This window comes from Chiloscyllium plagiosum, unplaced genomic scaffold (assembly GCF_037043375.1).
Source record: "Chiloscyllium plagiosum isolate Xiang-an unplaced genomic scaffold, Cpla_swu_hap1 HiC_scaffold_43, whole genome shotgun sequence".
In the NCBI taxonomy this organism is placed as follows: domain Eukaryota; kingdom Metazoa; phylum Chordata; class Chondrichthyes; order Orectolobiformes; family Hemiscylliidae; genus Chiloscyllium; species Chiloscyllium plagiosum.
This window is the reverse complement of record NW_028270181.1, coordinates 23,609,347-23,670,748: the sequence shown is the minus strand read 5'-3', so window position 1 is coordinate 23,670,748 and position 61,402 is coordinate 23,609,347. Positions and strand designations below refer to the sequence as shown.

General features: G+C 40.7%; 1 protein-coding gene across 1 annotated transcript; it reads right to left on the bottom strand.

Annotated features, from left to right (window-relative positions):
- Window positions 1-1,202: 1,202 nt before the first annotated feature.
- On the bottom strand, window positions 1,203-51,540 carry LOC122541793 (annexin A4-like). The gene is made up of 12 exons (XM_043678776.2): window positions 51,335-51,540; window positions 47,643-47,724; window positions 41,293-41,387; window positions 39,861-39,974; window positions 36,260-36,350; window positions 29,883-29,962; window positions 26,896-26,952; window positions 19,070-19,163; window positions 13,374-13,469; window positions 9,643-9,701; window positions 3,597-3,719; window positions 1,203-1,883 (listed from the first exon to the last, which is right to left on the bottom strand). The coding sequence occupies exons 1-12, from the start codon at window positions 51,356-51,358 to the stop codon at window positions 1,818-1,820; spliced, it is 981 nt and encodes a 326-aa protein (XP_043534711.2). The 5' UTR covers window positions 51,359-51,540; the 3' UTR covers window positions 1,203-1,817.
- Between the last annotated feature and the right edge of the window lie 9,862 nt (window positions 51,541-61,402).

Genomic DNA, 61,402 nt, shown 5'->3' with positions numbered 1-61,402 from the left:
GCTAATGTGCAAGATTAATGCACATGAGATTTGGGTAGTAAAGTAATGGAGTCACTCAGCACATTGGGCGAGGAAATGCATATCTTGAATTCTATGGCAACAAGAATGATAAATCTCATGAATTTTGAATTATTTGCAGAGAGAGAGAGCTCCTGCTTTCATTTTGGTGCAAATCACATTCTAATTCCTCAGCCAGTTCAGCACAGCTTAACGTGAGGAGCATGAATGTCTGACTCAATTTGTTCACAGTAGAGCAGGACAGAGAGAGATGTAAATGTAAACATGCATTTCACTGGATATTTAAGAAGCAACGCAGCATATTTTACCTCTGAAAAAGGACTGAGTTATAGCAATACCACAAAATAAAGCAAGCATGTCACTCTTTGGCAAAAGCCATCACACGATTGCTGGTCAGCCATCAAATAATTATTATCGTGAAGATCGGATTTCTGATGATTTCATGCAAATTAAAAATAAAAGATCATATCTGGAGTCAGAGCCCAGAGAAAATTCAGCTGTAGCTGGCTTGTATTATCTATCAAGAAAACATGGTAAAATTACAATCTTCTATAGTTTGGTTCAAGACTTGAAAATAGAATTAAGGGCAGCACCATTTATGCAACATTACTTCATGTATCCTCATATTACAAAGCAAAACCTGGCCCCCCCGTTGTATTTAAAACTGTGAATTTGTATATGTAGCAAAGTTCATCAAAAGGGCTTTCATCTAAAATATATCATTAATAAGTGAGCTAACCAGGTCGAAATACCAATACATCGTATCACATACTGGCTTAAGGTGTTAGCCATGACGTGCAGGTGTCAGAACTGAACTGGGGTGGACAAAGTCATTAGTTATGCAACACTGGGGTTACATGGGTAATGCTTTGAAAGGTTATGATTTCAAATAAACCTATTGGGCAATAACCTGGTGTTGTGTGACTTCTGATCTTGGCTTAAGATGGTTTAATATCTGCAGTCTCCTAGAAGCTTCCTCCACAAAGCTGAGTTAGTGTAGGTGACCACCCAGCAGAGAATGGTGCATGCCAATTGTGGAAAAAAGCCATCTCCAGTTTTGTTACAACTGGGCTTTCACATCAGCAACTGGAACTGATCACTGTCTAGAAACGAGCACTGCTGTGAAGAAAATAGCTGAGACCTACCCAAAAATATATTCAGGAAAGATAAGGAATGCAGTAAAATCAGTTGAAAAGTTGTCAGGAATTTTATTTTCAATGTTAGGCCAGGATCTTCAAATCGAAATCTGCTGTTAACCAAAATATTTATAACAAAAAGGCAGTAGATACAAAATGAAACTCTTCCCCAATTAAACATTTAATAGCATCATGCTGAGCACAAATTAGGATTCCTAGTTCAACAAATATAAAACACAATTTAGAAGATAAAGTGTTCCATTATTACAACATTCAGTGCTCAGCATATTAAATATAATTTAAGTGCTGCCAACCAATTTAAGTGTTTTTCAAACACCAGTCTTTTGTGTAAAAGCTGATTTTTGTTTAGACGGATTTGTTAAAACAATGACTGATGGGAAACAGTTCAACAAGAACAAAAATGCACTATTTATCGGGTGTTTATGGAAACAATGATTTAAGGTTAAAAATGTGTTAAGCAAACACATTGTGGATTTCAAGATCCAGCTCTATATCCCAACTGTTGAATTTATTGTGACTTGAAACTTTAATACTTCAAGTATACCGAATGCAAGTAAATGGGAATGAACAAGACAGTGTAGATATGCATTTTACATCCAAAGTCCTAATTGTGGCCACTTTTTCAGAAATAAATGTGCTTCATTATTCAGCATCATCCATCCCACAGAGTCGCAGCAAGATCTTTCTATAATCTCCTCCCACATCATCCTGAAGGAAAAATAAAAGCTTTAGTCATATACTGCATTTCAGTTGGCCATTTCATTGTATTGTTCAAATAGTCAAACATAGTTCTAATAGCTTTGTTTAATGTGCTAAGTCAGGCATACTGATAACCATTGAATTTATTGCAGTTTTCCAAGTATTTCTGAAAGTTAAGTATCTTTTATATCCCTGGTTCCCGGGTTTGAATCCACCTTCACGAAACCATGTGTGGAGTTTACACATTCTCCCTAGTTCTCTGTGGGTTTTCTCCAGATGCTCCAATTTCCTCCCTCATTCCAAAAATTTGATTAGGTGAATTGGCCATGCTATATTGCACATAGTGTCCAGGGAGGTGCAGGCTGGGTGGATTAGGCAAAGTTACAGGAGTGGGGTTGGGGGGTGTGTCGCTGTGGACTCAATGGGCTGAATGGCCTGCTTCTACACAATAGGGATTCTAATGATTCTTTTAATGACGCTCCATTGCTTTGAACTGAATGTCATAGAAAATAGGAACAAGTGTAGGCCATTTGGTCCATCAAGCCTCCTCTATTGGAAACCAACTCAAGGTGGGTTCCACAATGAAACAGCAATGCTCAATTAGATAAATAAGTACACAATAAAGCAGGAAAGCCAAATTGTAAAGCAAACGTGCCTTGTTCATTTTTATTTGGAAAGGTTGATTATATAAAACATAACTATCCCCTTCATTTTCTCCCATACCCGGGTGACCTGAGAATGGAGAAGGTAATATCCGCCAATAGATTTGAGGCTTTTCACAACCACTGGACACGAAGGTCTGGGATGCTTTACGGACACAAAGAATTATTCTTTGGTTTGCCCGTAACATATGCAAAGCAGTAGCGAATAGAAACATTGCACAATTAGTATCCAAGCTGAAATTTCAGCCTCCTTTCACATCTATTCCTAGGCTTTCTTCCTGGCAGTAACTTAAATGATCTTTAATGAGTGTAGGACTAAATAGAAGTGAACTATAACTGGACATATACAGCAGCACCAGATAAGACTGTAGAGTCTTCTACCGCTGCTATCCTACACTCTATCATAGAATCATTATAGTGCAGGAGACAGCTTTTCAGCCCATCATCTCTGTACGAGCTCTCTTGGTGCCTAACCCCTGCCAATCCTCCATGATTCTGTACGTTACTCAAATAAAAACAATCATTCAATGGTTGTTTGAATGCCTCAATTGAACAGAATTTCTGGAAATTCGTACTCTAACCAGTCATTAAGTAGAAGACTTTCTCATCTCACATTTGCTTCTGTTGCAAAAATCACTGTAAAACTGTGTGCTGCGGTTTTCAACCTATTTACAAGTGTGTACAGTTCTTCTCTACTCTGTCTAGATACGTCATGATTTTAAAAATTTCCATCAGATCTTCTCAGCCATGAAAACAGTCACAAAATCTCAATTTTCCTTTTCATTATAACGAAAGCATTTCTCAGCCTTGGAACCTTTCTGGGAAACCTTTCCTGCACTTTCTCCAATACATTCACATCCTTCCTACTATGTGGCACCAAGAACTGTACACAATACTCCAGCTAAGTCTGTTAGGAGGGGGACCTAAAAACAGACGAGGTACTATTACACTTAAATGTCTCGGCAGCTCCAGTTTACGATCATGTCCACAGGATACTAGGATTACCACACAGGATCAATTTGCAGTTTTTAAAAAAAGTGTGCATTAATTAGGGATATACCTGAATGTACGAATATAATGACTTTCCATACTGCTTCATAAATTCAGCTTTGATGTCAATCATATCCACCTCACACCGAGAGATTATAATTCGAATGAGGCTTCTGTCGTCTGTACCGGCACCCTGATAGAAACAGAACATTTAAATTCCTGTGATTGAATATATATTGAATGGTTAGATTGAAACAAACACATGCAGAAGTAAGCAGAAGTTTAGCAGCCACTTTTACAGTAGTGGATGCCAGTGGTGTAAAATAAGCTTCCCATTTCTGATTCAAAAGGACTGAGTTTAATCACCCAAACACCAGTGGGTTAGGGTTACAGCCAGGTCAGAGACCCTCTTTAGTCCCACACTCATTAAAGATCATTAAGTCACTGCCAGGAAGAAAAACAAATCTCAAGCCTGACCCCACCAGACTCCAACCTGTCCATTCCTTCTCTCCAGAGGTGGTAGCGAGCTACATTTTTCAAAATGAGGCGGACACCCTCAGATTCAGGAACAAATTAATGCAGATGCTGGAATCGGAACTGAAAACAACAAATACTGGAGATCACAGTGGGTCAGGCAGCATCCATGGAGAGACAGCAAGCTAACGTTTCCAGTCTAGAAGACTCTTCATCAGAGCTGAGGTGAAGTGTGGCGTGGACAGCATTTATGCAATAGTTTGGTGAGGGTTGTTGGGGGGGGTGGTAGTGGCGTGTAGGGTGCTGGTGGCGAAAAGATGTTGATAGTTCAGATTAAGTGATTGGAACGTGAGAATGGGAGAACAATGGTGTGTCTCCTGCCAGACTTTAAACAACAGTAAGTGTACTTGGAGGACAGGAGGATGTGATAACATGCTAAAGGAAAGGGAAGAAATGGGAGTTGGTTCACAATTTAAAGGTGTTGAATTCAATATGAAGTCCAGCAGGCTGTAGAGTGCCTGGTCCGAAGATGAGATGTTGTTTCTCCAGTTTGTGAATGCAAGCGGAACTCTGAAAGCTTGCAATTTCAAATAAGCTCATTGGACTATATTCTTCCTGACCTCTCCGCCCCCACCCCAGTCTGACCTATCACCCTCACCTTGACCTCTTTCCACCTATCACATTTCCGACGCCCCTCCCCCGAGTCCCTCCTCCCTACCTTTTATCTTAGCCTGCTGGACAAACTTTCCTCATTCCTGAAGAAGGGCTTATGCCCGAAACGTCGATTCTCCTGTTCCCTGGATGCTGCCTGACCTGCTGCGCTTTTCCAGCAACACATTTTCAGCTCATTGGACTATAACCTGGTGTCATTTGATTTTTGACTTTGTCAAATCCAGTCCAACTCCAGCATCTCTACATCATTGTTTTCACTGTACAGCTTGTTGGTTGACAGTTTCACTACACTTCCCACAATCCCTTACTGCCTCAAATCACCATTGCCCCCTAAAGACAAAAATGTCCTTGGAATCAGAGATCTGTGTTGATAAGATTGGGCAACTTTACAAAGTTTGATGATGAGGGATTAGATCTAACTGGTCCTGAGGCCAGTTCAACAGTTATCCCCACATATTCTTCCAATTCTGGCCTCTTGTGCATCAACTTTGAGTTCTCCAATTTCAAGTAACCTCCCTTCCCATCACCCGACTTCCTTTCCAGCCCCTCCCCCTCCTTTCCATTCCTCTCATCGACCCTTTCTTGCAGCTACTAACTGGATTCATTCCTCCCATCGACCAACTAGGTCGTGCCCTTTACCTGTGTTCACCTATCCCCACTTCGTCACCTGCTCCCACCACCTTCTTTATCTGCAGCTCCCCTCACCCCACCCTCAGTCCTGAAGAAGAATTATACCCGAAACGTTGACTTCTCCATCACCTGATGTTGCCTGGCTTGCTGTGTTCTTCCGGCATCTTGCTTGTCTATCTTGGAATCCAGCATCTGCAGTTTTTGTTTTGTCTCTTGTGCCTCCCTGGCTTACCTTACCCACCTCGAGTTGTCTCAGCTTTCAGATCAGGAATTCCTTCTCTAAAGACTTCTAGTCTGTCTCTTCTGTTAAGAGGCTTCATAAAAATCTTTTTTTAAAGTCAACTTTTTGGGTATAATTCAATGCAAGTTTGTCCAACCTCTCCTTATAGCTAATCCAATCCAGCCACATCCTGGTAAGCCTCTTTGGCACCCTCTCCAAAGCTTCCAGATCCTTCCTATAGTGTGGCAACCAGAACTGCATGTGATACTCTAAATGTTTTATACAGGTGTAACACGATTTACCAACTTTTATACTCAATGCCCTGACCCATGAAGGCAAGCAGGAGTATGCATTCTTCACCACTTTTTCCACTAATGTTACCACTTTCAGGGAGCTATGAACTTGCACCCAAAGAGCCCTCTGTGTATCGATGCTCCTAAAGATCTTACCGTTTACTATATACTTTCCTTTTGCACTTGACCTCCCAAAATGTATCACCTCACATTTGTCCACATTAAACTCCATCTGCCATTTTTCTGCCCAACTTTCCAACTGATCTATATCCTGCTGTATCCTTTGGCAATCTTCCTTATTATCCACAACTCTATCAATTTTTGTGTCATCTGCAAACTTACGAATCAGATCATCTTTTCATCCTAATCATTTCCATATACAAACAATGATGGTCCCGGCACTGATCCATGCTCCTCAATTGATGCTAAATTATCCTAATAATTGACTGACATCCAATACCAGAAATGAGCAGAATTTCTTCTCCAATTAAATCCTTGGAAAACTGAAACTTTGATCCTTGCTACAAGTCTACTCCATCTTTTCCCTGAAACATCGAACACTAAACCAGTTTATTTGCCTTCTAAGTATCACTTCACCCAAGATGAGTTGCTGACCTAGCATCCATGCCAGAACAAAGGCTGCCTATTTTTACTTCTGTAATACTACCCAGCTCCATCCCTGTTCCAGTTCACCTGCTGATGAAACCCTCATCCATGCCTTTACTAGCTTAAGACTTCCCTATTTTAATGCACTCTTAATCAACAGTCCACAACCTTCTCTACATGCAAAAAGGGTTTTTCACCCTTCGGAATTTTATACATCTCAATAATCTAACTGCTAAATTAAAGAAGTCTATTTTATTTCAAAAGTTATCATAATAGACAATTAAACTGTGCAAAAACATAGTATTCCTCATTTGGGCTTAACTGGTGTTTAATTATATCACAAACATTGATACATTAGGTTTCAAACAAGTACTCAACTGATTCAGACTAAAAACACAGTCTCCATTGTTTAGAATAGGTGTGGTGACTTGATTGTAAAATAGTAATAGCTGCATTACAGCAATCAGCTTCCTGTTCTATTAACAATTGCACAAAAACACTCAATTCTTATTATAATCCGCTCATAATAAAGACGTCAGGAGTCAGCATAATAAACATTTCTCACTGACACCAATCTCTGGATTGATAGGAATTGACATTGCAGTAATAATTGTATATGCATCAATTGAGCTGTTGAATGAAATGTATAAACGCAAAACAATCCAATCTGGTTCACGTTTAGCTAGACACCCAAGTCACAGGAAACAAGATAGATAAGAATAGAATTTAATCAGAAATTTGAATTGTTTACAGTGAAATGCTTCTTTTGTTGAACAATGTGATTTCTATTCAACACCAGTACTAAAAGTAAATGAAAAGGATGCAGACAGACAACATTTCGATGTTCACAGGCTAGAATTTTTACTTGTTAGCAACTCTACTTATACTTTATCTTTTCCATTTATATGTACTTGCAAATCATGTGGTCGCTTAACCTAGGGACTCTAAACAGGGCTTAATCATCTACTAATCTGAACAGAGTATGCTATCTCAACACAAGGCTTTTTGTAGTTCCAGCACCTTTTAACTTCATTTCTTTATGTTCCTAATTTATACTACGAAGGACTGTAATGTAGAACGTTTGCTTTTTTCTCTATTTCAGTACCTAAGATTTGTAACTAAGTACTTTGTACCCAAGATGGTGCAGTGTGTGGCAACATTGTACACATTTTACTGTACTCCTGCTCTTTTGTACTTGAGTACGTGACAATAAACCTAATTCTAATTCTAGACCATTCCAAAGAGTGCAATTAACAACTCTGCAGGTTACACAATTCCACAATTATTAAAAAAGACCCAATTTTCAATGTTAGCAAATAAGATCTACTCACAGAGACACTGCATCTAACACAGAAAACCATCATAATGCATTTCATGGGAGCTTCACGAATGAAATATTTAGGGGCAGCACGGTGGCTCAGTGGTTAGTACTGCTGCCTCACAGCGCCAGGGACTCAGGTTCGATTCTAGCCTCTGGTAACTGTCTGTGTGGAGTTTGCACATTCTCCCAGTTTCCTCCAGGTGCTCCAGTTTCCACCCACAGTACAAAGATGTGCAGGCTAGGTGAATTGGCCGTGCTAAATTTCCCATAGTGTTTAGGGATATGTAGGTTAGGTGCATTAATCAGGGTAAATGTACAGTAATAGGGTAGGGAAATGGGTCTGGGTGGGATACTCTCAGAGGGTTGCTGTGGACTTGTTGGGCCAAAGGGCCTGTTTCCACACTATAGGGATTCAATGATTCTATTCTAAATCCACATGAAGAGATATTAGGTCAGATAACCAAACATTCTGTGAAAGAGGTGCATGCTAAAGCAGTGAGAAGGTTAAGGGGTAGGAGAGAGAGCTCTTCCAAGCAATTGAATGTTCATCAATGAGCAATTATAGTTAGCAATGTTCACAAGATCAGAATTAGAGATGGATAGATTTCTCAGAGGATTAGAGAGCTTGAGGTAATGGTAGTGAGGGAATGTTCTGAAAGCAGGATTAGAATGTAAAATAAACTTAATTGACTAGATTCTAACATAGGTCAGCAAGTACATGGTTGATAGGGGATTGTTGAGACAAGGGCAGATTTTTAAAATGATATTACGACTACAGATAGAAGAGTAAAATGTGGGATGAAAAGCCAGGAATGTATTGGACTGAGATGGCAAAGACATGCATAAAGATTTCAAAGCAGATAAACTGAAACAGGGCACAGTTCTGGAGGTGGAATTCAACACAGTCTTGGTGCCATCATAATATCAGGTCAGAACCTCAAATGGCAGTTAGATTACAAGCAGACTGGCATAATTACAAATCGTTGCCAGGGAGAGGGCTGGAGTCAGGAGCTAGGCAAGGGTGTTTGGAATCAGGACTGAAAACAAAAACATCAGCTAGATAAGTAGTCAGATACTATAATGACAGTGAAGGAGTCAAGAGATATGGTGGTGACATGGAGCTGGGAGTCACCAGTCTGTGTAAAAACTAATGCTGTGTATCCAGATGTGTCCAAGGAGCAGCACGTAGATGGAAAATAAGATAATGGGACCGAGGCCACCTTGGGGAATGAAGGTAATGCTGTGAGAGCAGAAAGAGAGGCCTATCATGATTAGATAAACAAGAATGAAACCATGTGACAGCTGGCTCGCGCAATGGGACAACACTCTGGAGGTTTGTAGAGAAACTGAGGGGAAATATTTTTCTTTGTCACATTACAGATGTCATTTGTGAATTTGGTAAGAAAGTGCTATGTCAGTTTTGAGACTCAAAACTGAAGTTCCAGGAAGCTGTCTCAAGACCCAAAATTGTTGAACTTGATATTGTGTCCTGAAGGTTGCAGAGTTGCCAAGTGGAACCTGAGGTGCTCTTCTTCCAGCTTGCATTGAGCTTTGCTGGAGCAGTGCAGCAAGCCTGAGGCAGAGATGTTGGTCAGGAAACAGGGTGACATGTTGAAGTGGCATGAAGAGAATTTCGAGCGGAAAGGGAAGTTGGATTAGAGATAGTAGCTTACAATGACAGCTTGGTCAAGGGTTACTTTTTGAGGACAAGATGATAAAGCAGACATAAAAGCAAAGAGGAATAACAGCAGAAAGAAAAAAACCCAGAACAGGGAAAACCCAGATACAAAAGTATCAGCTAACAGGGAAGAATTCTTGAAACAAAGCTTGCAAATCATTACAAATTGTGTATAATGGATGCTAGTCAAATAAAACAAAGGAAACCTTTTCTAATGCTTACCTTCATCGATTCATAAAGTTTTGTGGCAAAATAAGCAGCCGGACTCTTTGCATATTGCACTACAGTGAAAAGAGAGAGAAAAAATAAAATCAACAAATGAGTAACAAAACTACTGAGACAAAAATAATAGACAAAGTTGTTCTCATGAAAATGTAGGTGAATGTCAAAATATTCATGCAATTCTAACTTTTGCATGCTTTATTTGGAGGCGGGATAAACTGCTAGAGGAAGTGGCAGATGCAGGTACAGTTACAATGTTTAAAAGACATTTGGACAGGTATATAGGTAGGAAAGGTTTAGGAGGGCTACGGGCCAAATGCACGTAAATGGGACTAGTTTAGTTTGAGAAACTTGGAGGAGTTGGACTGAAGGACTTATTTCTGTGTTATATGAATATATGGCTGTCAGTCAGTCAGTCAGAAAGATTAGTGCTTCCATTGCTAAGGCACATTTAAAAGTCTCATTAACAGTCCACATGAAATAGCTTTTTTAAAAGATAACATATTCTCAATAGAAGATTTTCCACTGATATAAAATACTAGAAGGTGTTAAATATACCTTGTTTGAAAATTTGATCCCTACAATCTCCTCAGGTTTTGCATGACAGAATTACATGATAAAATATTAATAGTATAATTTACGCAGAGGATGATTGCATCTTGGACTGAAATTGTTTTTTGAAGTTTAGAAGCTGTTAGAAATTATAAAACTGAGAGTCATTTCATCAATGTAACTCAGGGAATAAAAAAAAATACAAAGGTGGACTGCCTGAAAACTAATCCAAAGTCACTTGTTCAGGAAATCTTGTTCAACCAGACACCAGGGATTGCACTTCTCAAACAATCAATGACTTTTCACTCCCTTGAGAATGTGGAAGGTCAATTCTACCATCAACCTTCTTTCAATTCTTTTTTGCTTCAGAGAGTATAAAAATTGGGATGTCATGTTGTGGACATTGGTTAGGCTACTTTTGGAATCAGTTCTGGTCTCCCAGTTATAGGAAAGATGCTGTTAACCTTGAAAGCCTTCAGAAAAGACTTACAAGGATACTGCTGGGATTGGAGGATTTGAACCATTAGGAAGAAGCTGAATAGGCTGGGGCTTTTTCCCCTGGAGCAGCAGACACTGAGGGATGACTTATAGAAAATTATAACATTATGAGGGGCATGGATAGGGTGAATAGTCAAGGTCTGTTCCCTAAGGTGGAACAGTTCAAAACTAGAGGACAGAGGTTTTAGATGAGAGGGGAAAGATTTAAAAGGGACCTCTTTTTCACAGAGCAGTGGTGCATGTTTGAAATGAGCTGCCAGAGGACTTGGTGGAGACTGGTACAATTACAACATTTAAAAGGCATCTGGATGGGTATCTGAATAGGAAGAATTTAGAGAGATACGGTCCAAATGCTGAAAAATGGGATAAGATTAATTTAGGTTATCTGGTTGGCATGGACAAGTTGGACTGAAGAGTCTGTTTCCATGCTGTACATCTTTATGAGTCTATGTTTAGGTTCACTCATCTTGCCTGCAACTTCAATATGAGCAGAAAGTTATAGTTTGGACTGGAGTACCCAATTACTTATGTGACTGTGATTATCACCTCTCTTGAATTACAGACGCTTTTGGTAGCATAATAGGTAATGGCACTGGACTAATGATCCATAGGCCTACATCGCTAATCCCGAGACTGTCGCTGGCATCTGAGAAATTTCAGTTCAAATAATAAATTTGGGGACTTGAAGAAGTCTCATCAATGATTATCACAAAACTATTATGGGTGGCAAGGTGGCACAGTGGTTCGTACTGCTGCCTCACAGCGCCAGAGAACCAGGTTCAATTCCCACCTTAGGCAACTGTCTGTGTTGCACATTCTCCCCATCTCTGCATGGGTTTCCTCCGGGTGCTCCGGTTTCCTCCCACAGTCCAAAAATGTGCAGGTTAGGTGAATTGGCCATGCTAAGTTGCCAGTAGTGTTAGGTGAAGGGGTAAATGTAGGGGAATGGGTCTGGGCGGGTTGCTCTTTGGAGGGTCGGTGTGGACTTGTTGGGCCAAAGGGCCTGTTTCCACACTGTAATTAATCTATCTAATCTAATCTTTTGGCTGATGTTATTGAAACACATAAATCGGCACAGTGGATGTGAAAAGGCTGATTCCCTTTGTAAAAGAGCCATAAGGACGCAATTTAAAAATAAAGGGTCCCCTATTTAAGGTGAAGGGAAATGTATTTTTATCTCCTCTCAGACAGTTGGAAGTCTTTGGGACTCAATTATCTGAACTGCAGTGACGGTCGGATTGTGAAATATTTTTAAGATGGATGCATTCTTGACGAATATGGCATGTAAAGGTTATTTGGGGTTCACAGGAATGTGGAGTTGAGGGCACAGGCTTATCCACCATGTTTTTAGTGAATGGTGGAACAAGTCAGAGGATGCCCTAATCCTGCTCTGAATTTGTATGTTCACATTTGAAGGTGATTTCTGGAAGGCTAATTGGTCCTCATTGATGTCCCACCGCTGACACCATATTTAGGCCATTTATTTAAAATTGTAAGATGTCCCAAGGTGCGTCACATAACCATTAAACTGAATTTGACACCAACCATCAGAAGGAGATCTTGGAGCAAGTGACTAAGGGGCAGATTTTAAAGAGGTGGATGAAGAAGAGTGAATTCCAGAGTTTAGGGGGTGTAAGGTAGAGCTGTAAAAGCTGCTTCTCATGCTATTGTCAAAGAGTGTGGTGCTGGAAAAGCACAGCTGGTCAGGCAGCATCCGAGGAGCAGAAGAATTGACGTTTCAGGCATAAGCCTTTCATCAGGTTCCTGATGAAGGGCTTATGCCTGAAACATCGATTCTCCTGCTCCTTGGATGCTGCCTGACTGACTGTGCTTTTCCATCACCACACTCTTCGAGTCTGATCTCCAGCATTCAATTCTAGTCTCCTTGGTATAGGAAAAATGTTGAGAAACTTGAAAGGGTTCAGAAAACATTTACAAGGAGGTTCCTGGGGTTGGAGGGCTTGAGCTATGAGGAGAGACTGAATAGCCTGCGTTTATTTTCTCTGGAGTGTTGGAGGCTAAGGGATGACTTTAAAGAGACTTATAAATCATGAGGGGAATGGACAGGGTAAATAGCGTAAGCCTTTACCCTGGGGTAGGGAAGTCCAAAACCAAAGGGCATAGATTTAAGGTGAGAGGAGCAAGATTTAAAAAGGGACCTAAGGAACCGAACCTGTGCTGGTGGTATCACTCTGCATCGCAGACCAGCTGTCCAGCCAACCGAGCTACTGATATAGGAAGTTAATGAAGGCAAATTTTACAATTCTACACTTTCTCACACAGTGGATGGTTCGCATATGGAATGAGCTGCCAGAGGAAGTGGTAAATGCTGCTACAATTACAACATTTAAAAGGAATCCAGATTGTGTATGAATAGGAAAGGTTTAGAGGGATATGGGCCAAATGTTGGTAAATGGGACTAGATTAATTTAAGATATCTGGCTAGCATGGGTGAGGTGGACCCAAAGGCCTGTTTCTGTACTGTGCATCTATATGACTCTATGACTGAATCCGCTCTCTGAGAAGGACGCGATGTAACCAGTTACCTCTTACCTAGCTCTTCACTGGGGTGTCACACATTTACCTTCTTTCAAAAGGCAAAGGTTTATAATCCACAATTTTCTTGGGACGTTGCACATTCTACAGTTATAGACTCAGCCTGGAGATAAAATAATCCTTACCCAAAGCTAGCATTCCCATTTGAAATGTGCCAGACATTTCATCTTTGATGGTGTCTTCAATATCTTTGTTAGTTAGTTGATAGTATTCATCAAACACTACAAGAAGAGATATATGAGTCGATATTTAGACTTTTGAAAATAATATCAGCAGTCATTTCATATTATCAAACAATTTTAAACAGTCCCAAAGAAATGATTTTAATTAATCATTGATTAAATGAAAAGTTTTCATATTTCATAATATTGAAGTTCCCACTGACGTAGGGAAAGTCACCACAGTCCTAGAGCACCATAGGGCTGCTCTCTCATTAGAGAAATAAGACACAAGGGTCACCACACCTCAGTTAAGGGGAAAGTTGAAAAGGTGGGATGTTCATGGTATCCTCAGCTGGTGCGGGAACCGAACCTGTGCTGGTGGTATCACTCTGCATCGCAGACCAGCTGTCCAGCCAACTGAGCTACTGATATAGGAAGTTAATGAAGGCAAATTTTACAATTCTACACTTCCAGTAAAGGACGGTTAGTTGAAAAAGGAATGACAAATGAAGTTATGCAGCAAATGAGGATACAGCAAGTAAAATGTGAATCAGCTGAAGTTTCCAGCCACTTTGCCAGTCAGCAGGGTCAATATACGGTCCTGGAAAAGCATATTGGATTCTCTACTCTAGATGGTAACTCTCACTAATTTGCATTGTCTCTCTTGACAACAGCAAATGAAACAGTGATCATTCCATCTTTCAAATATCTAAAATCAAATAATACTAAAGTTTTACAATGAAAAATAAATACCTAAAACTTCTGATCAAGGTCAGAATCCCTGATCATGTTAAATTAAAAGTGTTTTAACTTTAGCTGACTCACGAATTGCCGATTCCTGGAGAGGAACCTCCTGTCATTAACTTGTCCAGCCACCTCAATTCATTGAAAGCATTCCACATTTTACAGCACTGAGTGCAGTATTCTCCGTAAACATTGTGAAAAGGTAAGTACAGAACACAAATGAGGAGGCAGGGTAGGAGGAGGGAATTGGATGGCTATGTGGTTGGGGGCAGGTGGTGACCAGTAGATGGACGAGGGTAGTTTTGGAGTTCAGGTCTGGGGAAGATGGCAGGTCCAGGATGGAATGAGGGGCATTGGTGTCAGCTCAGGACCCAGGGCAGAGGGGTTTTGGTAAGAGAAGGAGCAGATTGTGGGGCTGTTAGAATGCCGATCATGGTGGAATCAGTTTAGGGATGGGGTAGTGGTGTCTGGGCATGCAGGGAGTGTCACATTTCAGTCCAATAGTTGGTAGCTTGAGTTTGTTTTCAAATCCTCTAAAATCTCTCCTGAGTGATATAAAGCTTAGGTGAAAGTCAAAACCTAGAATCTCCAACTCTAATGGCATTTCTCGAAAGGTTCCAGGGCAGGGGAACTGGTCATTGGAAGCTTTGACTTTTGAGGCAAATTCTGTAGAGCCAACCACATTATTATTTCCAGGGCAGACTATTTGACTATTGGAACGCTTGGGCTCCTGTCATAGTTATTTCAGAGAACAGCAACTTATCTTCAGGATATTAAAAACACTATTGATTTCTGTTGATTGCCAGAAAATTACAATCAGGGCAGAGACAACACAACCAAAAAGTGGTGCAGTTTTCGAATGTGCATTTTTTAGGAAGAGGAAAAGTCAATCTTCAATAGATTTTGTCAGCATTCAAACTAATCTCCTCTGCAAGTGCACAAACTTTCTGGAAGCTAAAATTGCAACGCTGGACTGTTTGACCTTGAACCACAAAATGCCAACAGTGCAGAGAGAGGCTACTCAGCTCACCGAGCCTGTACTGATCCTCGAAAGAGCATCCTACCCAGACCCACCCCTCTGCCCCATCCCCACAAGGAATTTTTTTATCATGGCTAAACTACACATCCCTGGACACTCTGGAACAATCATTTTGACCATGCCCAATCTACCTAAACTTGCATACCTTTGGAATATGGGAGGAATGCAATATCAGAGTCGAACACATTTATTGTTATCTGCTTTGACATGCCGGTGGGTACATGAGTAGGAAGGGGTTAGTCGGTAATGGGCCAAATGCTGGCAAATAGGACTAGATTAATTTAAGATACCTGGCCAGAATGGAAGAGCTGGACCACAGGGTCGGTTTCCATTCTGTCCAGCTCTATGATTCTATGACATAAAAGATAATATATTTTGAATCTTTTTTTGATTCAGAATCATTAGTTGATGTTGATTTTCAATAGTCCCCTTTGTATCCATTGAACTTGGGGAAAAAACTGTGATATAGCACAATAGCAGGACGGTACAGGCCCCAGGTTGTGTCAGCAGGATGAGTAAACATAATTATATTTACTCACTTAAGTGACACTCTACAGGGAGTGTCTGGTTACCAAATAAGAGGGCTGTACTCTCAAATTACTACACTCTGGTTAGCTGCCACGTCATGTTTAGTAACTGTGCTTAATTTGGCTGCATTATATGTCTGAAGTAATTTTAATGGATCTAAAATGATAGTGTTCCATAGAAACTTGTTATAAATTCTGTATCTTACAATCTTATTCTCCACAACCACCTGATGAAGGAGCAGCGCTCCGAAAGCTAGTGCTTCCAAATAAACCTGTTGGACTATAACCTGGTGTTGGGTGATTTTTAACTTCATAGAACTTCTATTCTCTGACAAGTTTTATCAACTGCTGGACTGTCAATGACAAACATACTTTTGGGACTTGATCAACCTATGTTGAAGAAAGCACAGGAAAACAAGAAGAAATTAATAATTAGTCCAGTAGCCAGTCAGACAAATTAGTCAGACAACGTTTTTTACAATACTTCCATTATTGCATTATTTATTACATGCCCTGCATATCAGGACTTGCCCTGGTGAATGAGAATGTTTAAATGCAAGATCCTATGCATTCACTGGGAAGACAGATGCACCAACACCAGCTTCTTCACCCAGGCCCACATCCTCAGCATCGAAGCACTGAACCCCTCGAGCGGCTGCGATGGGCTGGGCATGACTGACACGAGACTCCCCGAGCAGGTGCTGTACACCCAGCTCTGAAATGGCAGGTGAGCCCCAGGTGGACAGAGGAAGCGCTTCAGGGATATGCTCAAGGCCTCACTGGGGAACTGCAGCATTCCCACAGACACCTGCGAATCACTGGCCAAGGTGGAGGAGGAGCGTCTGGGAAGATGTTGAGTACCTCGAGACTTGCCATTGGGAAAAAGTGGAAGCCAGACTAAAACAGTGTAAGGAGTGTGTTACCACACCAACACCTCACCCAACCCCTTCCTACAACCATCTTCTGCCCCAAGCATACCAGTGCCTGTGGTAGCTGCATTGATCAGTACAGCAACCTACAGACTCACCCTGAGAGTGGAAGAGAGCTATCTTTGTTTGTGAGGGACCAATGATGATTATGTATAAATTTGCAATAAGAAGCATCAGAAAACTCGGTTTTTGAACAACATTAGTCCGCGTGGAGACAGTGAAGCACATTTTCAAACAGGTTTATGCATGATGTCGCTATTGCACTTTGGGAAGTTTGCGGAATAGGTACAGTTGAATTTATGATTGTGTGAAAGAAAATGTGCAGTGGGGAAATAGTGAGTTGAACCTTCCCAGCCCCTGAATGACATGGGCAATGATAAAACAGTTGGAAAACTATGGAGAGATTGGAAGAAAATTAGATTCTTGACCCAGAAAAATCTATTTTTCCACCCAAAGTTTGGGCACAGATCCACAGAGAGAGGCGAGGCCACCCAGGATCCTTGCCCTGGAATCAAGACCCTCGGAGCAGAAGTCTTGCATTCTGAGAGCTGTAGCCAATTAGAGACTGGCAGCTCATGCTTAACAGCACCACAGTGAGACCATGGCTGCTGCAGGAAATGCAGTCAATGGTATCTGCTCACCCTAAAGCATGTTGCAGGACTCATTCTGAATTGGTAAAATAGCATGACCTCATGAAGAATGGGTCAAAAATGAAAAAGTAAAAGTAAGCCCCACCAAACTTGGTCCTTCGACACAGAAGGTCACATGTAATTCACATACAGGATTGTGAACTAAAGCTAACCCATTCCATCTCCATGATATGGAGGTGCCGATGCTGGACTGAAGTGGGCAAAGTCAGAAGTCACACAACACCAGATGATGATCCAACAGGTATATTTTAAATCACAAGCTTTTGGAATGCTGCTTCACCTGACAAAGGAACAGTGCTCCGAAAGCTTGTGATTTCAAATAAACCTGTTGGAATATGACCTGGTGTCATGTGATTTCTGATTTTGACCCATTCCATCTCCAGAAGAAAGTACCCTGGAAAAATTGCAACTTAGAGAACCAGGTAATTCTAACAATATTCTTTTCCTTAACCATTCATTTCACTCCACTCAAACTGTGCTCCTCCCAAAAGTAGGTCCTTGGTTCCCTGTCTGTGTGGTGAGGCTTCACTCCAAATTGTTTCTCTTGACAATTTCTAACCGCGGCTGCTTGTCCTGGTCTTCCTCGCTCAGTGACGGGACCCGGAGCCAAGACTCTTGACGGCAATAGGCCCGGAGCCCAGATGCCTGGCGGCAATAGGCCCGGAGCCTGGACTCCTAGCGGCTGTAGGCCTGAACCCCAGATGCCTGGCGGCAGTAGGCCCAGAGCCCGGATGCCTGGCAGCTGTAGGCCCAGAGCCAGGACTCCTGGCAGCCATAGACCTAGAGCCCAGATACCTGGCAATGGTAGGCCCAGAGCCTGGACACCTGGCAGCAGTAGGCCCGGAGCCCGGACTCTTGGTGGATGCAGGCCCAGAGTCTAAACGCCTGGCAGTGGTAGGCCCAGAGCCCAATGCCTGGAGGCGGTAAGCCCGGAGCCTGGACTCCTGGTGGCCGTAGGCCCGGAGCCCAGACGCCTGGCAGCAGTAGTCCCAGAGCCCAACGCCTGGAGGCGGTAGGCCCAGAGCTCGAATGCCTAGTGGCGTTAGGCCTGGAGCTCGGGTGCCTGGTGGCAGTAGGCCCAGAGCCCGGACTCTTGGCAGGAGTAGGCCTGGAGCCCGGATGTCTGGTGGTGGTAGGCCTAGAGCCCAGACACCTGGTGGTGTTGGTGAGGTGGTGGCAACAGCAGAGCCAGGGTCACTGTGGCATCGGCATAATCACTGTTGTTCCTGCCGCAGGACTCCTTGAGGAACACCTTGCAGAAGCCCTGAAGCTGTGCCTGAGACCCCAATTTCAGCAGCAGATGAACTTTAAGCAAATTCATTTTATCCTGTTGTACCTCAAAATGGTGGTAGACTGTGGCAAGGAAACACTTTTCACTGTATCTTCAATGTATGTTGACCATAAATAAATCATTCATCATTTTTCAGAGGCAAATCCTAACTGTACCTCAGTCAGAGCAGGAACTGAAGCTATCACCATTGCTGTTATTCTGAGCCAATTCCAACCACTGAGCCAACTAGCCCTTCGTTATGAGGTAGATAAAATGAATCACCAACATTTCCCAGTCTGCACATAAACTATGCTGACCCTCAGCTTGCTGCAATACTTCTCTGCTTCTCTGGGAACATGACTCATGAATCATGGGGATGAGTGAAGGGCCTGTTTGTCAGGCATCAATAGCCAGTGAAGGAAGCTACTTTAATTGAGAAACATCATTATAGCAGTGGAGCATATGGAGAACATTCAAGAAAGCTGGATATTTTCACTCTACCTTTTCGCAAATGAGCGAAGTTCCTCCTGCAAAATACTTTAATAAATGTGGTCTCATCAGTTCCCCACTTATCTTCTCCTGCGGCAAACAATCCCTGTAACAAAATACAAAGATTGAGGGGATATTAGAAATGCAAGAAGTGTCAGTGGTTAAATCTCGTCACCATAAACTCTTCGCAGATAAATTGTTTTTCCAAGGTTTGAGGTTTCAGTTGAAGTCCTGACCTATCAGCATGGCTTAGTCAGTTATATGACTCTTATAGAGTCATAGAATCATAGAGTCATAGAGTCCTACAGCACGGAGATAGGCCATTTGGCCCAAACTGGTCCCTGCCAAGCAAAATGTCCATCCACACTAACCCCAATTCCCTGCACTTGACCTATATCCTTCTCATCCTTTACTATCCTAATGCCTTTTAAAATGTTGTTAATGTGCTCACCTCACGTTGGCAGTTCATTCCATATGCGTACAACCATCTGTCTAAAAAAGTTGCCTCTCAGGTTCCTTTTTATTCTTTGCCCCTCTAACCTGAAACTGATGCCCTCTAGTCCTCAATTTCCCAACCTTGGTAAAAAGATTGAGTGCATTCACCCTATCCATGCCTCTCGTGATCTTATGCACCTCAATAAGGCCCCCTCTCAGTCTTCTACACTATAAGAAAAGAGTCCCAGCTTGTCCAACCTCTCCCTATAACTTAGACCATTGAGTCCTGGCAATATCCTTGTAAATTTCTTCTGCACTCTTTTCCAGTTTAATAACATCCTTCTTACTGCAATTTGACCAAAACTGAACACAATAGTCCAACTGCGGCCTCACCAACATCTTGTATAACTGCAACATAACTTCCCAACTTCTTTATTCAGTGCCCTGCCTGATGAAGGCCAGTGTGCCAAAAGCCTTCTTCACTGCCCTGTCTACCTGTGACTCCACTTTCAGAGAACTGTGAACTTGAACTCGAAGATTCCTCTGTTCCAACACATTCAAGGCCCTACCATTCATGATAAAACTCCTCCCTTGACTTGACTTACCAAAACGCAAGATTTCACACTTATCTATATTAAACTCCATTTGCCATTTCTCAGTCCACTTCCCTAGCTGATCAAGGTCCTGCTGAAATTTCTGACAACCTTCTTCACTGTCCATGATACTGCCTATTTTAGTGTTATCATCAAACTTACTAATCATGTCTTGTACATTCTCATCCAAATCATTGATGTAGATGACAGACAGTAATGTGCCCAGCACTGACCCTTGAGGCACTCCACTAGTCACAGGCCTCCAGTCTGACAAGCATCCTTCCACACCCTCTCCTTCCTAACACCAAGCCAATTGTGTATCAATTGTCCAGCTTGCTCTGGATTCCATGCGATCTAACCTTCCAGAACAGCCTAACATGTCGCACCTTATCAAAGGCCTTACTGAAATCCATATAGACTACATCTACAGCCCTGCCCTTGTCAACCTTCAAACCCTGTCTTTTCAAGTGAATATATATCTTATCTCTCAGAATCTTCTCAAGTAACTTACCCGCTACAGATGGGAGGCTTACTGCTCTATAGTTCCCAGGTTTTGCTTTACAGCCCTTTCTGAATAAGGGCACAACACTCGCTACTCTCCAATCTTCCAAGACCTCACTCATGGCTAATGATGATGCAAAAATATCAGTCAGGGCCCCCACAATTTCTTCTCTAGCCTCCTGCGCTGTTCTAACACATCCAACACCTCCTCTACTATGATGTGGACTGTCCCCAAGATATCACCACTTACTTCCCCAAGTTCCCAAGTCTCCACAGTAAACACAGAGGAGAAATAATCATTAAGGACCTCGCCCATCTCCTGCGGTTCTACATATACATGTCTACTTTGGTCCTTGAGGGGTCCTGTTCTCTCTCTAGTTAATCTATTACCTTTAATGTACTTAAAGAACCTCTTTGGATTCACCTGAATCTTCTTAGCCAAAGCTATCTCATGCCACCTTTTTGCCTTCCTGATTTTCTTCTTTAGTAAACTCCTCAATCCCCCATATTCCTCAAGGATACCCTTGATCCTAGATGCCTGAAACTGAGCGATACCTCCTTTTTTTTCGGTCAAAGACTCAATATTTCTTGCCACCCATGGTTCCCTATTCCTGCCAACCTTGCCCTTCACCCTCACAGCAACATATAGACACTGAATTCTAGCTATCTCACTTTTAAAGATCTCCCACTTGCATGAGGTCCCTTTGCCTGCAAGCTCCTGTCTAATTCCATCCAAATTCGCTTTGCCCCAATTTAGAGCATGAATCTATGGACCAGTTTTGTCCCTCTCCATAACTGTTTAAAAATTAACAGAACTATGGTCACTGGTCCCCAAATGCTCCTCCTCTGTCATCTCAGGTCACCTGTCCTGCCCTATTTCCCAAAAGTAGGTTGGGTTTTGCCCCTTCATGAGTAGGGGTTTCTATATACTACTTGACAAAATTTTCCTGAATGCACTTAACAAATTCAACCCCATCCAAGCCCTTAATGCTTTGGCACTCTCAGTCTATGGTAGGAAAATTCAAATCCCCTACTATGACAACCCTGTTGCTCCTGCAAGTCTCCCCAGTCTTCCTGCATATTTGTTCCTCTAATTCAGTTGACTATTTGGGGGCCTACAGCACAACCCCAATGATATTACCATCCCTTCTTATGTCTTAGCTCCACCCACAAAGCCCCACTGGATGATCCTTCAGTTATTTCATCTCTGATTACTGATGTGATACTTGCCTTAATCAAAAATGTAACATCCCCTCTCCTCTTTCCACCACCTCTGACCTGTCTAAAACACCTGCACTCTGGCACATTAAGCTGCCAGTCCTGTCTCTCCCTTAGCCATGTTTCTCTAAAGGCTATAATATCCTAGTCCCACGTACCTATCCACACTCGAGTTCTTCAGACTTACCTGTCAGCCCTCTTGCATTGAAATAAATGCAATTTAATCCAACAGGCATTCCTTGCTCCCTGTCCTGTTCCAGCCTGACCTATCTCTTCAACTTACTATTTCTAATTCTTACCTCTGGTTAGTACAGAATTTAAAAATTGCTAAAAAGGAGATTAGAAGTTAAAGTTTTTCATCTTACACCATTTTATAGAGATTGAGGAGAAAGTGTGAATTGGTTGGGCTAAAAATGGCGAGGAGAGAACAGTTAACTGTCAATCTGAATCCTTAGGCCAAGCCAGTACACTCAACTTGGTTCTTAATTGTATTTATTACCTGTAAAGTCACCATTGTCTCACCAAGAGATAGGGCTGCTCTCTCATCAGTGGTAGCCATTGGGAGTCACCACATATCAGGCAAGGGGAGAGGTTGAGAAGGTGGGACCTCCATGGTAACCTCAGCCAGTGAGAAATTGAGCGCACGTGGTTGGCATCACTCCGCATCATGAACTAGCCAACTGAGCTAACCCGACACCTGCTATAAGCACTTTTTTTTTTCCTTCTTAATCTCGGCTTCCTTTGGTCATCCATGGAGCTCTGGATTGGTTTAAATCACCTTTCCCTTTAGAGAGAATGTACCTTGACTGTGCCCAAACCACTACCTCTGTGAAGGTAGCCCATTGTTCAATGATTATTTTCTGAACAAACGTTTGCCCCAGTTGAACTGGTCCACTTCCATTCTTGCCCATTGAAGTCAGCTCTCCACTAGTTGATTCTCCCTACTCTAGATTGACTTGTTTAATTTTTCACACTGTCAACCAAAACCTTATGACAAAATGATCACTGTCCCTCAAACAGACCCCACTCTCACTTGACCTACTTGATCCCATTCCCAAGAAGAATGTTTGGCAATGCCTCCTTTTCTGTTGTACCCAACATGTAACATTGTTGGAAATGCTCTTGAACATAATCCAGGAACACGTGTTCCTTGCTGCATGTTACACTGCCACTTTCTCAGTCTCCATACAGGTAATTAACATTCCCCACTATAATGATGATATTCTCATCTCCCTAATTTATTTGCAGATTTGTTCTTCCACATCCTACCACTATTTGGTGATCTATAGATTACACCAAGCAATATAATTACACCCATTTTATTCTTTATCTTTCGCCAGACCAATTGTCTCTGAACCCTAAAATATTCTCTTTCTCCAGTACGGCAATGCTTCTGACTAAATGCATTAGCAAGTTTTGAGAAGATTTGCAGCTCAGGTTGAGCTTCTGAATGTACGTTTGCTCGCTGAGCTGGAAGGTTAGTTTTCTGATATTTTGCCACCATACTAGGTAACATCACCAGAGGCATGATGATATTACTTATCATGGTGATGAAATGTCTGAAAACGCACCTTCCAGTTCAGTGAGCAAACTTATATCCACACCAAAATGTATTGCCCATGGTCCTTGTGTCTGAAAACCTTACAACCAGAAATATTTAACACCCAGACCAGCCCTTCCATGAGCCTGGTCTCTTATCACCAAAACATCATAAACCCACTTGGCTTTCAGATTAATGCAAGATTCCATTGTATTATTTAAAGAGCAGATGAGTTAATTTTGTTGTCCTAGTATCATAAAACCATGAACACCCAGAGGAGCTATTTAGTCGGTGCTGACCATCCAAAAGAGCAACTTCTCCCTTTTACAGATAATGATCTCATTCCCTTTGGAAAGCTTCAGTTGACTCTACCCCCACCACAGAATCAGGCAGTGCATTCCGGATCCTAACACCTCTATGTCTGCAAGTTTTCATGTCACTGTTCCTTGTTCTTGCCAATTATCTCATATTGTGCCCTCTGGTTCTCAATCTTAGCAATAGGAACATGTTTTCCTTTCTAATATGTCCAGACCTATATGATTTTGAAATCTCCTCACAAGCTTCTCTTTCAAGGTAAACAGTCCAAATTCCACAGAAATCTTTCATCCTCAGAACCTTTCTCGCAAGTCTTTCTCAGGCATATCAGCTGGTATATGTATAATCTGCTACCCAGGATGAATGTTGCAGTCACTATTCTCTAAGTGTAGGAAGAAACTGGAATCCAATATAACAGTGTTACAATTGGGGTAAAGGGAACTACAAAGGCATGAAGGAGTTGCTGGCCAGAGGAGATTGGAACGGAAGCCTAGCAGGGAAGATGGTGGAGCAGCAATGGCTGGAATTTCTGAGGATAATTGGGAGGCACAGCAGAAATTCATCCCAAAGAAGAAATATACTAAAGGGAGGATGAGGCAACGATGGTTGACAAGGGAAGACATACACAGCATCAAAGCAAAAGGAAAAGCATATAATGTGGGTGGAGGGTTGCCTTTTAGACTGGACGCCTGTGACCAGTGGTGTGCCACAAGCATCGGTGTTGGGTCCACTGCTTTTCATCATTTACATAAATGATTTGAATGTGAACATAGGAGGTATAATTAGTAAATTTTTAGATGACACCAAAATTGGAGATGTAGTGGACAGCAAAAAAGGATTCCTCAGAGTACAATGGAATCTTGATCAGATGGGCCAATGGCCTGAGGGGTGGCAGATGGAGCTTAATTTAGATAAATGTGAGGCGCTGCTTTTTGGAAAGGGAAATCAGGGCAGGACTTATACACCTAATGGCAAAGTCCTGGGAAATGCTGCCTAATTTTGCTCCCATGTCTTATGGTCTACAAGGCCTGTTTGGTAGAGGGCAATTAGTTCCTGGTCTAGCCATGTCTCGTGTTAAAAGAATATAATTTACTTTTACAGATTACATTGATATGTCAGAGACTTTGAGGAGGATCCAATGTTAGTCTCACTCCTTGAGATCCTAAACTGGTCTATCCATAAGTCCATATGATACAGTCATAGTGGGGGCAGTGCTTATGGCATTCGTCAGGATTAACCCTTTCACACCCATATACAATTTTGACACTTTCTTGGTCTGCTTCGTGACCTTGACCTGCACCATCACTATGATGACATAGACATTACACAACTGGTTGTCATTCAACACTTCACGTTACCCAAGTAGATTAGGTATCAAATAGAATCACAGCATCATACAGCACAGAAACAGACCCTTCGGTCCAACTCATTCATGCCAACCAGGTTTCCCAAACTAACCTAGTTCAATTTGTGCACATTTGGCCCAGATCGCTCTAAATCTTTCCTATTCATGTACCTGTCCAAATGTCTTTTAAATATTGTAACTGTACCTGCACCTATTACTTCCTTCGACAAATGAGGTGTGTGAAAAATCCACACTGTTAGGTCCCTTTTACATCTTTCTCCTCTCAACTTAAAAATATGTCTTCTAGTTTTGAACTTCCCTATCCTAGGGAATAGATCTTTGCTATTCAGCTTATCTAAACCCCTCATGATTTTATAAACCTCTATAAGGTCACCCTTCAATCTACTACTCTCGAGTGAAAGATGTCCCAGCCTATCCCAATAATGCAAACCTTCTGCTCCTGGTAACATACTTGTAATTCTTTTCTGCAGCCTCCCCAATTCAATAATATCCTTCCTAAAGCACACTGAAAGCAAATCACAAGTAATGTCTTTGTTGTGATTTAACACCATGATAGAAGATTCTTTTAAGAATGTTTTTAGCATATACTGCAATGTGACATATAGTTAAAGCTAACAGTAAAGTATTGGGTATTGATTGTCTTGGGTACAATTAAAACAGGGAAGTGTGCCCAGGTATCCAGTGAGAGGAAACAATGTCCACTGACACACTCAAGGCCTTCCACAACCGACTGGCAGCGCAAGGGCTACAATGCATCATCAGCCCCAGGAATGAAAATTTAATTTTGGAATTTGTCTTTGAAGGTATGAATTTTGGTACAGTGCCTCTTCACAGCTAACTCTTCAGGATAATTCAGTAATTGGTTTTGCAAAAGACTGAAGAAGGGTAACTGGATTCAAAACGTTGACTCTGCCTTATCTTCACAGATGCTGCCAGCCCTGCTAGGTTTCTCAACAATTTCTGTTTTTGTTTGTGATTTAAAAGGGACTGTTGAGATACGGGTGGCTTATAGTTAGAAGACAGATGCTTAAGCCTGCATTCTGGAAATAAACCTACTTTCAAAGGAAATCTCAGCGTCTTGCGTATTAATTCACCATTTGACTTGGATATCATGCAAGTTCTGAGATCTTTAATCTGGAGATAAATCTTTGAATAAAGGACTCTCCCAATATTTCAACATTCAGAATAGGAACACTAATTGCAAAACAATGGACTCGATCGCATACCAACAGAAGTTTGGAATTTCCTTCTGGCCTGTACATGTTTTGCAAGCTGAGACCAGAACTGCCATGAATAAGATTGACCCTTTTTGCACTAGAAGACTAAAATCCCAATGAACATCATATTGCAGTCACCCTGCTGTAGGGAAGATGTTCTGAAACTTGACAGGGTGCAGAAAAAATTTACAAGGATGTTGCTGGGATTGGAGGGTTTGAGCTATAGGGAGAGGCTGAATCAGCTGGGCCTGTTTTCGCCTGGAACACAGAGTGAAGGGTAACCTTGTAGAGGTTTATAAAATCATGAGAGGCATGGATAGGGTAAATAGACAAGGTCTTGTTCCTGAGGTAGGAGAGTTCAAAACTAAAGGGCATAGATTTAAAATGTCTAAAGGGGAAAGATTTAAATGGGACCGGAGGGGTAACTTTGTCACACAGCATGTAGTGCATGTCTGGAATGAGCTGTCAGAAGTGGTGGAGGCTGGTACAATTACAACATTTAAAAGGCATCTAGAGTAGTACGTGAATAGGAAGGGTTTAGTGGGATATGGGCCAAATGCTGGCAAATGGGACAAGGTCAGATTGGGATGCTGGTTGGTGCAGAAAATTGAACCAAAGAGTTTGTTTCCATGGCAATATAAAAGACAGCTTACTTTAGCATCTTGATTTGCAAGATCTTCATCCACATGGCAACTTTCATCACGCTTACCCTGACAAGGAAAACACAAATGTTTTGAGTGTAAAATTACTGCATTAAAATGACAGCAATTGTACAAGAATCTTACAGATTGTACGGATGGTTAAAGTACAGTTATTAAACTGTTGTGGCTCTAGATTTTTAAAAAAAGAATCACATGTTTTCTTCTTTGCATGTTTGTCCCTTATCATATAAGAACATAAGAAATTGGATCAACCACCGCGCTCCCCCCCCCCCCAATTCCAACCCTTCCAAGCAAATCTGCTCCATCCTTCAACAAGATTATGGCTTATCTGCCCCTTTCTCATCTCCTCTTTCACTTCAAGTCCTGACAAACCTCAACTCTTTGATATATCGAATATCTAACAACCTCATTTAACTATTTCCAGTGATCTAGCTTCTACAGCTCTCTGGGTAAGAGAATTCCAGATATTCACACCCATGAGGAGAAGAAATTCCTTTGCATTTCAATTTTAAGTGCATATTCCTTATTCTGTAACTAAGTCCACTAGTTTGAAATTCCCTCATTAGTGGGAACATCTTTCCTAAGAAGATCCTCCCACCCATCCCCAGAATCTTGTATGTTTCAATAAGATCACCCCTCATTCTTCAAATCTCTAACAAATAAATGTCCAATCTGTTGAGCAGTTCTTGGTAAGTCAACCATCCCATGAATCAGTCTAGTGAATCTCTTTTGAACTGCCTCCAATGCCAGTATATCTTTACTCAAATACAAACATCAAAATTATACACAACTCCAGCCTCATCAACTCTCAATACAGTTACTCTACTCCCCCAGCAATAAGAAGCCAAAATCCCATCTACCGCCCATGCTGCACCTGCATATTAAGTTTGTTAGAGTTCTCTGTGCTACACTTTTTTTGGAATCTCTATCTCCATTTAAATAATCGTCTGACTTTTGTTTCTTCAAAATGCATAACCTCTCACATTAAACTCCATCCACTGAGTTTTTGCCCATTCACTCAACTTCTCTATATCCATTTGAACATTCCTCTTCACAACATGCCCTTTCACCTATTTTTGTATTGGTAGTAAATTTGATACGTTACACTCTGCTTCCCTACACAAGTCATTCATATCGTCAGTAAATAACTGAGGCCTTAGGACTGAGCCTTAAATTGCTCTTTTCAGCCTGAGAAAGACTTATGGGAGGTTCACTGATGTTGAAACTTTATTGCTGGAACAGCACAGCAGGTCAGGCAGCATCCAGGGAACAGGAGATTCGACGTTTCGGGCACAGGCCCTTCTTCAGGAATGAAGAAGGGCCTGTGCCCGAAACGTCGAATCTCCTGTTCCCTGGATGCTGCCTGACCTGCTGTGCTGTTCCAGCAATAAAGTTTCAACTTTGATCTCCAGCATCTGCAGACCTCACTTTCTCCTCACTGATGATGTTACCTAGTATGGTGACGAAACATCTGAAAACGAACCTTCCAGCTCAGCGAGCAAACCTACAACCAAGACTTATTAATCCCAATTATGTCTTCTGTGTATTAACCAATCCACAGTACATGCTAATACATCATACCCAATACCATGACCTCCTACATTCTATATGGCACCTTACAGAAGGCCTGGAAATCCAAATACATCTACTGGTTTCCCCATTATCAACTCTAGTTGTTATATAATCAAAGAAATCCAACAAATTAGTCAAACACGATTTCCCTTTCACCAAGCCATGTTGACACGGTTTGCTGGGTTAAGCCTTTCTAAATGTCCTGCGACTTCTTCTGTAATAATGAATACTAGCATTTTCCCAATGACAGACGTTAGGCTAATTGGCCTCCAGTCTATCGCTTTCTGTCTCTCTTCCTTGTTGAACAGGGCTAACATATTAGCAACTTTCCAATCCATTGGAACTACACAGAATTCAGTGAGTTCTGCAATATTCCAACTAATGCCTCCATTATCTCTAACTCTTTGGTGCAGGCCATCACATTTTGGCAATTTGTCTCTCTTCAGTCTTGTTAATTTGTCAAATACTTTGACCCTCATGATAGAAACTGTTACAAGATCTGTCCTCCCATTAGCACCTTGCTTATCTGGTAATTTTGGGATGTTTATAGTGTCCTCCACTGTGAATAGCAATGAAATATTAGTTTAACATTATTTCTCTATTCACCATTATCAATTCTCCAAGGGTTCCATACTCACTTTAGTTATTCTTTCTTTTTATTATCTTTACATGTCTGATTTCTTCCTCAAGGAGAAAGTGAGGGCTGCAGATGCTGGAGATCAGAGCTGAAAATGTGTCCTGAAGAAGGGCTTATGCCCGAAATGTCGATTCTCCTGTTCCTTGGATGCTGCCTGACCAGCTGCGCTTTTCTAGCAACACATTTTCAGCTCTGATTTCTTCCTCAAGTCAAAAACAGAACCTTGCTATTGTCCTGATTTGTCAGTGAACATAACCACAACCAAGGACCACCTAGGCTCCAGACCCTGGTATTACATTAGATGGTTATGAGAAGGAACGCAATCTTCATTTTTTTTATCATTATGAAATAATTTCTCAAATTATGGTACTTTGCTGAAAGCCAGAGATACCAGTTTACCTTTAGATATAATGAGGTCTCAAATTATAACCAATATAATAAAATTCATGAAAGGATTAACAATGAGGGGGCACAGATAGAAGATCATTTGCAAAAGAAGCAAATGTGAATGCGAGAAGACAGCTCTTACACACAATGAGTAGTTAAGGTCTGGAACATGTTGCCTGGAAGTGTGGTTCAACTGAGGCATGCAATATTCAGGGTCTTGGGGAAAAGCCAGGGGAAATCACACTGAACTGTAATGTTCATTCAGAGAGCAAGTGCAGACATAATGGGCTGAATGGTTTCCTTCTACATTCTTAAGAATTCTGTGAAAATATGAAGTGAATTTATGATTCTCAGGATTGCCATGAATATAAACCACACTAACCTTCAGCAGGGACACTAAAAGTTCCTCGAAGTCACCAGAATTCTCTGACTTGAGATCATCCTTTAAACTTGAAGCGTTCTCTATGGAACAAAAAGAAATGATGAATACTGTTCATTCTAATAAAAAGGATTGTTTTCACTGGGCAAGGTGAAAATGCTGGATTTACTTCTGTAATGTATAAAGCCAAGCAGGAATATCTATATATGCAAAAGCACAAAATACATGTTGAAAGTTCAGGCAAATTACATCCTCCTTTTCCTTAGTAATAGCTCGCACCTGAGATTTGACTGTGTAATGCAATGGTGTAATTGAATGTTGACTTCAACATTCCAGTTTTGTTAAAGCCTCCATTTACCTTGTTATCATATGGAATAATTTTAATTTCCTCAGTGCCTATGCCTGCAACCCAATACTACACTGAATACAGTGCACAGAAACAGGCCATTCAGATATTAATCTATGCTCAAGTTTATGCTGAATTGATGCCTACTGATTTACATCTAATTCTATCAGAGTAAACCTCCCTTTCCTCCCACCTCATATACTGACCTCTACTGCTCTTTAACACACCCTTTCTAATTTGCCTCAGACACTTAGTGGGGTAGTGATTTCCACATTTTCACAACTTGCTGAGCAGAGGTTTTTGCTATTAGGTTTTTTTTAAAATGATAGCCTCTAGTTTTGCTCTTCAAGTGTAACAATATCTCTGACTTAATACCTGCTGTAATTCTGAACATCTCTTTTAGGTTAGCTGTCAGCCCTCTAAATGTCAAGGAAGAAAATGACCTGGGATGCCTATCCTTTCCTGGTCAGTATAAGCTCAGTTTTGGTGAGGATGGAACTCAGCATGCAACAGAAAGCAGTAAGTGAGGCGTATAGTATGCATGCAAGTAGAAAGGAGAAAATCAATCATCACTGCCTCCATCAAAAGCACTGGACAATCCTGCAGCCCCGTCATATCAGAAACAAAATGATAACTAGACAGCATTTGTCCAGGTGCTGTTCAAATCAGTAACTTCAAGAGCTGCAAGGAGATTAGTTTATGAAAACCTATCAACTGAGAAAAATAAATGTTAGTTATGTTGTTATAGTTAAATAATTGGAGATAGAGGGCATTGATTGATTAAGGGACTACAACTGGTCCCTTTTCTGCACAATTGACAGCTTTACATGGAGGGAGAATGGCAGTCATCAAGAATTAAATCTTAGAAAATTTGGAACTCAAAGTTATCATAAGACTTTAATCATCAGTGTTTAGTATAAACAGGAGATTGGCAAAGGTGTTTCGGTAAGGTGGGAGTGCTTGTAGAGAATGCCTCACCAACAAAGTAGCCAAACTATTGAAGGTCCATTCACTATGGTCAATTGAGGTTGATAATATTTTGGAACCTGCCTAGTCAATAGTTGATGAGGCACCACATATCTCATATATGCAAGGTTTTGACATTTATGATGAGCAAAATGTGATAGATCAATGGCCAGGTGGCAATAGGCAGAATTATACAGGACAGGACTATTATATCTGGAGGACAACTGCCTAGATGGTGGATTCAGATCACATACATATCGTGTGAATGGATCTGTGAATGGAGGAATGAGATTGTGGCTGCGACAGTAGGCAGTGATATTGGCAAGCTGCAAGATTTGCTAAATGTGCAAGATAATGGATAAGCAAACCTATAGGTTGAAAGAATTCAGTGGGCAAAAACAGTGGAAAACAAGAAAATTTAGTGCCCCTTCCCAAAATAGATCTGGGAGTGGCTCTTAGGGTGGAAAACATACATACAGAAATGAAAGAAGTGCTTGATCAGATAGACAGCCTCTCTAGTCCTACTAGCAAAAATCAGAATTAGAAAAATTAGAATACCATGATAGCTTCATCTGTTAGAATACTAACATGGTACTGTGTTAGTATTCTAATAGATGAAAGGCTTAACAGACAATCAATTTTTCAATGTATAATTTCAGTTACATCACACTGTAAATTTTTTACTATAAATTCTGTGTGTTAGGATTGAGCCCTCCACTACCACCTGATGAAGGAACAATGCTCCGAAAGCTAGTGTGCTTCCAATTAAACCTGTTGGACTAAAACCTGGTGTTGTGTGATTTTTATCTCTGAAATTAGTCACTTTTCATGACAGTTAACTTGTCAATCACCCAGATGGATGTTTGAGTGGAGCTCCTTTTACAATATTCTTGATGAGTGAAAGTGACAAATGTTTTTTCTTGGTCTGGGAAGTTCAGAATAAATGAAAAGAGTAAAAATTACTTTAGCTCTGGAAATACTGGCTCCGGTAGAAGTAATAGATATGGAGTTTTACTGGTCATATACTTTGGGGGAAAAAATTCGATAAAAAGATTATTTTGAAAACAGTCTGCCCATTGAATATTATATATATACTCTGTAGGGCAACATATGTAACAAAAGTGTGACTGAAAGAGAAAAGGGGTAATACTGATCTTGTTGATGTCAAGAGGAATGTTGGAAAGAGAAAAAAAATCTCCAAGATAAAACGGATAGATGATGAAGGGCTTTTTCCCGAAACGTCGATTTTCCTGCTCCTCGAATGCTGCCTGACCTGCTGGGCTTTTCCAGCACCACTCTGATCTAAACCCCGCAAGTCATTAATTGCCATATTTCTGTACAAAAGGTCAATTGGAGGTCCTAGAATATTAGGATAGTAGATTTTCTTCCTCAAAAAAGGATAACAATCATTTCACAATCATTAGGTAATATTTTCCAGATTTTACTGAATTCAAATTCCACTATCTGCTGTGGTGGGATTAGAAGCTAGAACCATCAACTGGCATTCTTTAAAAATATATTTCAGTCATGGGATGTAGGTATACTGGCTGGGGCAGCATTTATTGCCTAAGCCTAAATGGCCTTGACAAGGTGATGGTGAGCTGCCTCCTTGAATTGCTGCAGTCCATGTAGACCCACAATCCATGAGGAAGGGAATGCTAGGATTTTATCCCAATCACACTGAGCGAACGATACTATAGGGGTGGCATGGTGGCTCAGTGATTAGCACCGCTGCCTCACAGCACCAGGGTCCCAGGTCCAATTCCAGCCTTGGGCGACTGTCTGTGTGGAGTTTGTACATTTCCCCAGTGTCTGCGTGGGTTTCCACTGGGTGCTCCGGTTTCCTCCCACAGTCTAAAGATGTGCAGGTTAGGTGAATTGGCCATGCTAAGTTGCCCGTAGTGTTAATCAGAGGGGTATGGGTGGATTACTCTTTGCAGAGTCGGTGAGGACTTGTTGAGCCGAAGGGCCGGTTTCCACACTGTAGGGAATCTAATCTAATCTATATTTCCAAATTAGGATGTTGATTGGCTTGGAGGAAAATGTGATGATGTTTCCATGTATCTGCTGTCTTGTCCTTCTAGTAGTGATAATGGGTTCGGAAGGCGATATCATAGGAGCCTTTGGAAATTTCTCCAGTGCAGCTTGTAGATGGTACATACTGCTGCAAACTGATTATTAGTGGAGGAAGTGGATGCTTGTGGTTTTGATACCAGTCAGGCAAGCTGCTTTGTCCTGGATGGTGTCAAGCTTCTTGAGCGTGTTGGTACTGCACTCATCCAGGCAAGTGGGGAGTATTCCATCACATTCCTGACTTGTGCCTTTTAGATGGTAGACAGGCTTTGGGGAGTCAGGAGATGGGATTCCTGGTCCCTGACTTGCTCTTGAAGCCACAAATGTTTATGTGGTTAGTCAAATTCAGTTTCCAGTCAATGGTAACCCGAAGATTGTTAATATTTGGGGATTCTGTAATGGTGTTACCTTCCAATGTTGATGGGCGATGTTAGATTCTCTTGTTCAAGATGGTCATTGCCTGGCATTTGTGTGCCATAAATGTTAATTGCTACTTCTTGGCCCAAGCCTGGTTATCAGCTAAGTCTTATTGCATTTGGCCATGGACTACTTCAATATCTGAGGAGTCACAAATAGTGCTGAATATTGTGTAGTCATCCTCACTTCTGAACTTATGATGGAGGGGAGGTAAAGTAGCTGAAGATGGTTGGACATGGAACATTACTGAGGAAATGACAGAGATGTCCTTGAGCTGAGATGACTGAATTCCATTACAATTTTCTTTGTGCCAGCTATGACTGCCAGTTTTCCCCTTACTCTCATTGATTGGATTGCTAGTTCAACAATGGTTTATTCTATTATTCTATTCCCACACAATATAGCGGCATTTAAAACCATATCAAAGAGTGTTAACCTGGGCTTTTGTATTACCAGGCCAATGACACATTATATCACACCACCATGTGGTGCACAGAAAAAATTGGGCAGTCCTTTTCTCTTCGCCTGTTTGGTTTGAAATATTGTTAGTGTGCTATAATGTTTTGAGGGAAGTCTGTTCATGATATGCAATTAAATAGTGAAGAATATGCAGACAGAGGACATTGATTAATTAAATACCTTGAACACATACTTCTGGGACACTAGATGTTTTTTGTTTAAAATTGAGACGCTCACATTAGTTAACACAAACAGAAGAATTGATATCTAAAATGTATATCACCAATGAAGTTCAGATTACACTTGACCTTCATCTAGGCACATTGAATGGTGGTGTTCATATGGAATGGTGATGTTCATATTGAATGGTGGTACAGTCTCCAAAGGTCTGTTCCTGCACCTAGTTTCCATGTTTCTATGCTTCTAGACATAAAGCTTTGCTGAATCTGGCAAAATCATTTTTAAAAAGTGGGCAAGTCTTAAACTATTGTCAATACCAACTGAAGGACCCTGTAAAAGTAAAAGACAAAATTTAATTGAAAAACACGCTATTTATATAGAAGATTTTGCAAACAACCCAATAACGTTTGAAATTGTTAAACAAAAAAAAGTTAAACTTTTCAGTTTGTACTTGTCTGCACAGTTTGCAAGTATTGCCAATACATAGTAATTCTTGCAAACTGTCCTTAACAACAAAGGGCGTTGTCTTTCAGCAATCAAGTGCTAATAAATCCTAACTTCTGAAATATATAAGCTAAGTACTCAGAACAACTTTGACTATTTTTGTCATGGTTTTAATTTAGTACAGAAATATTTCTTGGCCTCAAGGATGGAAGGTCAGCTGGTTTTAAGTGGATTCAATATCAACATCCTCCAAATTCTTCCAAGAGAAAACACAGATGGTAGGAAGCAGTCATATATTCCTTACTCGGATTCGGAATTATTTTCTAGAATCATGCGAGTATCTCCTTTTTCCTCTTGATCACATTCTGAACTTTCACACTGCCTTTTGCATTTCTTTCAAATGCACACACAGTAACAGGAAAGGAACATATCCTACCAACTTCCTCTAAATCTAGTGTGTCATAGTTAGTGTTAGCGGAAACCTCGTATATTAAAAGAAAAAAAATGCTATAAAAGAAACCGTAAAATCCATCAGTAAAATATGATCTAGTACAGCGGAACTGTCACTTGTCCATTCATTTACAGTTAAACCTTAGTATACCAACTCAGCAATTTAACAAATTAATTCCAAAATTGTATAACTCACACCAGGAGAACTGGGTATTTCCAGATCTCAAAACTAGAGGGCATATTTTTAACATGAAAAGAGAAAGATTTTAAAAAAGACATGAGGGGAATTTTTTTTAAAACACAGAGTGACTTGCATGTGGAATGAACTTCCAGAGGAAGTGGTGAATGCAGCTACAATTACAACACTTAAAATACATTTCAATACATTTCAATAGGGATATGGCCAAGCGCAGGCAAATGAGATTAGTTTAGTTTGGGATTATGGTCGGCACGGACTGATTAGACTGAAGAATCTATTTCCGTGCTGTATGACTCTATAACTGGATTGAGAACTTGTAATAATTAGATTCGTTTAATCAATAATCTTAACAATAGAATTAAATACATGCCAAATGCCCCTAAAGTCAAAGTTATTTTTACAAAATACAAATGCTGACTATAGTAATATAATAGACTTCTGGTGACAAAGGTTCCTCAGTTTTAAGTCACTCACAGGATGTTAGTGTCATTGGCTGGGCCAGGATTTACTGTCCATCCCTAGTTGCCTTAGAGGTGGTGGTATAGTTCATTTGGTGTAGGTACACTCATAATGCCTCGAAAAAGGCATTTCCACAATTTTGACCCAGTGACATTGAAAGAATTTTAAAACAGGATGGTGAGTGGCTTGGAGGAAAAGGTATTTGGAAGGGCGAGAAAGAAAGAAAGATGATGAGGGTGAGAAAAATACAAATACAGCAATTGGTAATGGATGGAACTGGTGGAAGGAAAAGCATTCAAATCTGAAGCATGGACTTGGAATATTTACAGTGAACCTAGTTACAATGACAGCTCCCATCAACATTAGACATTAAAGTAAATATTTTACCTGATTGGTAGGCTTCAGCAAGTGCCCAAAGTTGTTGGGTGGTCCGTGTAGCAAGAATTTCTATTAGGACATGCTCATCCGTTCCAGCACCCTAGTAAACAAAAAAAAATTCTAACCACATACACCATGATCTCAATCAAATTTAAATATAGAAAATTAAACTCTGTGTTGGCACTGTGCCTTTAGGAGGGATTTGTTCTATGCTGTTTCTCTTGCAGAGAGGTGTTGCCACAGTGGTGTCAGAATATCTGCTTCAGAAGCAGTGGGTAAACAGCATTGTGCTTGTTGAATTTTTTTAAAAATTAGACACAAGAAACACGAGTGCATGGTGTCAGTCTCACACAGAGCCAGGGTTTTAGTTTTGCTTTCAGTCAGGGGTTTGGAGCTGCTGTTGAAGCTGATAAATGCAGCTCTCTCTCTGCTGCAGCTAAAAGCTTGAGTTCTCTCTCTGCTGCTACATTGTTTCTTTGCATGTTCTTTTCTCCTGGACTGGAGCAAAGATAGCATGTGAGGAAAATCTGTTTGGCTATATTTGCCTTTGCCAAGGGTGTGTTGATGGGATGCTACTATATTGGAACAGTTGATGACTGGTAGTTAAATAATATAAAATTTTGTTAAGCATTTCAGTAGAGTTAAAGTTATGCCAATTTTTTTTTCTGTGTTTTAATTATGTTGTAAGAATAAAATGTGTTTTGCTTCAAGCCCAGTCGTGGACCAATTGGATCATATTTGGAATACAGTGCCTTCCACTTGCCTTTAAATAAAATAAAAAGTCTTTGTCTAAGCTTTCTCCTTGATCTATTTTTGAGGGGAATTGATCTGATCTGTAACAACCTCATCCTAAAAATGTTACACAACTATGTGTATAAACTTTAACCTTTCACCTTTGCTCAACATTATGATATGTCTTGCCACAATTTTTCATCTTGTGGTAATCAGTTAGCAATAATTCTGTTGGGTCTTCAATATACCTCAATTTGCACATTACGATCTTAGGAAGATAATAAAGAAAATGCAAGAATTGTTTTAAACCTATTTTCCAGGCTACATCGCATGCCAGGATAGGATTCTACTCACATACTGACTTTCTACCATCTCAAGCAGGGGTTATATTGCCCCCAGGGCAGGAAATAGACAATTGTATTATTTCCAGGATGGGAACTTACCTCCAAAAGAGCAGTCATTTGTTGGGATTTTCAGAGAGGTGGAGTCCCTTTAATTGGCATTTACTGACTAATTCCTTGCCCAATTAAAGGCAGTGCCTAGACTTTTGAAGCTGGTTAGCCAATTAGAAACTTTCCAGCTTGACTGTAGCAGCAGATTATGAAATGGTAAGTAAAGGTAAAAGGTGATTCAACAAGGAAGCCCTCTTTCAATGAAGTTGAGTCATGGTTTAATAGCACATGTCAGGGCTACGGAGAATGACCACAGTAGAGTCATTTGAGAGATAGACAAACCACAATACAAATCAAATAAATGTCAAAATCTTTAACTAATGAAAAATAGTACATTTGGTACTACTGCAAAGTGGTGGTGGTGGGGGGGGTCAGGAGAGAGACATTGCTCCACAGAGTTGCTCACAACTTTTCTTTCACCCAGGTAGACAGGGAATGCCTTTAGGTCTCGTGTCATGACCACAGGTCATAACCTCAATATCAATATGACCATAGGTATTCAAGTGGAACATTTTTTTGAAAGAAGAGATGCAGACAAAGTATGACTGTGGATGTAAATTTCACTGCTTGTTAAGAACATCACACCTGAAAGTGTCAAAGAAGCAAAGAGAGATATGCATTACAAACTGAGCTGTCATCTCCTGACAGATTCTCAGACTGGGAGTGCGATAGAAATAAATGCAGCAGTCTGGACAAGAGAGATGTTTGCATTTTTCAACAGTACACAGGTTCAGGGGTTAAGAGCCATTGTGAAATCTGGTTCATGATAGTTTGCTGAGGTACATGTCAGTGCTAGCTTAGTTTATGTGCTACTGTGCTGTGAAAGTCAAAGATGAAGAATCAATGACTAATCACCCCTACATTGCACGTAAAAGACTCTCTCTCTCTCTGAGGGTTGTCAGTTTGTCAGCAAGACGTTTAAAAGGAAACAGTACTAAAGAATTTAATCCACCTGCAAAGCCAAATATCTCAACATTGACTCCTCAAGCTTTCTAAGCTTCACAAGTGTCCCAGAGGTCAGTTTATACATCTTTCAATTTGTATTTTTTTTATTCATGTGCACACAGATTCAACATGAGAAGTATATTACATTAAATGTCTATAAGCAGAATATTTTGTTAACTCAAGACAGACTGATTAAATTGGCTAATAACAAACTCACTTGATCGGAGAGACAAGGGAGGGGATCCTTTTTAACTAATTTTATTGCAACCAACTGAAGGGGCTGCTGGGTAAAGGAGGAGAGGTGATTCATTCCTCCCCACCCAGGAGGGACTTGGCCATTTGTAATACCTCACCTAGTATTGTAATACATTCGAGAACCCTGGCCTAGGAACTGGTCATAAAACTGGTGCAATTGCTGGACTTCTAGCCTGTCACTCCGCATCCCTCTCCAGACAGCGCCATTGGTCCCTGCCATGAATCTGGAGATTAATTGAAAAATCCTAGTCAGCCTCCTTTCACTGGGATTAATAACTGAAGCACATCATCAATTTGACTGGGTACTCATTGTGTAAGTGTGGCCCAGAAACAATCAGAGCTGTATAGCATGTAAACAGACCCTTCAGTCCAACTCGTCCATGTCAATCAGTTATAAATTAACCTAATCCCATTTGCCAGCATTTGTCCCATATTCCTCTATACCCGTCCTATTCATGTACCTATCCATAGGATAAATTCATGAAACTGACATATTGGTCAGCGGAGCTAAATTTCAGCCACTCCTATCTTTGACGTCAGCTGAAAATTCGGCCCCAACTGGTGTCAAAGTTCAACCTAGACACCAAGTTCTAGCAGACTATTTGACCTTTACAGTGTCAGATTTTAACCTTTATCTGCTGTTCACACACTTCCATTAAGCACAGCCAACAACAGCAGGCCGTATTCTTGCTGTGAAAATAGTGCCACTAAAGTGCCCAGTGGCTTTTCCCATTCAATAGTGATGACACAAAAAGCACGTTGGCCTAGACACTGAAACAGGATATTTACCTTGCCAACATTAGAAAAAAATCCAAAGAGACCCCGAGCATTGGCTGTCATTCAAATAGAAATAAAGCTGCAGGAGGAGCCTAAGAAAAGGAGAAAGAGGGCTAGCTATGAGGATTGTAGGGGTTGTGGATAAATTTAGTCCTATAGGGATTACAGGGTGGGGAAGCAGTTGGTGACTGCAGATAGCACTAGCAGCCTGTTGGAATGGGGACTAGGAGAAGAGAAGAGGAGATGGCTTACCACAGATTCATAATTGAAAGTAAGAAACTCAGCTGTTTATTCCAGCTATCCTGTAGGCTTGGTTGTTTCTTGCTGATATGGTTGCCTTAGAAGATACTATCTTGCATTGCAGTTGTCAAGTAAGCATTTGGTTCAGTATTTACACATTTTTGGTACTTAAAAAGGCCAAACTAAAAAAAAGGATAGCTATGACTTACTTCCATCGCATTTGCCATTTCCTTTGCATCAAATTTTCCAGGAGTCAGCATTAGACCTTCAGCCACACATTCAAAGTCCCCTCCGAGCTCCGATTTCAATTCATCAATTAGGCTCTATTGTAAAATTTAGTTACACATTATTCAACACAATAGAAAAAGTACAGAATGGTACTCAAAGTTCTGTTGTGACTTGCTTTTAAGAGTTTCAAGGACATGGGGTGGAGATGCAATTGAATATATTTCACAACTTCTGTAGCAATCATCTTAGTGATCACCTTATGGCAAAGAATTACAACAATCAACACCCTCTCCTTTCGATTCGGTGGATGCGAGTCTCATTGTCATACTCTCCCTCCAATTTGCTGTATATTTAAACTACAACCTCTTGACAGCTGGAAACTGGACTTCAAGCACAGCTGTGCCATTGCTAAGATCTATTACATTCAGCACCATAACATTTCTGCTGCTCTTGCTAAAACCTTCATTAATGTCTTTGTCACCTCTAGACTTTCTTTATTCATTCAAGGGATGAAGATGTTGCTGGCCAGGCCAGCATTCATTGCCCATCCCTAATTGCCCAGAGGGTGGTTAAGAGTCAACCACATTACTGTGAGTCTGGAGTTAGATGTAGGCCAGACCAGGTAAGGATGGCAGTTTCCTTCCCTAAAGGACATTCCCTAGATGATTTGGAGATTCCCTAGATGGGTTTTCTGACAATTGACATATCGTCATCATAAGACTCTTAATTTCAGGTTTTAAATTGAATTCAAATTCCACCATCTGCCGTGGCAGGATTTAAATCCGGGTCCCCAGAACATTAGCTGAGACTCAGGATTAATAGTCCAGCGATAATATCACTCGGCTATCTCCTCCCCCTTGACTATTACAACGACCAGCTGACCTCTTATACTTTATTGTCTGTAAACTGGAGGCCATCCAAAAACTTCATGTTGGCCATGTCCTAACAATGTCAAGTTTATCCTGTGCTTGCTGACCCATATTAAGATATTGTGTAGTTGAAAGCCAATCTTCAAAATCTCAACTTCCTACAAGACCTTACCCTATCCTAAATTTATCTCACCATCTAATATAGGATTGTTCCTAACTAAAGGACAATAGACTTCCTGCTTTTGCATGGCGTAATGTAATTAGGTTAAATAGACATCAGTTGTTATACTTCATTGTAAGGACAACGTATTTGTTTCATTGACAAAATAAATCCATATTTTAAAGAAAAGATTAAACAAAGCATGCACTATAGTATTTAAACTCCACTTTCTATTGATGTTTCTGATCTGTTAGGAAGGTAGCAATTCTGATTTTAAAAAACTTCATCCATCTATTGGACAAAGTTATCTTTATACAGTAAGAAATAATGTTTTTTTCTCTCAAGCACGTAAGTGCCTAGAAAGTGTTAAGTGATGTTCATTACCTGATCATAACTTGCTTTAAATGCTTCAATTATTTTCTGTCGTTGAAGATTGGTGCGAGTTGTCAAAATATCGATAATTTCATCTTCATCAGTTCCTGGTGAATTAACAAGGAAATTAGCATCATATTAAAAATTCCAATTACTTTTTTTTTACAGATATACCATTGAAGCAATAGACTTTTTTTCCCCAGGCTTCATCATTGATCTTCATGGAAAGGTGATGTTTGCCATTGATGGCAACTCATCCACCAGGTGTTCCTGCTCAGACTTTCCAAACAAAATGACAGCATCTGGTGACATAAGTACCCATGGAACCAATTTGCCCTTGTGTATGGATAGATAGAGAATGGAAAGATAAAATGGGATGGCTGCATGAACTAGAAATAGTCCTTTGTATATTTAGGAATCATGTTCTCTTCATTGAGTAACAGTTATCAAAGAGAACGATAAAGTGAAGGGATGTTCTAATACACTTAGGGCTTAATTTTGCCATTTCCTGGAAGTAAAGAGTAGGGAAAATAATGAAGCGAGTTGGTCCTAGAGGAAAACTTAAACCCTTCTCACCACATCAACAATTTTGTGCTGGATGAGCAGGTCCACTGGGGAGTTCTATTGACTTGCAAGCAATTAAGGCTATGAAGTAGTCATGAAAGTTTAAGTAGGGGAAACTAGAGGCATGAATGGAGGCAGGGAAGGGGTGGCAAAGGGGTGGTCTTGATAAGTGATCCTCCTGTCCCTGCATCCAATCTGTTTGGAACACTCTCACCACAAACCGTACCCCACAGATCGAAATGAAAAAAAAAAAAATTCTCGCTACTGGATCTCGAGGAGTAGGCCCTAGAACCCAAAAGCTGCTGGTTTCTGAACACTGGCAGCTTCTGGTGACCTGCGTCATCAGTGGACATCAGTGTTAGGAGGAGATACACCTACGTACACCCATCAATGCTTAAAATGAGCTGGCTGGCAGGTGATTGGATGAGTTCTCTTGCCAGTGGGGGGATGACATGCTTGACACCCCGACGCTTAGGTGGAAAAACAAAAGAGGGAAATTTACATCCTTAAACTAGGAAGGTTTCCTGCATCTAGAAACATGTGGAAGATGAAGCAAGCACATAGAATGATTGTGCAGTTTTCCATTCCTAGAATATGATGAAACCTGAGGTTCTGATTTGACAGATAGTTGGCTGACCTGCTCTCCCATTCCTGGCTCCTGCCTTAGGCATGTTGGAAGGATTTACAATTTCATAAATCAGAGTATGAACACACCTTCTGTGGCTATCAAGTCCTGGGATGAAGCTTATATCCTGAAATGTAGTCACTTATGTAACACAGGAAACACTGTAGGCAATCTGTGCACAGGAAGCTCCCACAAAGATCCATGTGAGAATTGCTAAATGATATTGTATGAGCAACAGCTGTTAGCCAGTTCACCAGGACTTGCATTGCCATTGGACCCAATACACCATTTGACACGAAAGACAGAACCTCCCTTTAATGTCCCTTCTGAACAAGGTACTTCCAATGGTGCAGTTTTCCCTCAGTACAGCATTCAAGAGGTGAGAGAATTGCCAGGCAAGTCACATCTGATATAATAAAGGAAAGATTTACGAAGAATATTGCAAAATACTTCAAACAAAATACAGTACTTTTCTGAGTTTATTCAGGGTGAAAGCCACACATGAGAGAATTTGTTTGCTTTTTAGGCTGGGAATTTGAGTAAAGCATCTGCTCGGGTCATTGATTTATGGTAGCAGCAGTAACATCAAAACAAGATTTTTTATTTGTGTAGCTTACAGGGAGGGGAATTAAGAAGACAATTTTCTTTTCTGAAGAACGCTTTGTTTTAGAGGTCACGGAATAGCAAAATGTAGGATGGTAATTTCACTTACAAAGTAATGAAATACGGAGTTATACAATATACAAATAAAACAGTTTAGGATATTTGAAAAATTGTATTCTTTTGATAAATGTATCTGTGCAAATGAGCATTTTAAATTAAGCTCCATTGTAGATCAAATCTTGCAATGTATTACAAAATATAGTTCTTGGTGCAGATGTTAACTGGAATGTGATATCGCTTCTAGCCTTCTCCAAGGCTAAGCTTTGCATCATATTTGTGAATTTTAAAAACTAAAAAGAAACTGACTAAACACTTCTAAAAATAAAATTACATCAGTAAAGCTAAGTTAAGATCCAACATGTCTTTAATACTCAAAAGTGCAATGGGGAAAGCGTTTGTTAACCCAAACAGTAAGGATATTCAATATTTACTCACTTAACTGCAGGAAAGGAGGGGCAACACACCAAAGTGGAGCTAACAGTAAAAGTGGCTTTATGGTGTTAGAACCCCCACTGAATTTTCATTTTTAGCAATTTTGAATTATGAGCTGGAAATGACTGGTGAGGTTTAGGACAGCCCATGTTAAAAGGGGAAGAACAGACCAAACAAGCTTTGCTTGCTTCGGAGGCTAATTGCAGGATGAGCCTTGATTAAAAGGTTCTACAGACGCAGCAACCCGAGAAGGGCACTGTGGTGAAACAGAAGTTGGCATTAATGAGGTCAGTACCTGGGAATTGGTTCTAGCAAGTCTGAAAGATGCCCTTAGTTCAAGCAAATGGCAGTTGTTGAATGGTAATTGAGGCCTCATTGAAAAAAAAAGTACAAAACTAACATTCTCTTTGCTGGATCTCTTCAGGAGTAGGCCCTGACTGACTATCCCTAAGACCCAGAAGCTGCTGGCTTCTGAATACTGGCAGCTTCTGGCAACCTAGGTCATCAGTGGAAGTCAGTGAAAAGGGGAAATATGTGCCCAATGCTTAAAATGAACTGACTGGCAGGTGATTGGATGGGTTCTCTTGCCAGTGGGGTGGCAAGTTTGTCACCACCTAACATGCCTGCCTCACACTTAGAAACAAAAGAAAAAATTACATCCTTAAACGAGGAAGGCTTCCCACAAGATAATGGAGGAGTTGATTAGCCTAAGATGGCAGAACCAGAATTAAGGTATTTTTTTCTTGAACTATGTTTTCTGAATGATGGCCCTGGAATGTTGCTGAGACAGCATGAAGGTTTGAAAGTTCCTTGCCTAATTTGATACACCAACTTCCAGAAACCCAGAGAGCAGAAAACCGAGTTAGAAGTATTGCTGCCTTTACCTGGGTGAACTGAGAGGGTGGCCCTTATCAACGTTTCAAGAAAAATAGCTAAGAAGTCCATATTTATGCTTGTGAATCAACATATCATGAAGGATGTTTTAGTAATCTGGCCAGTTTTGTTATTTTTAAAATTTAATTTAACTGTGTTTACCTTTTCTGTCTTTTGTGTGAATGAGGGCTTGAAACAATGCGATTCAAATTTAAAATGTAGACATTAATCAACTTACCGTGTTGTTTAATTTACTCTCTGCTAATATCATTTTTATTTAATCAGTGGTTAAGTCTTTTGTTTAAGATACAAAATGATTGTCCAGAAATTAATTTTCTCTGGGATTGGTTTTTCAAAAGTCTGCTTAGAACCATTGGAGTGACTATTTGGGGCCTTTGACAGGTTAATTGTGCTGTATTGTAAATACAGAAGTAGAAATATTGATTTGTCTGTCTCCGTATCATAACAAAAGTCACTAGAGGAGATTGCAAATGCTACACCAAAGAAACTTATTATAGAACAGGGAGAACCCAGAAAATTCTGATTCTTGACATTACATTTAATGCAATATTAGACTTCTTAAAATCCTATGTCCCTTTTCCTGTCTGTCAAGAAAAAACTCTCCTCTTGAACTGGTCACAAGTATTTTCAAGGTTGAAATGCTGACAAGTTATTTTAGCTCGAATAAAATTCTGAAATGTTCAGCTCCTTTCATTGAGGATATGATTCCAGGTGCATCATGTTAACTTGTGAACAGAAAATATTTACAAGATACACAGAATACAAAAAGGTATCATCATTGCATTCCTTCCATGGTAACCAGAGACAAATAACAATTTAAGTAGTTTCAGAACTCAGTGTTGTTGATGCAAAATGTTAGGTTCTGGCTGGAATATTAACTTGCCTCTTTCTTGATGCGCGGATCAAACTGATCTCTAACTCCTTACAACTATACAGCATCTGTAGAGTAGCAACACATACAAAAAGGTGTTTTATGGGAATAATCAGACAAAATTTGACAATGAGCCCAAGGAGGAGATATTAGATCAGTGACAAGGTCACAGATGTAGATCTAAAGGAGCATCTTAAGAGGAGAGAGGGGTTTGGAGGTGGAGAGGATTAGAGAGCAGAATTCCAGAGCTTAGGCTCTGTCTACCAATGAAGGGACATAGCAAATAGGAAGTACACAAGAGATTGGAATTGAAGCACTCCAAATTCCTTTTAAAAATCTTAATACATGAAGCTAGAAGTGAAGCATTTGAATAGTTAAGTGCACCATAAATATTTTAAACAATTGAAACTATTAGAATGATAGTTAGCAAAATAATTGACAAAGGATTGTTTGTGTTTTCAGTATTCACTTTCTGTTACCAGTAAAAGTAAGCTTTTAGTTTACATTAGTTTTATCTTCCTATATTGAAAATAAAATTCATTATATGCTGCAATCATTGAAAAATTAAAACTCCATAAACACAGGATATACTGAGACATGCATTAGAAACTGGATTTTGTGTTCTTAAATGCCTTGAATGCCTTGTAATAATTAATTCTATACCTCATCTCTGTCCTCTAACTTTTACCTGTTCTAACATGGACAGTGCAGATTATCTATCAATTACTACATTAAAGCAAGTCCATGCATATGTAACCCAATGGAAAATAGTGCTAAGAATTAGATGACATAAACAACTGGTCTAAATAAACTTGTGAATAGATTAACTGTGGTTTACTTCTAAATATGGGAATCTCAACGTCACTTTGTTAAATGAAATAGAACTGATCTCCACCCAACATCTTTTAATGCTTTAATTCTAAATTCTGGAAATTCTACAATTGCAGTGAGAAATGCAGACAAAGGAGATATTGTATTTAAATCAGGGAAACGCCTCTTTATTTCATCAAAGCTGTCATAACCCAATGATGAAGTAAATAGACTTTTACAAAAGAAACCAGGTGTACATGCCTCTTAAAACTTTCTGGGGCAAACAAAAAAAAAATAGGAGTTACATTTTAACAGCTTGTTGTATTTGATTTGAGGCAAGCATTAAATAAATCCACCCATGACATAGCTCTCAAAATCTACAACTTCATTTTAATGTGTGTCTTCCTTGTGCTTACAAGGAGCCAATTCTTTTGATGGAAAAGGCAACATTTGGCCATTAGTGAAGCGACGTTGCCTCCATAAGTGTGTTACATCTGGTGAGGCAATGCTTGCATTATCTTATATTCAATATTACACTAGCTATGGATGAATTCGCTAGACACATATGACAGGTAACTATTATATTCAATAATTACATCTACAGGCACAAGTGTCTGGACTCACGTTAAGTGACACAAAGCAACATAAAAAGATGACAGAGGAGACATTTATACCCTCAGATTACTTGATGCAGCAATGACATCATGAGCTGGTCTGAAAGGCACACTAACCATGAGACACAACAATAGGATCAGCTCCAACAGACAGTAGACCAGCCTGCCAACCATTCTGGTTTGTTGGCAATGCGCCATTTCTATCCCAGTGGGATTTCATTTTTGCAAATTATATCCAAGCCGGCATATTAAATATGGTTCATCTCCTTTGGTTTTAGCCATGTTTTTAAAAAAACATTATCACTATTTTTTAAAAATTACTTCATTTTCTAAATAGCTATAATTGAATATTTTTTCTCTGGATCTAAAGATCTTCTGTACAGGGAGATTTCCTAGTTGACACATTCAACACAGCAGCATGACTTAAATCGTATCTATCTGGTGCATAAGCAAACAGCAGCATTGAAATTCTTAAGTGGGTCAAGGATCTTTGTGGAAATCAATTTAGCCAATAATGTAGCAAGAATGCATCCATTATCTTTCTGTGTTTTGCAATTTTAAAGGTGTTTCTTTCCTTTCAAAGAAAAATAATCTTCAATCATAACTATCTCCCCCTCATTCACAGAGAGTGAATATCCAGAACTTTACTAGCAGAATTCAATGGCATCAAATTGATAAAGTTTACAGATCAAGGAAGGGCACTATATATACATGGGACCAACAACTATTCATAATGACTTTAAGCAACTAAATTAGATGGCGCTTATGGAAAAGGAGCTAGGAGCTCGGCTCAGACATCCTGCTCCACTCCATTTCAGCTACTCAATGCAGTTCTCTCAGTTCCATCATGCAATAGCAATAGAGACATTTATTGAAAAATTTCAGTTACCTAGTCCTTTCATAGCACTGCGAAGATTTTCTGCATCATGGTATGCATTAAAGCCAGGATATGGTTTGACAGTGGCTCTTGGCTGCACAAGGAAGAACAATATAGTTACAATATTTTACCAATCATTTCATTAAGAAATTTAAGATGATTCAGATGGAAACATTCAACAATGGATCATTTTGCACAAATTTCATAAGAGTTACACATTTTGAGGATAAAAGCAAAATGGATACTGGAAACTTGAAACAACCACAGGATGTTGGAGAAACTCTGTACGTCTGGCAGCATCTGTCGAGATAAATGTTTTGAGTCCAATAGGACTGTATTTTAGAACTTTCCAAGGACTTGTCTCTCAAAAAATTACAAGTTATGAGGATTTTTCCTCTTCATCACCTAGGTGATGGCCTAGAGATATTATTACTGGATTGTTAATCCAGAGACCCAGATAATGTTCTGGGGACTTGGGTTCAAATCCTGCCATAGCAGATGGTGGAATTTGAATTCAATAAATATAAGAGTCTAATGATGAACATGAATCTTTGCTGATTGTCAGAAAAACCCATCTGGTTTACTAATGTCCTTTAGGGAAAATGCCATCCTTACCTGGTCTGGCCTATGTGTGACTCCACACCCACAGCAAAGTGATTGACTCTTAACTGCCCTCTGAGCAATTAAGGATGGGCAATAAATGCTGCCTAGCCAGTGATGCCTTCATCCCGTGATTGATTAAAGAAAATTTAAAAAGTTTTGTTCCCATCTTTCAACCATAATATTCAAAATAGATTAATCCCCTTAAATCTGCCATTTGGTCTTTATTTAAAACTATGGTGAAAATAAAAGGTTATGGTGAGAGAATGGCTGGGCAGTGATTATTTATTAATCTATAACCAGCATGACCAGATCGTTGTGAAGATGGGTAAGACTTCAAGTTATATTCTTTGCTTAAATTAGTCCAGGAATATTATCCTTTGCAAGATTTTGAGATGGCCACAGTTAAAGACTGTGTCCAGTTTTGGCCCTGACATGGTGTGAGGAGGTGGTTCTGGAGAAAACATTTGCCTGCTTTCACTTTTCTTCCTGACCTTGAAAATTAAAGCCCATCCTCACTTCCATCGTACTCATCAATTACTGTTTATTTTCTCCCCAACATTCTAAACATGCTCCCAATCAGCACAAATCTTTTGTGTAACTTTATATCTTTTTAATTATATCGTTTCATGGGATGATTGTGTTGCTGGCTGGGCCAGCATTTATTGCTCATCCCCAGTTGAGAAGGTGGTGGTGAATTGCCTTTTTGAACTGCTGCAGTCCATGAGTTACCCAATCAGGTTTCTATCCCGACCACGGTATCAAAAATCACAGAACACATCCTATGTAGCTCTGAAATATATATCTTTATCCTTCTCAGTGTCTGCATCTTTGACACTATTTTCCTCCCATATTTCTCCTCAATAAACTGCCATGGATTGCTGTTACTTGTTCAATTCTTACCTATCCAGTTAAAGGCAGACAGTTACCCGCAATTACTTCTCCCATTGGTGCATAACTCCAACTGAAGACTGAGTATTCTTTTCAGTGTCTGCCACAATGCCATGCCCTAGACATCAATTCCAGCCCTTTCCTCAGAACTATTTTATACAGGGAATCTGTAATCTCAGTGTCGTATTTGACTCTGAGATTAGTTTATATCCATAGAATGGGTGTACCATCAAGACCTGCCCTTTTCTATCTCCACTGCAGCACTGGACTCTGCTCATTTATTTGTCACTGATCTCTCAGCCATCCTTTTATTACATCAAACAATTGCAATGTACTCCTAGCAGCCTCTCCTACTTTCAGAAATTTGGTCATTCAAAACTCTGCTGCCTGCAAACTACCTCACATGAAGCTCTATTCATCTATTATTCTTATCTTTACTGTACTATATTTGCTCCAAGTGGGCAGCACAGTGGCTCTGTGGTTAGCACTGCTGCCCCTCAGCGCCAGGAATCCAGGTTTGATTCCACCCTCAAGTGACCGTCTTTGTGGAGTTTGCGCATTCCCCTGTTTCTGCAGGTCCTCCGGTTTCCTCCCACAGTCCAAAGATGTGCAGGTTAAGTGGATTGTCCATGCTAAATTGTCCATAGTGCGCAGAAATGTGCAGGCTATGTGGATTAGCCATGGGAAATGCAGGGTTACAGGTTGCAAATCCACGATGGCTGCCCATTTTTATCAGTGTCCATTTCTGACATTGTTTATGGCAGGTTACAAGAGTGTTACAAGGGGACATAAATTTAAGGTGAAGGGTGGAAGGTATAGGGGGGATGTCAGGGGTAGATTCTTTACCCAGAGAGTGGTGGGGGCATGGAATGCACTGTCTGTGGGAGTGGCAGAGTCAGAATCATGGGTGACCTTTAAGCGGCAATTGGATAGGTACATGGATAGGTGCTTAAGCTAGCACAAATGTTCGGCACAACATCGTGGGCCGAAGGGTCTGTTCTGTGTTGTATTGTTCTATATTCTATGTTCTAGTAATGCCCCTATAACAGGTTTGTCGTTCCCCTTTTTCCCCCTTGCTCTTAGTGTGGTAACATTTGTACTTTTGGGGCAAATAAACTGCTTCTGTTTATCACAGTAAGCTTCAAGAGTTGGAGTCAATTTCAATTCAGAAATATAAGCCAAGTGGGGAGATCATTTCAATTCTTAAATAAGGGAATAATTAATTTATTCAATTGGCCAGATCATTTAAGGTAGTATCTCCTATCTTTGTCTCTCATTGTTATAGAGCTCCAAAGACAAACAGTTAAAGTATCACACCTCAGCATTGCGAACATTCTAAGAACTTTTGTTGCATTTGTATAGTACCCTAGCATTTCGTAAACGTTCTAACTATGGTGTTACATTAGTTACTGGAGCATTTAGCACCCTCCAGATCATACCAAAATAGTGTTGTTGTATGGTAATATTGATGTGAAGACTTGTATCTGGACAATATACTATATTAACTGTCTCGATAACTGTGCGGAAATAGTCTGTATAACAATCACGTTCCTGTTTTCTTTTGGAAACTGGGTGTGACAGAATGAACAACTGTTCAATCAGGAAGTTCTGCCCATGGACATTAGAAAGGGGCCACACCATTTTCTGGATGAAATTGCAGCCATTCACCCACGAGGGCGAAAGAAATCCCTAGCGTATGGGGAAAAAAAAATCGCGATTCGGTGCTATGTAGTTAAAACCGAAGCTGAAATACTCTTGTACTTCCCAATTTGGGAGCAACTTGACCACGCCCAGAAACCAAGTGTAATTTATCGCAGGTATTTCTGAAACTGTAAATTCACAGCACACTGCTCCTCACAATGATATAATACTGGTCTTCAGAGGGGTTCTGTCTTACTCAGCCGTTAGCTACTAACTGTGCACAAATTTACAAAAAGTGTCAATGTTAATATAAGGGAGAGAGAAGGTGTCGATGGCTTCCCAGTTTATATTCCAATCCATCTGCGAGAAATCGGCTGAATTTAGATCATTTGCCATTTGAGATAGCATTGGTGACTTACACGAGATGGCTAAGAGATACCAAACTGGGGCACCAGAAGAAATGAACAAACCCTAAGGTGTGAAACATGTTTTTTTTCCGTCGTGCACTTCAAACGCAATGCATCTGAATTTGTAAAGCGCCCGAAAAAAAAATAACCATGCCATTTACTTACATTGTATACGCCCTTAGCAGCCATAATTTCGAAATTAGAAGTGTTTTTGTTTATAGAAAATTTGCACAGAAGATACAGGGTAAGCCCACCTCTCTGCTTTCGCTGTCTTAGTAAGAAACACGATCTGGCGATTGATTTGAGGATTCCTTTTAATGAAAACTGATGAATAGGTGTGTATAGGTGTGGCCATACAATTTTGTCCAGACTGGCTTCTCTTGCCTAAAGGAGGCGTTCCAGGAGCTACCAGTCCTGTTTGGCAGCATCTTCCAATGCGCCAATGAAAAGGCAGGTCGCCTCCGCAGTGAGACCCGCCCTGATGGAGTCTTTCTTAATGGATATACAGGGTTTGCTTCCATCCTGCCCGAAAGTCAAGACAAGCAGTCTGCAGAAATAATCAAAGCAGGCTAAACGACTGGTCGGGAGCCAGGGTGCAATCTCTGATCCCGAGCAGGACCTATTCCTGAAGTTGGGAAATAACCGTTTTTCCGGAAGTGTATGAGCAATCACCCAGCGGCTGCTGTTGACAGAATCCTACAGTGAGGAAGCAGACCATTCGGCCTATTAAGTTCACACCGACCCTTCGAAGAGCACCCCACCCTCCCATCCTATGCCTGTAACTCTGCATTTCCCATGACTAACCCAACCTAGCCTGCACATCCCTGGACACCATGGTCAATTTAGCATGGCTAACCCACCTAAACTGCACAACTCTGGACTGTGGGAGGAAACTAGAGCACACCCATGCAGACAGCGGATAATGTACAAACTCTACACAGTCAACTGAGGTGGAATCAAACCCAGACCCCTGGTGCTGTGGGTCAGCAGTACTAACCACTGAGCCACCATTTCATACAAAGTGGCAGAATCAGGTCTCTCGACTGGGTGGGAAGTTCAGTATTTTGGGTCAAAATAGAGGTCGTTAGGCTGAATTTTACCAAAGAAATCAGCTCAGTGTCAATTTTGGCATGTTTGTTAGGTTTCTCTCACTGATGGCTCCCAGACTGTTCACCTAAATGCACCACATTAGCTTTTTTAATCATTCATGGGATGATGGCATTATTACCCATCCCTAATTGACCAGAGGGTAGTTAAGAGTCAACCACATTGCTGGGGGTCTGGAGTCACATGTAGGCCAGACCAGGTAAGGATGGCAGTTACCTTCCCCAAAGGACATTAGTGAATCAAATGGGTTTTTCCCACAATCAACTTATGGTCGCCACTAGACTCTTAACTCTAGGTATTTTTGAATTCAAATTCTATCATCAAACTCGTGTCCCCAGAACATTACCTGGTTCTCTGGATTAACAGTCCAGAGATAATACCACTAGGTCATTGTCTCCCCAAAGCACTTGCCATTGCTGGGCTATCCCAGAGGTGGCATGTTTCACCTGCAGTTGTACACTGTCAGGCACTGGCAGTTCAGAGCCACACTGCACATTTCTGTTTCCAAAGAGTTGCCCTGGAGGGCTAACAGTTTAGCTCCTGATTTTGCCCACAGGGAACTTTAGATCCTCCTGGATGGGGTGGTGCAGGACAGGGCAAATGTCTTTCTTCCAGACTGCCAGAAAAAACCGCAGCACCACACTCTGCCAGTTTTGCCTTAAGTTGACATCCAGGTCAGTGCCACGCTGTTGAATTCAGAAATGACAATGACCTTCATTGTTCTGTGATAATAAATGCCACTACCTTCTCTCAGATATGTTATACTTACTAATTGTGCTACAGCAGCCACCTCCCAGTAAGGCTGTTGCTCTACCATTCTCACCAATGCCTGCAATAAAATTGCTCGCTCACTCCCACCCACCCATCCAATTCCCTGCACCACTAATCTTGTGTGGTCTGAGTTATCCACTCACTCTGGACACCTTTCCTCACCTGTACCAGCAGTAATAGCTGCACCATCCACTTTCATCTCACTCAATTCCTCACTTGATCTCATTCCTGGAAAAAAGGGTCCACTATAGGGAGGAGAAAGTGAGGACTGCAGATGCTGGAGATCAGAGTCAAGAGTGTGGTGCTGAAAAAGCACAGCAGATCAGGCAGTATCTGAGGAGCAGGAGAATCGATGTTTTGGGCGTAAGCCCTTCATCACTTCAGGGTAGAGGAAGCTAAGATAGCTGGTGGGGTGCCTGACATTCTTTACAAGGAGAGGATCCTTGCCTGAGCTGAAGAGGACTCTAACCACTCGTGTAGTGATACCAAAATCCTCAAATTTTGGCAACCAAATAAGGATCATTGACAATTGCTGTTCTGCTCTCCCACAACTGCCAAAGTGAAGGTATTCTTAACATGTTCATAAGGACCCTCACCAACCTTTACAGATGCACCAAAGAAAACATTCTATCTGGGTGCATAACAGCTTGGAGTATAAGAAACTATTGAAAGTTGTGTACACAGCCCAGACCATCATGCAAGCCAACCTCCCATCCAGTGACTCTATACTTCATGTTGCTGCGGAATAGCAGCCAACATCATCAAAGACCCCTCCCCACCCCAGTTATGATCACTTATAGCTTCATCTGTCAGACAGAAGGTACAAAAGCTTAAACACACATTCAATAAACAAATTCAAGAACAGCTTCTTCTCAACTGTTGTTAGACTGCTGAATAGACCTCTCAAATTTCAAATCTAATGTTGATTTTAGTTAAAAATCACACAATACCAGGTTATAGTCCAACAGGTTTAATTGGAAGCACTAGGTTGTGGATGAAGGAGCAGCGCTCCAAAAGCTTGTGTTTCCAATTAAACCTGTTGGACTATAACCTAATGTTGTGATTTTTAACTTTGTACACCCCAGTCCAACACCAGCATCTCCAAATGTTGATTTTGCTTTTGAACAATCTCCTGTGTAACTGTAACTTTGTATAATTCATTCTGTTCAATCACTTTATGATCTGTATATCCTCATACTGAACAAAACTTTTCACTGTACATCTGACAACAATAAATTACATTAAATCAAATTAAATATGTCCATGCATCTATACCTGTTTCATAAACTGTTCTCTTTTTTATGTCCTGTTGATTTCAGTGGTATCTGTACAGTCTCCACCCTTAAGAGAGCAGCAGCATAAGACATTGTATTCTCCATCTCAGAGGAAGATACCACAGATCCTTCAGTGGATACATTGGCAAGGCTGCCTTCTGCCCTCTCCACCAGTCAGATGTTGATGCCTCAATGGTCACTTTAGCTAGATTAGAGTGGAGGTAGAAACACTAGTGCTCAGAGGACTGGCAGAGACCCCACACCTCTTCCAGCACCAGGCTGGAGATGACTGCATGGTCTTGGCCATTAAGAGTTTTTCTGTATGCACATGCAGACAGAGGATCAGCAGGCAGCTTGGAGGGCAAGTGCAGAGGACATGCACAGATAGTTGGGGAGTTTGGGTAAGTGACAATTGAGGGAAAATGATGCTTGAAGTTGTAAGAGAGGTAGAGCATGAGCCTGCATGGGAGATGGTTAGATGTGACGCATGACTGAGGAGAATCAAGTAGTACCTAGTCAATCAACTGGCTTCCTGCTCCTTTGTGCAATTTATGAAAAAGCAATTTGTATTAAGATTCTGTTATCCAAGGGAAATCTTACATGATTTAAGCAAAGTGCTAGAGTTGGAGTTCAAAACCTGCAGTAGAAGAACAACTGGACAGTTGTGGAAGATAATAATAATATGTAGGATTCCTATACCACTGGGTTCTTTCAGTCACATTCAGGAGATTTCTTGGGCTTTTTACTCTTCCGCATTAGAGCAGCCAGTCTTATTTACTATGGAACCCATTGGTTCAACATAGAGGGCCACAGAGGAAGTGGTAGAGACTGGTACATTTACAACATTTAAAAGGCATAGATCAACTTAGGATATCTGTTCCACATGGATAAGTTGTACTGAAGGGTCTGTTTCCATGCTGTATAACTCTGACTGTGAGATTTTTCAGTGTGGGAACCCAAGTGCCTTCCCACCTCGGCTGCTTTTAATTTAATGATGTGAAGATGTGTGGGTGGGTTGCCCACCTTGTCATCAATTGAAGCACTTAAGTGGGCAACTAATGTCTACTAAAGGGCCTCAAAGGATAATTAGTGCCTATGTAAGGTTCTTATTGTATTTGCCACTAGTATTATTGACCCAGCAGTGGACAGGGGCTTTGCCATACAGGGATCATGGTGAAAAAACAGTTGGCAGGTACTTGTAGTTCCCTTGGCAGGTCCCTTATTCAAAAGTACAATGTCTAATTGAGGGACTGGCTATCAGGAAGGGGAGACCCCAGAAAGAACCAACCCCTTGCACTTGATGGTGAGCCCCTTCCCTCTCCTGTAAACTACTCTACCTGCCATCATTCCACTGTCACTTGGGTGAAGAAGGTATGATGCTGTGGATGGATATCATACCTACAGCAGAAATGGACTCTCCTGTGGTACTGCCAGTCTCTCACTGGTCAGCAGCTCTTAACAGGATTCCTCTCCCAGGGTCCTTGATCCTGGAAAAGATCTTCCAACACCCAATGATGCAGCACTTATGTTGGCAGGAAGTAACCATGGCACGGGGTGGGGTGATCTCAGCTGGCAGGTGAAACCCCTGGTGCCACTGTTAAATCTACCTCCTCTTGAGTTCTCAGCTTGAGAACAAATCTGACTCAGAGCACCATAATTTCCATTATGGGGAGGGGAAAGACATAGATCTTGAATCTGCCCCAGCTGGAACAGGGATCAAACGAATCTCGTGCTGATGAGTCTCATCTAACTCACACAGGTCATCCAGCTAAATGAGCCAGCTCAGATACTGCCATGCCAGCAAAGTAATCTGAACTGATGAGTCAATACACCGAAATCTGCAACCCATTCTAAGAGATGAACAGTTTGTTCAATCTATCATCTCATTTGCATGGCACTGTGATCTTTTGCTTTAAATTCTGTGTCTTATGATCCTGCTCCACAGCTACCGGATGAAGGAGCAGTGCTCCAAAAGCTAGTACCACGATGGCTCAGTGGTTAGCACTGCAGCCTCAAAGTACCAGGGTCCCAGGTTCAATTCCAGCCTGGGGTGACTGTCTGTGTGGAGTTTGCACATTCTCCCTGTGGTGTCTGCATGGGTTCCCTCCAGGTGCTCCGGTTTCCTCCCTTAGTCCAAAGACTATGCTAAATTGCCCTTAGGGTTAGGTGCATTAGTGAGAGGGAAATGGGTCTGGGTGCATTGCTCTTCGGTGGGTTGGTGTGGACTGGCTGGGCTGAAGTGCCTGTTTCCACACTGTAGGGAATCAAGGGGTGGCATGGAGGCTCAGTGGTTAGCACTGCTGCCTCACAGGGCCAGAGACCCAGGTTCAATTCCCGCCTCAGGCAACTGTCTGTGTGGAGTTTGCACATTCTCCCCGTGGTCTGCATGGATTTCCTCCGGGCGCTCCAGTTTCCTCCCACAGTCCAAAAATGTGCAGGTTAGGTGAATTGGCCATGTTAAATTGCCAGTAGTGTTAGGTGAAGGGGTAAATGTAGGGGAATGGGTCTGGGTGGGTTGCTCTTTGGAGGGTCGGTGTAGACTTGTTGGGCCGAAGGGCCTGTTTCCACACTGTGGAATCTAATCTAATCTAAACCTCCAAATAAACCTATTGGACTATAACCTGGTGTTGTGTGATTTTTAACTTTGTACATATCTAAGTGCCTTGTAGCCTGAAGCTAAGGATTGTGATTGTAGAAGATCCAATTTCTTTGCATTACGTGGCTGCCCAGTTCCAGGGAGGAGGCTTACAATTCCACAAAGATCCTACGCATTAATGACACTCTGCCAGCTTCAAACTAAACTACAAATGTAACACATGACCCATGTTTGGAAGGTTTTAGAGTCATAGTCATAGAGAAGTACAGCTCGGAAACAGACCCTTCATCCCACTTCATCCATGCCAACCAGATATCCTTACCTAATCTAGTTCCATTTGCCAGCACGTGGCCCATATCCCTCTAAACTCTCCCTATTCATATATCCATCCAGATGCCTTTTAAGTGCTGTAATTTTACCAGCTTCCACCACTTCCTCTGACAGCTCATTCCATACATGTACCACCTCTGCATAAAAAAGTGGCCCCTTAAGTTCCTTTTAAACTTTTCCCCTCTCACCCTAAACCTATGCCCTCTATTTCTGGACTCTCCCACCCCAAGCAAGATACTTTGTCTATTTATCCTACCCATGCCCCTCATGATTTTATGAACCTCTATAAGGTCTCCCTCAGCCTCTGACACTCCAGGGAAAACCACCCCAGCCTATTCATCCTCTCCCTATAGGTCAAACCCTCCAACCCTGGCAACATCCTTGTAAACCTTTTCTGAACCCTTTCACGTTTCACAAATTGTTTCCTATAGGAGGGAGTCCAGAACTGAATACAGTATTTCAAAGGTGGCCTAACCAATGTCCCGTACAGCTGCAACATGACCTTCCAAGTCAATACTCAACCTTTTTGATAACATTATGAAGTGGGTGGGTCTTGAGCCCAGAGCTTCTGCCCAATAGAAAACATCCCCCAGCCCATTAATTTTGCTTCTCTCTCCACAGATGCTGTCTGGTCTGAATATCTGTGACAATATTTGTTTTCATTTTAGATTTCAAGCATCCATGGCATTTTACTCTTTATTTGCTTAAAACTCCAATTTTAAGTACTCTAGGAAACGAGAAACCATCAAGACTTTGGGGATGGCATTTGCATTGGTATTAAAGAAAACTGAAAGCATCAGTTGCTGGCAATGTTTGATTGTAAGCATACAGTGCCTTCTAGAGGCCATTTGAAATTTTTGACTCAAAATCAATCACAAAGCCTAAGCCGATTCCAGTAGTGGCAGAGTTTATATTCTCAAGCCCTATTTACATATTTTAAGTTCACATTAATAATATGGATACACAAATGTACATTTTTCTATTCAGAAGTGCACATTTACAAGAAAAGGCATAATTGGGATGGACAGGACATTTGTTGGTCCACATTTGGAATACTGCATTCAATTCTGGTCTCTCTGCTATTGTGATCCCTAGTTACTGACATACCAACTAGTGGAAACTGAATGTCCTTCTTCACCCTGTAAAAATTGTTCATAATTTTGAACTCTCCAGTAAGATCACTACATAATCTTCTCTACTCCAAGGACAATAAGCCCAATTTCTCTGATCTTTTCTTATATCTAAAATCTGGCATTCCTTCTAATAGTCTGGTAATATCTCCTTTGAACTGTCTCTAGAGCATCCTTCGTTACACAGGTGCTCATTTCTGAATACAATACTCCAAATGTGGTATGACCAAATCTTCTTTTATATTTTATTCAAGAAAATATAAAATGAGATCCTGTCAGCCAAATGTATGGGAATAAGTTTCACTTTTCTTCAGACATCATTTATTCCAGAAATAAACCAAAGGAAAGGAAGGAATACCTGAGGTTCCACTTTAGGGAGGCCAAACTTGCCATTTCAATTGGAAACCTCATGAAAGGAAAAGAAGCTATTATCTTCCATTAAAAGTCATATACCTTTAGCTATTGGTTACTTGAGAAAGCAAATGCTCCATCAGCAATGCCTTTACCACAAATGGGATGCTGAAGATGGTAGAAAATGTCTGTAAAGAATTGCAAGTGCCAGGTTCACAATAATAACCTGAAATTAAAAGACTGAAGGGAATGATTGGATCAAAAACAATTGCTCACTATCACACAGAATAAGTGGACCCTAGTCTAACAAAAAGTAAGATTGGATCTGCTGTCAGTGTGCAGACTGATGAGCATCTGCAATCAGTTCAACCTGGCCTCAGGAGCCAAGGTAAATCAAAGCAAAAGTGAGTCCATGTTCTTAGGGATCCAGGCCGATCCTTTATCCCCTTCACCATAAGGACACATTATCTGAACGTACTAGCAATATGGCTCAGAGATGCCCCAAAATTTGGGAGGAGCTTTCATCAAGGTGGAAATAGGAGCACTGTTCCCTCTCCATTGTATACAACTGGTCATCAAGTGAGAGGTATTCTCTCTGTTGGAGTATGTGGCACAAGTCTGCAGTAATCCCTGAGCCTGTACCACTGCAGTCATCTGAGCCATCTTCCACTTCATCTGGATGGTAAAAGTTCTGGATAATGGGGAGTGTGGAAGAACGTACTCAATGCTGCCCTCATCCCAATGGTGACCCTTCTGTGTGGCTGCATCAAGCTGTGCCTTGACCCTTGGTATGCAAACACAAGTGGCACTATGTACTGAAGTTCTACCTGTTGCTGCTGTTGTGAGTAATGGGACTGGTATCATTGCTGCAGAGCGCTCCTAGTAGTTGGACCATTCCATTTCACCTGTCCCTTGTGGAAAAATTTGCAAAAGAAAACACTTTTGATCGCAAGCCATCAGGAAGTGATCAGTATGTAGAGTCCACGAGACTTTGCAGGAAAAGGAGAGGCTGGATCCGGTCACTTTGTTCTCTGAACTTGGCTGGTGATAAGAATCTGGAAAAGACATTGAACATGAGTTTTTTTTTATTGGAACATTAGAGAGTAAGTATATTCCACTGAATTTTTCATGACCTCTAAATGTTGTAAAGAAGGATGGCCATGTTCAGATGCACAAATGCACAGCAGGTGAGAGTTTAATCTGATATTTATTTGTTTTGAGACTCTTCATGACCTTTGGTCAGAAATCTTAAACCAAAGTTATGTATCATTCATGGTGTGACTATGCTGAGGTTTTAAGAGATTATTTTGTCCTTTTTTTTTTAACAGAAGTTGTAGGTTAGAGGTATCAATCAGTCTACCAGAGCCACTAGAGTAAACAGTTGGGAGGTTTTGGGTTTTTGTTTAATAACCTGAATATGTGTGGCCAGCTCTCACAGATCAGGATTTCTGCGTTTTGCGTTTTCAATAGCATCAGAAGCTACTGGCGTCTCAACAGAAGCTTCTGTGAATGTCTTCTAGCTGCTAAGCTCCATGAATTTTCTCTTGACTTTTTTTCCTCATGCATTAGAGAACTGCATGTGAGAATCGGTGTCTTAATTTACCTTTTTGTCAAGGGGTGTGTTTATGGGATGTTACCATATTAGAACAGTTAATTAGTAGTAGTTACTGTATCTATTGTTCAGTTAAGTTTTCCAATAGAATTAAGTTATTCTAAGTTCTTAATTCTATTGGAAAACTTAACTGAACAATAGATACAGTAACTACTACTAATTAACTGTTCCAATATGGTAACATCCCATAAACACACCCCTTGACAAAAAGGTAAATTAAGTTATTCTAAGTTCTTCTTTCTTTTGTTTGTATTTTAACTGTAGTGTTTAAATAAATTGTGTTATTGCTTAATATCAAGTAGTTTCACCAGTCACATGGCTTCTGGACCTTGATACTTCACATTTGCCTTTAAATTAAGGAAAATGTTAGGGTCTTGGCTACCTTCTTACAATATTTTGAGAGGATCTGGTCTGATCCATAACAATGGCATGAGTGTAATCGAGAGGTATACTCACTCCAGCGAGAAAATAAACTATCGATGCTTGTGAATTAGTAAACATGCCTAAAGTTCTGTATACCACAGCCAGAAGGGCTCAGCCATAGAACTAAGCATCCTTTAAGGTTTGCCTCCTTTAAAGTTTGCATTTCAAATTTTTGCCCTGATAAGGTGTAAGTGAATTAAATGACTGCAATACAGTCTGCAATATTGATGGTTCTGCAAGGAAGTTCTAAAGACTTGCACCTAAAATAGCAGCAAATATTTCTTCAAATATAATTAATCAGAAGAGTAAACTGTTTTAGCAGTGCAGGACAGCACTTTGAAAAGATACATCATTTCGACATAGTTGAAAGGGCCACTGGAGTGTCTAATCAGCTGAATGGGATGTGTATTTTCAGTTACAGACACAAAAACATACCCTCTGGGAACCATTGACTGAAGGCAACTTTTTGAAATGCAAGAAGTAGTGATTTTGGTAAAATTAAATATGAAAGTATAATGAACTAAAATCAGACTGATCTTGGATCTACCACAGTCATCAATTAATATAGTTTAACAACCAAGGATCTGTGGGTGTTCGAAATCTGAAACAAAAACAGGAATTGCTGGAAAAACTCAGCAG

Bases quoted from the DNA above. Each gene is read 5' to 3' on its own strand.
- LOC122541793 (XM_043678776.2), bottom strand. From the start codon at position 51,358: ATGGCTGCTAAGGGCGTATACAAT. The intron at 36,351-39,860 runs GTAAGTCATAGC...TTTGTTTACTAG, and splicing joins AAATGGCAAATGCGATGGAA to GGTGCTGGAACGGATGAGCA. The intron at 29,963-36,259 runs GTAAAATATTTA...TTTGTTCCATAG, and splicing joins TGCTGAAGCCTACCAATCAG to AGAACGCTTCAAGTTTAAAG.